Source organism: Emydura macquarii, unplaced genomic scaffold (genome assembly GCF_026122565.2).
Source record: "Emydura macquarii macquarii isolate MOO-44397 ecotype Brisbane River unplaced genomic scaffold, CSIRO-AGI_Emac_v2 contig_1644, whole genome shotgun sequence".
NCBI classification, from domain to species: domain Eukaryota; kingdom Metazoa; phylum Chordata; order Testudines; family Chelidae; genus Emydura; species Emydura macquarii.
In genome coordinates this window covers 11428881-11486197 of record NW_027131781.1, presented here as the reverse complement: position 1 = coordinate 11486197, position 57317 = coordinate 11428881, and the positions used below count along the sequence as shown (strand labels likewise).

At 44.3% G+C, this 57317-nt stretch overlaps 1 protein-coding gene across 2 annotated transcripts; it reads right to left on the bottom strand.

Moving 5' to 3' along the window:
• Positions 1-17422: 17422 nt before the first annotated feature.
• On the bottom strand, positions 17423-42369 carry FAM174B (family with sequence similarity 174 member B). 2 transcript variants are annotated; one of them, XM_067555640.1, is made up of 3 exons: positions 41949-42369; positions 31382-31521; positions 17423-22193 (listed from the first exon to the last, which is right to left on the bottom strand). In XM_067555640.1, exons 1-2 carry the CDS (start codon positions 42239-42241, stop codon positions 31383-31385), a joined length of 432 nt encoding a protein of 143 aa, XP_067411741.1. In that variant the 5' UTR covers positions 42242-42369; the 3' UTR covers positions 17423-22193; position 31382. The 2 variants fall into 2 exon arrangements, with proteins under 2 accessions (XP_067411741.1, XP_067411742.1); XM_067555641.1 differs by having other exon boundaries at positions 31390-31521; positions 41949-42366.
• Between the last annotated feature and the right edge of the window lie 14948 nt (positions 42370-57317).

Here is a 57317-nt window from a genome sequence, read left to right as displayed (position 1 = left end):
TGATGCACTAAATATCCCAGCAAGCTGCAGGACATAATGGCTGCTGCCCATCTGGGTATGACCCTTTTATCTTCACCCTTCCCTAATAATGGCCCAATACTATACAGCTGGGAGTCTTTGAAATATGCATCTGATGCATGCTGTGCATGGCATATTCTGGGCTCCAGAGTCTTATGAAAGGCGGCTTCCTCCTGCCCCTTCACCATCTCCCCCCACACACACACACACATTTCCCCTGTTGCGTTTGACAATGGCACCAAGCCTTCACGTGTACTCTGAGAACTCAGAAGTCTGTTTCCAGTCCCTCTAAATGAAACGAGACAGGGCAGCGTCTGGGGCATTTATGCCCCACCCGAGAGAGTGTCTGGCTGCTATTCTGCAGTCTGTGGAGTCAAGACTGCAATTTGCTGCTTCAAAGAGGTTCTGGTTTGGTTTCCCTGTGATACTGCGACACTCCTTTGGTGGCGAGAGCCAGGGACATGGACAGAAATCGCACTGGTTGAGACCGTGCCTGTGGATCTTCTCTCTAACTGCAGGGGGAATTCACAGTGCTATCACGCACGGCACCCGGAGCTGATGTGCCTCTGAGCAACCCCTGTAGAGTGAGGGGCGCTAAGCTTGTACTTTTAAAAGATTAGCTTCTAAAATCCAATGAGAATTGCCATGACAACGGAGTCCCATGGATAAAACAACAAGCCAAAGGCCCCCATTAAATACCCGTCCAACTAGGGCTTCCAACAGACCCTCATTCTACAATCCCGCCTGACATTTGACAGCGCAGTTTAGATTAACGCTGCCAAAAAAAAAAAAAAACCCTTTGAAAAGGCAGATTGACATTTTGCAGAGAGGTGTATTTACGGCTATTATGACTATTGCCTGTCCATTTTATCCTGGTGTACAGGACACAGCGAAGGGGTAAGAAGAAGCAAGGAAGCTGCACTAGTTGGCAGACGACCCTCAAGGAACCAAACTGTCTTGGAGACACAGACCTGCCTCGCTGAATGTAGGTGACCCCTGGCTTTGGCTCGCCTCACGCTGGGTCCTTTAAAAAGAACATTTAATATGATACAGAAGCTGGATTTTTTGGCTGAGCTGAATCTGAGATCACTATGGCAACCTTTCTTCCGAAGCGATCCGAGTCAGGTAGCGACAGAAAAGATAAGTAAAAGGGCAGCCCTGCAGAGGAAGATGAGCATTGATGAAGTATTTTAACAAGTCCCGGAGGAGCTGGCATTTGAAAGCTACCGGACGGGCTCGGCCAGATCCTTGAAGGCAAAGGAAACAGAACAAGGCAGTCTGTTGGGATGTTCCTTGCAGAGAAGCCAGCAGGATCCACCACTCGTCTCCACACAGAAATGAGTTCAATCAGCCACTCATTTGGTAGGGTGCCCTCTCTGGAGTCATGCTCATTCTGGAATAGAGCATCACCCTACATTACATATAGAGTGCATGTGAGCTTAGGGAGGCCAGCTTCCATTGGCAGCTTGCCGCCCGGGCTGGGGAACCCCTGCTTATTTATTGATTGGTGGTTGGGGAATGCTGCAGGCTGGAACCCAGGCAGCCCAGCAAGCGGAGAGGCAGAGCTGCTGCTATGGCCATGAGAAACGAGGCCTGAAACTAATCTCTGTAGACGAAATTTTCATAAGCATCTCAGGCACTTAAAATAGTTCAAGTCCTAGTGACTTTCAATGGGACTTGGGCTCCTAAATGCCTTAGGTACCTTGGGAAACACGCACTCACGTTAGCATGTGCACAGCGCTTCTCACCCCTAGATTGCAGAGCACTCTGCAAAGGTGGGTCATTATCCTCATTTTACAGTTAGGAGAAGCTGAGGCCCAGGGGGATTTTAGCCAGAATTTCCATTCCTAAAGCTAGGCAGCTAAATTCATGTTTAGATGCCTAAATATAGAGCCTGAGTGTCAGGGGAAGCTGCAGGTGCTCTGCCCCTCTGAGAATGACTGACTTACATGCCAAAATACTGCCTGACTTTAGGCACCTGAGTTTGAACATTTCCGCCTAAGTGACTTGCCCAAAGTCACACAGCAAGTTCCTGGCTGAGTCAGAAATTGAACCCAAGCCAGCCGGCTCCCATACCTGGGCCCTGCTCCTATGTTACGAGCAACAGACTGTTGCTGGAAAGTGGCTGCCGGCTCCAGCAGTGTGGTGGAGAGGGGGTGAGATTCACATGACACCCAATGCTGAGAGCAGCTGGGCTCATTGTGGAACGATCAGGGCTCAGCCCCACGCTTGTTCTAGCAATGCAATGAGCAAGGTTAACAGCCGAGACCGGCCCAACTCATGCCATCCACAAAACAGCTCGAATTAAAAGCACTAAACACAGGGGCTCAGGGAGTGGTCATAGATCATTGGTATGTCCAGACCAGCATCCCGCCTTCCCCAACAGTTCATACTTCGTGTATCAGCTGAAGACAATACTTCCCCCACTAATACTCCTCCTAGCCATGGTGGGGAGAGCTCATCTATGCATACAAATTGCACTGATAGAGCGTACATCAGTACCAAATCCATTGTGTGCGGTCTCAGCTGTGTCTTGCATCAACTATAATGTGGATAGTACCCCAGGGCACCTTGCTCTGCTTCCAGGCTCAGGGCATGCTAGCCCTTTTTCACAGTGGATTGTGGGATTCATCCCAGAGGCCAGAGGAAAGGTTAAATTCCCATGGTCCCTCCCACTGTATCCCATAATGCACCTGTTGCCCACACTATTTCAGAGCTCCTCTCTACCAGCAGAGAGGAAAGCTGCAGATCTGTCTCTTATTAAGGCTGCAGTATTGCCAACCCCAAGCATTCAAAAGCCAGGAGTCTTCCGGGCTTTCATTTCTATGAGACTGGCAATAAAACTGTGAGAGTTGGCAACACTGCACCTTCCTGGTCACTGCTGCGCTTCGCTCATGACTTACAGCATCTGCATGGGACAGCATAAGAGAAGGAGCCTCCTGCAGGCATGTGTAAGGTTGTATGATTTCCTCCTCCCCCACAAACTAAATCCTCTGACATGGCTCCTGGATCTGGGTCCTCCCCATCAGACACCCTTCCACTGTGGAAAGCGAGAGCGCCTCTGAGGGGCAAGGAAGGTGGCTTGGGGAGAAATTGCTGTTCTGAAGGAGTTGCAGCGTGGCTGGCCGCGGTTCCCTTTGCTCCATTGTTCTCAGCAGTTCTGCCTCTTGGCCTGCAGCTAACCAAATACTGCAGGCAAACTGCGGGGATGAGGAGGGACTGGGAGTGCTGCGATCAAGGAGATGTCTATGAAGTGATGGGTCTGAAATAAAGGGTAAAAGCAGTGAGATGGCAGCAGCTGCCAAACGCTAGGTAGCTTCTCCATGGAGTGAAAGACAGAGAGAGAATGGTGTGAAAAGCCAGGGCGATTGCAAGGGCTGACAGGTCTTATCAGAGCCACCTGCTGCTTTCCCAACAAGAGCCTTTTAATTGCTTTCAAGCTCCAGCCCCTCCTGCTCCGTGGACCAAGGTGAAGCTTCGCTTTTCCCACGCTAAATTTTGTTTGCTGCTGTTGACCGAGTCCCGCCTTCCACGTTCCAAACTGTACCAACCATGGAGCCAGCGTCCAGCGCGCCTACTGCCCAAAGTCCAGCAAAAGAAATGGCTGAGACCACCACAAGGAGAGCAGTGGCTTGTATTTCCAGGGCGCCACGTGGCTCAAGAGATGGAAAGGCTAAAACAAGTCCAGGGGATTTAAAATATTGCTATATTTCATCTGTGGGAAACTATAGATTAGAATGAAAAGAACGTTTTCTGGTTGCAGAAGAGCCCTGGACGTGGAGTCGATACTGTGTTGTGTAACTGTTCTGGCTCGTTATCTCTTTTAAGAAATCTGAATAAAATGAACCACTGTTCTGACTGCATGAAGGGTCAGATTGAAACTTTTCTCCACGACTAGAAATTGAAGGTGTCACCATTCTCTGTCATCAGAGCCTCGCTAATTTAAACTAACGACTGGGAAACTCATTGCCAATTATTCAACATTGAGCAGTACGCATTACACAATAACAAATAAACCACAATGCCAGCAGGATAATGTTTCACAAAGTGGACGTGGGCCATTTATTTTGACAGCAGTCATTTTAATTATTTATTATAGTTCATAACGCACAGAAAAAAATACTGAAGTCCTGGACTACTCTCATCTCACTAATAAGGAAGCTTGACAGAATTGATTTTTTTAAAAATAATTTTGATACATCAATGCTTATTTTTAAACCTTTTTTTTCCCCAATGTTTCTGTTTTCACAGTTGCACAAAATTAAGGGGTTTTAAGTCATTTTCTCCAACTGAATTTTCACAGTTGTGTGAAATTATGGAGGGGTCAGGCAAAGGGGATGGGGTGAGTCAATAATTATTTGTTGAGCACAGAATGTTTTGACTCTCAATATAAGATACATAACCATTAAAACAACTCATCAACCTCACCTATCAAAAGTCAACAGCCTTAAATCTAACTCTAAAAGGTTCTCAAGCACCATGTCTCTTACTTGGCCTATCTGTACATTTCCATTATGGATAGAAATATGGTTTCATCTGTTTGTGTGTACACAGCGAAATTTACGTTTACAGATGCTTGCTGTTAAACATCGAATCCTTCTCAAGCCTACTAGTAAGCCATGGGTGAGGAGCAGGGAGACCCTGTCATTCTTTTGTGTGAATCTCAAACTGTCTGCATTAGCAAGCACCTATCGCATATGAATTGTAAGAAAATCTGTCGCCTCCTATGAACCCCACCACCAATTGCCTTCAGGCTGCACAGTTTGGCCACTCAGAACCATACTGAGAACAGACCCTGCCACTGGAGGAACTGTTGTTAGCAGTACAGAGCATGTGTGTGGTACCAATGCTACCCAGTACAGAGGGCTGTGCGATACCTATTCTTGCCAGGAGACTTGTTCAAAAATCAAAATTGCCATCCTGCTGGAAATTCTGATATTTTAACATTTCTTTTCATCCTTAATCAGGACAGAAATATCAAAATTTTTCACAGAACGGAAAGTTCCAAAAAACTGATACAGAAATGTTGGAATGCTTCATTTTGGCTTGGTTTAACAGTAATTTATATCCCTCTGAGTTGATGTGATGCTTCACGGGAGTTGTAGTTCAGATGCCCCATGTCCCCATTCTCCTCTCTTGGCCAGGTTTCCCCAGCTGGACTACATCTCCCATGATGCACTGTTGGCATTCAATTAAAAAGAATCCATGCTACATCGTGGCACATGGTAGCTCAGCTGAACCCAGTGGAAAGAAAGCATTTCAATTTGAGTCAGTCTAGTTTGAAACAAAATATTTTGTTTTGACTTTCTTAATGGAAAGCTGGAAAATTTAGGCAAAACAGACATTTTCCTGCAGACGATGTCAATTTTGCAAAAACTGCATTTTTCCACTGAAAAAAAATTGATGGAAAATTCCTGACCACATCTATTAGCTAGTCCTTAAATACACATCATAACCTTAGGCAGATAAACTAACATCTGTGTTGCTGTTCCCCTATCTGTTAAATGGGGATAGTGATGCTTGCCTAGCTTTTTAACGTGTTTGAGATCAATGGCTGAAAAGCATTAATAAGAGCTAGCTGTTATTGTTTTATAGGTAATTGTACCTGAATCTTGTAGTTCCTCTTATAAATTAAAGGGCATCTTTAATGCCACATCTGATTAAATGAGTGCTTATCGAAAAGACAGACTGTACCATGGACACAGTGATAATCAAATTAGTATTAATCTGCAGGGATTAATCCTTTTAAAACTGATTTTGATCGATGAGCATGGAAGGTCTGCTTAAATCCCCAGCTCCCTGCATTTTTAACACCTGAACAAGAGGGGAGACATTTACAAAGTAAATAATCCAGGCGGGGGATACATCTAATCAAGTTCATGTTGTTTGTTTGGGTCTGGTGTTTTAACAAAATAGCTGGGCTAGATTTCACAAATATCAATACAAACCTGTGATAGAGGAGTCATTACGGCACAGGGCCAGGATAGATTCTTCATCTAGTAATTATTCTGCCTACATTGATTGCCCTTCTATGGTTTCAACTGCATGCAATATTCTTCCCTTCTTGCCTATAGACACTGTCGCATAGTGTCTATGCTTAAGAATAGCACCTGAATTCCACCCCAGAGATGACCACATTTCAGCAGCTGGTAAAGTGATCCCTGTACCGGATGGGCTGATTCTCCATCGCCCTTCCCTTGTCTGGTCATTTACACCAGGGCTAAAATACCAGCCCATCGGAACGGTTGCATTTGACTCTCCTTGTGCTCTTGTGTAAACGACATTACAAGATTCAGGGCAGAGGGGATTCAGGCCCAAACTCTACAAAACACCTTACAGTGTGATGGGATTATTATTACCAGTAATTCAGCTAGCATCAGTAGAGGCAAATGGAGTTTTAGCACCAGTTCTGCGTTATAACCTTGGCAACTGCAAACTTTAAAAAGACCCACAAGAGACTACATGGTTTCCCTGAAGCAGCAGCACCTGAACTGAATTTAAAATGGATGCTAATTGCACAGTCCTACAACAAAACAGTACCTGTCCTGGCATTAAACCTTTGTGCAGCTTGAAAACAGGGTTGGGATTATTAACTCTCTGAACTCTTATTAACTCTCTCTTCAGTATTAACATTACTGTAAACTTGTCACATAGCAAGCTGCTCACTGGCCCATTGGCACCTGCAGGCGCACGTCCTGAATGGGGCCATCTCTATAGCTTCTTGAACAGAGCAGCTGTCCTGTGGCTGTCCTGCAGCTGCAGAACCCATAACGTCCTCGTGGATCTCTGTGTGAATGGCAGAGCCACGATGGACGAGGCACTGGGCTTCAAGCTCAGTGTAGCTGTCAGCAGAAGCGAGGTAGCACTGCCAAGTCTCGCAATTTTATTGTGTCATACTATTTGGTGTTTTTTCTACAGCCCCCAGCTATTGGAGTCCAGTGACTGCATCTCAGGTTTCTTTTGAAGTAGGTGTCTAGCCCTCATGGCGGCAGAGAAAAGTTTGAAAAAAAAAATCCCACGTGCATTCTTTTTAAAATCGCTTGGTTTTTAAGGCAATCCTCATGCTCTTTGAATGCTTGGGGTTGACAATACTGCGGAGGAGGGCTGCTGGGGAGATGTGCTGTGCTAAGGAACCGCAGGGTGATACTGGCAAGACCCAAACGGTGAGCATGTTATGGTCTCCGTTTCAACTCACCACCCCTACAGGACATCCCCCGCTGCCCCTGTGCATTCACATACAAACCGGGGAGGAGCGCGGAGGGAGAGGAGGTACACAACTGCAGCATGAGAAATCGGTCGTTTTTCATTAGCCAGTGAAACATATCCCAATATTCGCACTAAGCTACACCTTTATCACTGATTTCCCCCCACCCCAGCCTCGCTGAGGGAACGTTAGCAGGAGAGTCACAGAGCATGACAATTGCTACATTATCCTGCAGTTCCAAACCTGGGAAATGTAGGTCACTGATCTTGAAGATGGCCTAGTTTCACAGCCCCAAATAGAAACACTTGCCCAGGTTGAGGTTTTCTAGATCCAAATATAATCTGAAGCAAATGCTTGAAAGTTCCAGCTTGCCTTGAGATTCAAACAGATGGACCTGACCAACTCCTTAAATAAAAGGGACACTGGACAATACAGACACATTTCTGTAAAGCCCCGTGTGCACTTACACATTACACTGAGACACACAAACAATCTCTAGATCTATAGGGATAAGATATGCACAGGGAGCTCTATGTACATGTGCATATTGTTCATAACAAAACAGAAGAGAGGGATAGAATTGAAAGGCGTTTTGTACATTCGTAGGATTTTTATAACTAAAGCTGGCTCTTTCTTGAAGGTACGGACAAAGGACGAGGGTAGGACAGGCAGGTGGGTGACGTCATCATGGCAGTTTGGTAATGTCCATAGCTAGGGTTTCCTGCAGTGCTTCCTTGGCGGCTATGGAGTATTCCGTGGCCTCAGGAATCTGATTCACATGCTAGAGAGCTGCATTTGTGTAAGACTCAGCGCATGCTTTGGACCAGTGGGCAGTAGTGGAAGGGATAACAATCTGGCTATCGGTGCATCAACACAGAAGAGGTGTGAGCATGCTGAGGCACTAGCGTATGAGGTTCCCGGGGTGATGTTCTGGTTCCACTGAAGTCAATGGGAGTTTTGCCCTGGCCTTCAGTGGAGGCAGGATTTCACTCCAGATTTCTCTCTCAGGAAAAGCACTGGGGCAGAGGGTGGCAGGATGCTTCTCTTGAATAATGTGAAATGTAGACAGTGCTTGCTAGCCACTCAACTTTGTCCTCCTGCCACCAGCGATGCTAGCCTCCCTGCTCCCTTCACGTCTTGTCTTCGCAGCAAGCACAGTGACACACCCTTGAGAAGAGAGCCAAGCCTGCCGCCTCTATCAGAATTAGCTGGGGGTCTGAAATGACACTACTACACTGATCATAAACTTCACTGCCCAGGAGTTAAGCAGAAAGGAGGAGAGGGGACACAGAAGAAAAAAATATTCTGTACCCTCAAACAGCACAATTGAAGAAGCCACCTCCCTTTGGATTGAATTTTATGCAAATATTTCTAGTGCCCAGATACCCTGGTGATGGGCACACAGCAAATCAGAGCAGCTGGGCCAGGTCACCCAGCTTGTTAAATTACTAGTCTAGAGACATGCGATCATCAAAACCAGGGTTTCTAAGTTCTCCCCTGAGCAGTTGGCTGTGTAGCATGAGAAAGCACAGTCTGGGGGAGAGGCTGCTGAAGTCAGTGTTATTCCTGGTTGCAGAGTTGGGGAAAATCAAAATGACTCTAGGGTGACCAATGTTTCAGCACTGAGAATCCAAAAGAGAGAAATCACCATCACAGATGACGCCAGGCAAGCTTGCTGAGGTGGTCTCCTCACAACACAGGGTTCTTTCCTCTTCGCAAAGTTGTAGTTGGCTCCATCTTGCCATCAGCTGAAGTAAAATGGTTCAACCCAGCTTCAGTCTGCCTTGGTGAAGAATGCGCTCAGTGAGCCAGTCTGGCCTAAGAGCTCTGTTCACTCTTTTGGGGTCACACGTCAACAGACAGAGGCATCTTGACTTGACAGCTAGCCTGAAATCCTACACAGCTTCTCCCATGACACACTCGCTTTTGGTCCCATGTTGTCTGTTTATGTAGGTTACTGCAGGAACCATGTCTCAACAGATCATGATATATCAGGGTAGCCTCGTCTGATGTAGAAGAGGATTTTCTCACCTCCGATAGCTCCAAACTGCTGCTATATTGAGTTCTTCTCAGTGAGTCCACTTTTCCCAAAAGCATATGTAAATACTTTGGAGTGAAAATCCCATGCTGCAGAACATGCTATGGGACACCTTTAGATGGACCCACCTTTCTGGTGGGGAAGAAAATTGATCCTCCATTCTGTGTAGCCAACACGATATGTCCAGGAGGCTCCTGTCTGATTTTTTCAGGGAAGATCTCATTGTGCAGTCAAGTTTTTAAATATTATATTATGGAGGCCTGGTGCCAGTTAGACTTTTTATTTAAGTCAGCTGGAGCATGTTGTATATGCTTTGTCTCCAAGGTTCTTATATGGTCCCCCATTAGCGTAGTCTGAGCGTCTCACAGTCTTCAGTGTAATTACCTTCACAACATTCCTAGTAGGCAGGAAAGTGCTATCCCTGGTTTACACATGGGGACCTGAGAGGCTAACTGACTTGCCCAAGGACACCCGGGAAATCTGTGACAGAGATGGGAACTGAGTCCTGAGTTGCAGTTGAGCGCTGGATCACTGGACCAGCCTTCCTACCGTTGCCAGCGTGATGTCCGTTTATAGCCTCTCTCTTGTACAGCTGGCTGAAAAAACGACTAGATCGTGTTTTATCAAGACAAAGAAAATACAGAACAGGGTCTTGATGTCACTGAAGTGAATGGAATAACTCCACATTTACATCAGCATAGCAAAGCAGGATCTGGCCCATTGATTTTTATTATCATTCAGGCAAAGAGGGAAATGCAATTAGCACAGTAGGTAAGACGCACAGGGTGTTCTTCAGAAGGATTGATTGGCCAGAAATTAATAGAATGTTAAATCTAAAATCCCCCCCCACCACCACCAACCCATCTGCTCACTCAGCAGCACCTCAGCTTGACTGACTGTTTCTGGCAAATGTTCCACCAAGAAGCCCTCTTATTTCATCGTCCCAGCCAGTATCCACTGCCCTTCAGACCAGAACTGACTTTACTAGATCAAACTGCTGTGCAAACACCTAGGTTTACTCAATAGAAGTGCCCGTTGAAATAGCACATAATCTTATCACCCACATTGATAACTTGTCAGCAAGGAATTTAACCAATAGGTTACATGCATCTTCTGTAGGTGTAGTTGGTTTAATGTACTGTATGTTTATATATTTGGTGGCCCAATCTGAACTGATCTTACGTCAAAGGAGCTCTTACTACCACACTGGGCAGCGGGATATAAACATTTAGATTAAGCTTATTTCCCATATGCAATGTTCCATCTTGATCCCAGTGAAGATTGATTGTAGCAAAATGCAGCATTGCATGCTAGGAACTGCCATCTCAACAGATCCCACCTCTGTATGAAAGACAAGGGCAGCTTCCATTTGCTTCCTTCCATTCAAACTAAAAAAAGCCTTCTACACCTGGATGAGAGGCCAATGTACTCCTCTGCTGGTCAAAGGTTTGGTGTACCAGGTTTAAATGCTCTAGCGCAAATAGGATGGCCTGGCCACTAGAGGGGGACAAAGGGCCACACGGTGTGAGAGAAAGTTACACCCCCACCAAAGTTGTTGGGGATAGATCCCCAGGGACACTGAGTTCTATATTTGACTGCACATGTATTTTTTAAAACTATACTTCCCCTCCTTTTGCTTTCACACTAGTGAGCTATTCTCACTCATTCCTTTGTTAGTCCAGCTCTAATTTCAGACTCTTTGACATGAACGTTTCATTTTGAAAGGCTGGTATCACGTGGCAGAATTATAAACTTACCCCTGAGATGCTCCATTAATAAATAATAAAGTGTTTATAAATATGCAACACAGACTGAGTCAATTCCACAAATTCTTGGCTGTGGGAGCATAAAAGTATGCCCTGCAGCTTTTATACATATAAAGAAGATATGAAAATAAATTCAGATTTTCTTTATAGCCCCCAAATAAAGAATGCTGAATAATTTACTTCAGACAGTGGGTATGTTAAAAGCAAACTATTTGTTTTTTTAAACATGAACAAACCATGTCCAGTAAATATGTGATTTTTAAAATATTACATATCCATGGAGGGACAACAACATTTGCTGACTTGAACAGGTCGGTAAATAGCAGCTGTTTAGTGCCAACCGCACCAATTCCTTAAGTATCTGGAGTGTTACTAATTATCATTTTATTTAAGCCCGGCAGGCTTTGGGAGTGTTAATCCTGCTACAAACTATTTGGCTTTCAACTGCAGGAGAGCAGGCTGGAATCTAGAATTAAATTGTGTGGACGTGGAATCAAGGGTTTTTTGTTTTAAATGGAGTAGCACTGGCCACAGGGCAACCCACGCATGACATTTTTTTTTCTGGAAACAGTAAGTTTACCATAGAACAAATGGTTTTAGGGCCCCATTGGCGACTTCAGCAAATAGTTTCATCTGAAAAAATAAAAAGGGAAAACAAAACTGGAAAATGCCAATGTTGTGACATTTTCAAAATGACATTTTACTTTGAAAGTGAATATTCAGAAATGATATTTGAATGTTACGTTTGAGCTAAACAATTTTTTTGTGGCAGTGAGAAAAACACCACCTTAAAAAAAAATCAATCTTGGTTTGAAGTGGATGTTGTGTTTGGGGTTTTTTTGAGGATTTTTCAGTTTAGCCACAAAAACAAACAAACCACATTTGTTCAGGTCCACTAAGAAGCCAGATGACACAGAACAAACAGGCATGCCCTTGGCAAATGGGTGAGGCACATACTTATGCAAAACAGCCTCGAGTCCTGGAGCTACCATAGAGAATACACATAGGCTGATCAGATAGCAAATGTGAAAAATCATGTCAGGGTGGGAAGGTAAAAGGTGCCTATATAAGAAAAAGGCCCAAATATTGGGACTGTCCCTATAAAAATTGGGACATCTGGTCACCCTAAATACAGGTCTCAGAATGTGGTATCTTACAGCTTGGATCGAGAGGGCAGTGCATGCTGGGATATGTAGTCTCAGCATTCCAGACCTCCATATTCAGTATCAGTACATCTGAAATACACTTTCGATCTAATATTTGGGATACAGTTAGAGCTTGGGCAATTGGAAATTTCACCTGTACCATGGTTTGATCATCACTGATTCCAGGCTGGTTGTACGGCTCCTGTTGGGGTGAGGGATTTGGTTTGATGGGCAGCCCCTGGAGGTTAATGGAGCCTGGACATTCCCAGAAAGCTCTAGTAGTGACTAATGCTTTTCTGACAAGACCAATCTGTCAATGGTTTAGTAGGACCTTTATAGGACAATCTTCTGGTATTCAATGACCAAAGAAATGGCCCCTAGACCTCCTTTGCACCAGCCTTGTCCACACAGCAAGGCTAATTCCTGGGTGACCCCCTAACAACTGGAGGCAATGGAGGGAAGACAGCTCAAGTGCTGGTGACAGAAGTTGCATCACAAATTGATTGACAGCATTAAAGAGTTTCTTACATTGTGTCGGGGATAGGAGGGGGGTGCCAAGGAAGACACACCACCTCCAGGGCATGTTGAATGGCCCTCCTCACTGGTAAAGCTTTTCCACCATAGCCAACAGGATTTAATTCTTCTTATACAACCCAAGCAGACCCTTCAGTAACCACAAAAGGGACAATCGTGAAAAAATTCATTTAATTCCCTACAGACCCTCTATGCCATTCTAATTCACCTGGGAAACACTTGGATACTATGGTGATCCGTTTCCTTAGCGGTACATACAACAGTCGAGAGAAAGACCAATAATTTCTGACATTGCCCCCAGGGCACCGCTGTGACAGATTCTTGCAGGCACATGCAAGCAGAAATGAAGTAGGAAAATGTCAAATGTCAACCTGATCTAAACCTTTACGAATCCAGGGCAAACAATGAGAAATGTGGTGTCAGGTTTTTTTTGGTTTTTTTTTTTTTTAAAAGCTTTTCTTCAACTAAATGTATCTGTCGGGGCAGCAGCCTGCTGGAGAAAAGGCCAGATACAGTTAAAAAAATTATTTATTCCAGGAAGCAGGGGCAGCCCATGAACTCTGTGGCAAAGGCTGCAGGCGCGATGACTGAAAAAGCTAAGATGGATGAAGCATTTTCCACTTGTCAGCACAGTGATTGTTTTGGGCTGATACAAGATTCATGGTTGATACGAGATACACAAGCAAACAGGCCCCTTCTTGTCTCTGCCCATAGCCCAAAGAGATGCCTGCGCTTTACATGCAAATTTCAGCTCAAAGGTTTAACATGGTCCAGGCTTAGGACCAGGAATCGAGAGAAAAAGTTCCATTCCTGCCTCAATCATGGACTTCTTATGATCTTAGGCCAGTCACTGTCAGGCACTGTCTGTGCCATCTATAAAATGGGAACACTGCCATCATTATAGTTTCAGCTACAAATTACTGGACTTGGTGCAGGAATCTACATGTCACAATGGCCCTTCTGGCTTTAAAAATCTAAGAACACAGTGGTCCTGAGCAGAAGGTATTTGATGAACCATAACTTTAGGACTGTCTAATAATATAAATTGAAGTTACATATTTAAAGAGATATACAGTAGAACCTCAGTTACGAACACTTCAGGAATGGAGATTGTTAATAACTCTGAAACATTCGTAACTCTGAACAAAACGTTATGGTTGTTCTTTCGAAAGTTCACAATTGAACATTGACAATACAGCTTTGAAACTTTACTATGCAGAAGAAAAATGCTGCTTTCCTTTTTTTTTTAAATAAAGTAGTTTACATTTAACAGTCCTTTACTATATTTGGTTTGGGTTTATTTGGTCTCTGCTGCTGCTTGATTGCGTACTTCCAGTTTCAAATGAGGTCCGTGGTTGACTGGTCAGTTCGTAACTCTGGTGTTAGTAACTCTGAGGTTCTACTACAGGTAACACAAACCGAGAAGAGTCAGAAACGTGTTCAGACAATACAGTGGTGGGGGGCCATAGATTTAGAATATGTAGAAGCAAGGCTAACACAGTCAGGAACGTGGACTGAATGTAGGAGGAAATGGAGCCATAATAGTAGGTCATCTAGTATATATCCCATTCTGTGGTTGAAGTTCTGAGATACTTCTCATCTACAACGGAATTCCTGTTATGTGTAAGAAACTGCAGCTTAGATTCTTGGATGCTTTGTGGTGTCTCCCCTAAAAATGCAATAACCAAGACAGTACACTACAGAATTGGAACATTAAGGACATGTTTGCATTCTCCTGTTAGAGTGATGCAGTTTAACTCCTTCAGGGTTAGCTTCCACTACACCAGGATAATCATAGAAATGTAGGAAGGGATCTCGATAAGTCACCTAGTACAGTCCCCTGCACTGAGGCAGGACTAAGTATTATCTAGACCATCCCTGACAGGTGCCGGTCCTGGCCAAAGTTTGCAGACTATACCAAGCTGGGAAGAGTTTGGCCAAAGATGTAGCTGATCTCGGAGTTGGGTGAAGGGATCATGAGCCACAGCACACAAGAGCCTCATATGCTGTTCTAGTCCTCCAAAGTCTTCCAGCAAACAGGAAAGAGGAGATAGATCTAGTGTAAAATCACCAAAAAACTACACACACAAGCAGGACAGAAAAAGCTTAGAGATCAACCTTATGATGTGTAAGTAAGCAATTCAAGATGGCATCTATTTTTTACTTTGCCTTTTAGCTTTAAAAACAACTGCTCCATGAAAGCCAAGTGGCAAATAAAAGCAGCGAAAGCATGTTTGTCAGAAACAAGGACCATTATGAGGCATGTTCAGCTAATTTAGTTAGCCATGAAGAAGGAGTAGTCACTGGGAAATGAAGCCCTTATGAAATACAGCTGAACAACTACAGAGGGAGAACATTCATGCTGAAAATTAAAGGTAGAAGAGACCTCTTGTATCAATCAGGTCATTCAGTCCACCCCCCTGCCGCGTAACTATTATGGTTTTTACCTTTACTAAGCCAGCTGAGTTTACACGTGTCCCAAGCAATTAGGGCTGCCAGTTTTTTCCTTGGAAACAGTTTCATACTCAGATCTCGCTATCAGGACTGAGTCAGATCTTCAGTCTTCAACCCTTTTAAAGAAGGGCACCACAAACCATTGCCATCAAAGCTTTGTACCAATTGCTGTTACCAGGAATCCCTAAGGTCACCAGCACTGTGAGAGAGAAAAGGCATCTTTGGTTCCTTCGCTTTGTTTTATTTTGCGTCTATTCAGCTTCCACAACGCAAACCTTTTCCTCGGCACTGCAAGAGTGTGTCACTAGTAACTGAAACTGACAAGGCAGCAAGAAGACACCTGCACCTTGAGAAAGGGAGAGGCCCTGAGGGTGTCTGGCATTACCCACAGCACCTCCCAAAATCCTTCAAAACATCAGAGGAGGAAAGATATTTTAAACCAGCTAAACAAAAAGGCAAGACAAATTCTTTAAAAAGGCGCCATCAGAAAACTTGGTTTTTAATAATTAATCAAACATGCTGGTAATGTCCTTTCACGTTTATCCTGTTACTCCTAGTCATACACCCTCAATAAGTCAGCTCCCTCCTTGATATTTGTGGAGCTCAAATATTTGTGGTGTGATGCCTGCCTTCCCTTCCCACCTACAGCCACAGACTTGGGAGTCTCTTTGACAAGCTATATATTTTAAGCTCTTCGTCTTTCCTCATGTCTCACTCGCTCCAGGTCCATGATCATTTTAGCTTCTATTCTCCAAGCTCCTTCCTATTTGTCCCCATCTTTCTGATGAGGAGTTGCCTGGAAAGGAATTCAATATTCCCAAATCAAGCTGGAAACCATATTAGCTGCCTGCTCTCATTACGTGATACCCTTATGTATGCAGCCCAAAGCGGGGAGATTCTCCCAGCTAGCCCATGAGGTACTGTGCTCTCATGAAAGTTACAAACTGCATGAAAACATTCAGACAATGCCATGTCTTGCTGCTTGCATGCTTGCTGTCACAAACCTCTAGGCTTCATGCCCTGTTCCAACAGCAGTGAGTTAAATACCTTAGGAAAAGAATAACGAGATGGCACTCACTTTGGTGGGGCTTCAATTCCCCACAAATTGCTGCACAACAGCTGACTTGTCGTGGCTGCTGGCTGAAGCCCGATGGCATTTTAATAGGTTTATTATGAATCAGGATGTTTAAAATTCACTTTGCCGGCAGCGGGACATAATTTAAGAGACACCAACTGGACAGCAGCTGCCCTTTGTCTGCAGCACAGAATTACCTTTAGACTATTACCACATTTGTTATCAAGTGAGAAATGAAGGTGTCGGGACTGAGACAATCTGGTGCAAGAGGGAGAGGCAGTGAACTGGCTCATGCAAGGGAGGAAGCATACGATAATACCTCCTTGGCAGGCTCTCTTCAACCTGCTCCAGGGTCTAGAAAGAAATATGCCTGTGCCTGAAATAAGGGTTGTATGAAAAGAGTACTGGCCCATGAAGAGCCTAGGCAGATTCTCATGTCCATGATAGTAGCATCGATAGAAAGCATGCATCTGACACAAAACCCTGCAGTTGTCTTGAACCGCAGCTTTGTTAGCCAGCATAACAAGGATACCTTGCACTGCCAGAGTGACTTGCACCTAAACATCTGGGCACTTCACGAACACCCAAGCCAGTAGTGTGAGGTTTGCTGTATCCTGGCTTCACAAATGGGAAACCTGTGGCACACAGTTAAGCGACTCCCTTGAAAGGTGCTGGCAATTAGGTTGGTCGGCATCCCGTTCAAGGAAGCCACGGCTGCAGCGTTCCCAGTGGGTGCGGGGAAAGCCCCGCTCAAAGGCTTTCAAAGGCACAAAAGCTTGGGAGCTTGGGGCAGCCAGGTACACAGGCTCGAACGTAGCAAACGTGGGTTCGGTGAGCTGCAAGATGCTCTTCCTATTGACTGGGAGCTGAAGAAAACAAAGACTTTTGTCTGCCTGAACCCAGACTGTTGAGCTTCGTTGTGCTGAGGACCGAGTTGGACTGTATTGATTCATTTTCCTCCTTGATACAGCCAGTCACTGCATCATGCTGCCTGTGTTGCCCTCCTTTTATCTCAATCTATTCTGGACCCTCCGAACAAAGGGGCTTGCACATTAAATTCTGGCAGTCACCATTAATGGGAGACAAAGCAAGATTCCCCCTTATATTGATTGAACTTCACCAATGATAGGCCTTTCTTGAGAGGGAAGGGTATCACCCAGTTTTCCCAAACAGAACTCTCAACAGAGGTGAATTTACAAGAACATGTTTAATGGCAACAGTTCCTATTGGATAATGAGATGACCATCCAAACTTGCATTACCATTTTTTTTAAATGGAAGCTTTTAGTCACAAGGGCAAATTGTAAATCAACATTTTCATCAGTGGTCTGGCGATTGCACGAACAGGAATGCGTGGTCCTTACAAAACCTCCTACAAAAACTGCAGAAGCAGAAACTCAACTACAAGAGAAATCTTAAATCTACAACCTCCACCCTGATGAAATTACATCAACATCATTTAGAGGGTATGCTACAAAACTGGCTATCCAAATACACTCCCGCTTGTGTGCTCATTTACCTACATTAAGTCAGTTTGTGCTTGGAATAAAGTCTGATATATGCAATTTAGTGTTATAAACTAGCAAAGGTTATAAAAGAGTTTGCAACCATTTCAGCATTTTGCTGAAAAGTCCCATCCACTTCCAACCAATGGTAACCTTGTCCGGCTTGCTAAGAGAACCATATAGGCATGTAGTTCTACACAAGTGATTCCTCTCTCTCAGAAGAGAAGTGGGCAGAGGGAGGAAGGAGCTGGGTATAGCCTTTGACCAGCTAAGCATTGTGGGTTCTCAAATGGAACCTCCCCAAAAAGGATTATGGTCAGCTGAGTAAAATAGAGGCTGTCACTTGTCACAGGTAGGGTATTTCTCCACATTGTGGTATGTTCCAATAAAAAGGCTCTAGTTTACTTGCTCTCTATTGGTTTAATTAAACTGCTACTTAAAGTGGATTTTGCTGAGCAGGGAGTTAAATTAAACATGAATGCCAGACAACAGTGCTTTTCCATTTTCTATTACATAAAAATGGACCTTTAAAAATATTCTCCAGCAAAGCACGTTTAAAACTATGCAACACAAAGAGCAGCAAACACTGAGATGCGTTACAATCACAACCAGACGAACACTACAGTGTAAGACACACAGAACATGTATTGCTTCAATGTAGTGGTTAATGGCTAGTCATTCTTCAACACTTAGATTAGATATTCCAAAATCATTTAAGCTACTTTGTAATTAATTACCACCTTTAAAAAAATTCATATGTATGCCACAGATGAGTCACATCAAGTGCGCTTATGGTCTTCACTGAAATAAACCTACAGAAATACTTAACTAGACAAACCTTTTAAATTACATACAGTGACCTTTATAGAGCGGTAAATATGGTCTCATGTTTGCAATAGCAATTTAACATCAAGCAAGCATTCAGGTACATTGACATGACTTTGAATGACCCTGGTGACGCTGCTCTGATTTCCTTCATCAGGCAGCCAATCTTCCCCCATCCCCAACACCCATTAGTTTATACACATTAGTTGGATTTTTCCAAAGGAGCCCAAGGGAATTAGTTGCCCTAATTCCAAAGAGAGTTGGGTATCTACATCCTAGACACCTTTGGAAAAAAAAAATCACACTGTTCCCCAACAAAAGGTTCATCTGACTACAGAAAATCTTGGTTGTTAGCAATAGGCAAGTCAGGCAGACTGTCTCTCACAGACTTAAATTCAGCAGTTCTCATAGGGCCTGAAAAATCCCAGGGACAGACTCCCACTGGCTTCAGAAAGAGTTACCTCAGACTATTTGAAAGACCAGGTAAATCTAAACTGCTCCTTATCTCCTCGTCTCTCTATCTCTGCAGAGCCCGATCGGTTCTTCAGTAGTAAAAAGGGCCCTCAGTCCCAGAAAAGGCTTAGGATACTCCAGACAAGCCATGTCAGACCAAGGACATGTCCGCTGGAGCTCCAGATGCTCTTCTTCATAAATCCTCCTCTGACGAGTGTACAAACACAATGCCATGATTGCTCTTTCACTGAGAGAGTAGCCATGTCATCTTCCTTCCCCCGTCAGCAACATAGTAATAGACGCTTTAACCCAACCTTTTACCTAGCATTGCCATTTCTCACTTCAGGACTCAACCTGTCCAAAAACTTCCCATAACTCAGCACATCTTCACAGTGCTTTACCAACTCCAAAGGGACATCACATTGCCCGTTGACAGCCATCTAGCCCATTTCTGTAACGTGCTTTCTTGAAAGACGTGTTCCCAAGCCAGAGCGTGCCATCCTAGACTATGGGCCTCTTGTGGTTCCTGCCATCCAGAGCTCCGTGTGTTTGGACCTAGCCTAATCAATTTCTTCATTTTTTACCTCTTAGCTGACACATTAAATATTGCTCAATAACAGCACCAGAATGACTTGAATTTGTTCCATGATAAACAGATAAAAATAGCATATTGATATTGCCTTAATGACTAATATTAACTCAAAGCTTTGCTGTGGGAATTTTCTAACATGGGCCAGCTGCGAAGCCTTTGCTGAATACTCCATTGGTAAAGTTCAGAAGATAGCGCAATTGTGCAAGAGAATTTTCATCCACCACCTTTCATTAACTTCCAGGTTCCTTGGCTCCCTCTTCTAATGCATGATACCATTAGCCACACTGCTCTGTACAGAATGGGATTCTCTCCCAACAACCAACCATCTTTAAAGTACAGTAACAGTCTGAAAAGTGACTGCAGAAATTCCATCAGGAAATTCCTGGGCATTCTCTGTGTCTCCCGCAGCAAATGTGCTCCAAGTCAAGAGTGGTCAGTTTTTCTAACTGCCAGTGTTGGACACTCAAGCTGGGATCTGACAACGCAGCTGAGTTCTGCCTATTATGTTGTCACTACCAATAACAATTCCACCCTTGGAACTCGAAATTTAGCCAAGGATTCATGAAGCAGAATGGAATCCAGCTCACTCTTCCAGAGCTGTGTAAGCTCTGCATAGTCAACATGAATAAAAATGCACAGACCCATAAAGCAAGCAGATATGAAATCAGACACACAGGGAGTAGATCTGTTGAGTACGAAGGTGAACATTTTATTATGTCACTTTTCTGACCATTGCTACACTTTGAAGAGGAAACATGGAGTGGCAAAAAACCTCTGATTTAGCGGGTAGTAAGGGGAAAGGAATTGAGTATGCTATGGCTAAATCAGTCAAGGACCCAGAGGCACACCACCAAACTGCACTCTATGCTCATCAGAAGACAGCCACAAGTTTGCTTGTGTCAATGTCAATTGCTACCGCAGAACACTGAGGCCTTCTTGCAAGATGCCAAAGTGGAGTGAAGTATGAGTGCAGCATCTCTGCCAGGCTAATTCAGGGTGCAAGGCCTGAAAGTGCCCAGAACAGGTGTGAGTAGTATAACCTACTTTGTCATGAGCACAAATCAAGAAGTCCAGAATGCACTATCATGGGCAGCTCTGGAGCAGCCAGTACAGTCAGGGAGCTTTGCAACGGACACTTAGCAGTCACAACCCATCAAGCAAACTGCAGAATTGACCAAAAGAGCCAAGCAAATGTCAGTACATTCCCAAAACAAAAGGTAATTTTAACATCAGGAAGACAGGAAAGGCTCGAGATGGGTTAAAGTCCCAAAGTAAAAAGATATTTGACATAAATATTGGCAGAACACACCGAGAGTCAATTTGTCAGGCAAAGCTCATCAGAACTGCAGCTGCTTTTCAGGAAGACCATGGAACAGAGCAGTCATGCTAATAACTTTGATCTCAACAGAGCTTTCAAAGATTGGCACAGAATTTATGCACAGAACTCGTTGGCTGTGGGATCTTAATCAGCCTAGATTACAGATATTCTAGTTTTTTAAAAATAGCCGTCCCACAGTTCTGCCCTCCGCAGCATGAAGCATTGCAGACAGCAAGAGGGAAAACACATCTTATTGGACTTGTCAGCCAACCAGAGGGGAAAAGTTTCCAATTTGGTGCAGAGCGGATTCTTTGTATGAACGCTGCCAAGGCGGCTAAGGGGGAGAACCAGTGTTCTCTTCCTGCAATTTAACAGCTGCATATCAGATCTTTTGTAAAAAGATTGATTAAAAATCTATGATTAACCAAGAGTTACAGCAAGGAAAAGACACAAAATGTAGTGTTCTATGCACAAAATGTAGTGCAGGGAATTACAAAAATATATATCTATAACCTCTAATCCAAGATTTCTGCAGTACAGTGCTTGCCTGGTTTTTCTTCTGCCCTATGGTCTCATGTTATTTAAGTACATCTGACCAAAGCTCCATTGAAAAATGAGTACATCATTAGAGGGCTTAGTGCAATTGTTAAAATCAGTAGCAAGTCATCACAATTTTCTACAACAGTCACAAAATACAAAAAAATAAAGCACCCAACACCACACACTGTAACATTTCAGCACAGTTTCAGCCACCAGCCTTCATTGGATAGGCAAGTATTTCTGTAGGCCCGGGATCATACCATTCCAAGTCTTTCAACACAAGACACAGACCAAAAGTATCTGTTTCAACTTTTAGAGAAGGAAGTCTTTTGGGCATCTTGGTCTGATTTTGTTTTTTCCTCCTGTTTTTACAAAACTTATTTGGACCAGTCCATACTGAAATTTTATACACAGTGCTGCATCTACCCCTCATGCTTCAGCAACACCTAGCCTCTTCAAGCAACAGAGCAGAGTCTGCGAGGGGGAACTTGGGTCATTTTACTGTGGGAGCTGGGAAAGCAGGAGTTTAATGGTGATATTTGGGGCAGAGGTTCAAACACCCTGCTGCTGTGTGTTGTATAAATAACATCACGGAAGAAGCAACGTTTGCTTTGGTTTCAACGCTGCGCAGATGAAAGCTTCTCCTTCACAGTTAGAGCTTCGGCAGGGGCTCTCGACAGCTGACTGACTTCTCACAGGGAACCAGTGCTCCATGGAATGGTTTTACCTGCCAGGGAAGAGAGCCAAGGAGACAAGTTAGTACGGTCAGAGAACTTTGTAATTAAATAGATCACGGACAACGATGGGAATTTATGTACAAGGGGGAAAAACAATGCTATCCACCTCTGATCACTACAGAGGGTTGGACTAGCTGACCTCCTGAGGTCCCTTCCAACCCCAATCTTCTATGATTCTCTAACTACTAGGTCCTTTTAGCAGGGATTGATTTCTCTGGTGGTTTTGGTCACCGACTTGATTTTCCACGTGTAGAAATTAGAGCAGTCTGAGCAACAAGCAAAGCTAAGGAATAAGGATTAAGTCACTCAAATCCAGGCACTGTGAGAGCCTGTCCAGAGCCACAGTCCAAAACAGAGAGAAGGCAGCTCTCCTGGAATGGGACAGCTTTGAGCACTCCCACGAAAGGAAGTTTTCCCTGGGCAACTGGTTCTCCTGGGGTCCTTCTGGCTACTACACACACCGTTTTCTTCTTGGAGCCCTCGTGTCCCTGCCCCTCACTCATTACGCACACTGAACCTTAGGAGCTACCAGCAAGCTTCTGTGCTCAGCATTGATTTTCACAGCACATCCAGCCCAATAGGGAAAGAACGCAGGCTTCAAAAATGCCTTTTGGCTCTCTGGCGCTGGCAATCCACAGCAGCACCTGGCCAGGATCCCGTACCAGCGGCACCAACGATCCAGGCAATTTGTTGCATTTATAGTAAGCGACTGAACGAGTTACTGTGATTTTCACCCTTTCACATGAGAATAAATGATACCCTCCATTTATACAGAACCTTTCCCCATGCTGTCAACTGGGGAAAATAAATAAATAAATACATTTAAACAGCTACAAAAACCCGAGCATTCACCTAGCATCATACAGAAAAGGCCTCCAGCCTTCACTTGCAAGAAATCCATTATAGCTGCTCTCCAGAGACCAAACACCTTGCTGTAACAAGCACACAGTACAGCACTCCATTCAAGGCTGCACAGGTCATTTAAGCTCTGGCAGAGATATGTTCTGTGGAGAGAGATTAATATAATACACGCTGCAATATTTACAGATACGAAGGCCCCCATAACTCTCAGACCCAGCAAGGACTCTGGGCCCTAAAAATTTTGACACAGATGTTTTAAACTGCCTAATGACGGGAACCCTTTTTAGGGGGGTGGTAATGCAGCATTAACCTTTTCAGCACCAAGTCCTACATGCTTCCTGGCACCAAGGGGCAGGTTGTACTGGACCCTTAACCTATGGTTTACGTATCTAGGAAAGCAGCCTGTGCTTACACTATTTCCCTCTAGTTGAAGCTGTTATACTGATAGTTGACCAGAAGCTCCCACCCCTCACGCACACACTGTAGCACCCCACTTATGCAACTGCAACATTATCACCAAGCAGCACTTTGGAAGAAAGCACATTTCTAAAACGCCTCTCGTTTTCCATGCTCTGTTAAAAGGAAAAATGAGCATCTGCGCAGAAAAACTGAAGAACGTCAGCTAGTTGAAGGGAAGGGGTGGAAGGTTTGATCAGCCCCAGGAATGAGTTTTGTAGTTTTAAGTATTTATTTAGGGGGTCTCACACACTTGGCCTCAAAATTCCATCTCTGGTTTTTACATTCTGCCTCTCCAAGTCTCCATTATTCTATCCTGGGTTCTTATATGGCGCCATTATTGTGGTAGCTGAGCACCTTGCAGTGCAAGTTTCACCAATGGAAGTAATAAATGGCTACTTTGCTCTACCCTAGAAGCAGCTACATTTCAACATAGACAGAAGGATTCACCAAACATCCCAGCTCTGAGGTGCGCTGGGATCCTTCATGATATGAGGTGTAGTAAGTATTTGTTCAGTAAATTTTTGTTAAGTGTTCTGGTGAAGCTGACATGAAATTCCCTCACTGGGTTAAAAGACAATGAGCTTAATAACCCAACAATTTTAATTACCTTTGAAGAAACCGTTTCATTTTGTTAGCGTTTTCATTGACTTTTTCTCTAGTTACACAGCTAGGCAAGTGGAGGGGCTCCGTGCTAGAGTCTGGAAGCATTTCTCAGTTTCCTATCGTCTCTACTTCAGTGTTCTACTCTTGGCTATGAGGCGAGCACAAAAGTTACTGAACAAAGGGTTCAGTGGAACTAGTGGAAGACTATGAAACCTAGGAAAGTTTCCACTCTCTGTGCTGGTGGGATGTGCTAAATTGGCAAAAAAGAGTGGGAGGCTTAAATGAAGCTCTAATTTATTTATTTATTTTTTTAAAAAAAAGAAGAGGAAAAAAAAAAAAGATGGTTCTAGAGAGGGTGAGAATCCAGTCTTCCACTACCACCTTTACACAACCCCGCCAACACCACATCCCAGGTTTCACTGGTATGACCTGTCCTGGCCCCTTAATAAGTTTCTCCATCAGCTTTATCATAGGGTGGCTTTTACCTCACAAAAAAAGACACCGGTCCACTAGGAAGTAAACCAACAAATTCATTTCACACAAGCCACTGAGCTATTAAATGCTGATAACTTTTGGTCATTAGCGGCATGGGCTGGATTTGAATCAGTGATCATGAAACAAAAGGCTCCATATTCATTTTCCATCCTTTCAGACCTGTCAATCAATTCTTGCATTTTTAGCTTAATTTAAAAAGCAAATATACAAAAACACAACTCCAGATTAGTTACTGTTTCCATGAGGCTTTCAAGCATGTGTTATTTCCTTAGTGGTTCTGCATCTCTGCTTTATGACAGCCTTTGTGTTACACTTTTCAGACCATTGTCACACAGAAGCTGTGCTCTCGGTATTAGAGAAGATGCTGACAGAATCACTTCCCTGCTCCTGAGATGAGATTGCAGAAGAAGAATCTAATTCAATAAATGTATGCTTCTGTATGTCACAGGCAGCCACAGGCAGGATTTTGTCTGGTTAAGGTTCTGAAGTGGTTTAATTAGCCTGCTATGCAGAGGAAAGGTGGTTATTGCTCATGGTTGCACAGCCTGAGGGGTGGGTTTTACCAACACATCCACAGTGGTAAGATGTAAAAGATGCAGAGGAATCCTGAAGAAGTAACTTTCAGCCAGCAGCCCAGTTTACATCATCTGCCAATTCTCAATGGCATACACAGGACTAGAAACCACTGCACGTGGGGAGACAAAGCATTAAACCAAGAAAACAAACTACATGAGAACAATCAGACAGACATGTCACTTCTTCCCCGCTGCTGCCGCTACATGGCTAAACAGCAATTGGCTTGCAGTTAGAATGCTGTTTGCATGGGGAGAGAATGAACAATCTGAATTGTGCTCCAAAATACAGAAGCAAGTGAAGAAGAGATGTAACAACAGACTCTTGCCTACATGTTAAATTCAAATTTAGTCTTCAAACCCAAAATATGAGACTAGTTACTTAGGGCTTCTTAATATCAGGTAAATCAGAAGAGTTGTTCTGTATTAACACACAGCATATTGCCATAAAGTTATTAACCAGGACTCACATGGAATGGTGTTTCAAGCCAGCGGGTGAAATTATCCGCGTCACCACCTTAATGAGACCACCAGGGATTTGAAAGGTATGGTCTCGTTTTGGCACATACCAGTAACATGTAGGGATATCAGCAATATACCGTCTGGACACACACAACCAGATATGCCCTTCTGTATTACTGCCTATTAAACAAGTTCTCTCTCTTTCTCTGCATTCTGACGCTTTGTGCAGGGATTCCTGTCTATGCGAAGTGCTTTGGGATCGTTCTCAATGGGCGGCACCAAAGAAAAGCAAGGTCAAATGAATCAAGCATTCCTCTCTCCTTTTCCAGCATTCTCAGTTAAGTCTCTGCAGTCCAAAAACTTGGAGGTAAGTGTGAGTCAAGGCAGCTACCAGACAAATAATTTCATGTGCTGCTCTAAAACCAGAAGGGATTTTTGGAGATTCTAGGTTTGTGGGCTACCTCAGTGAGAAGGCTAGTGATGATCAGGGATCCTAGTTTTCCATGATTAAAAAATACAAAATCCTCCGATAAAAAAGCATAAGAATCCATGTTTTTCCGTGATTAATTTGAAATACTGAACTTTAGTTTCTCTAGCCACAATACATATAGGTATCAGCTGAACACAATATTTTTTTACTGATATACAGTATATCCTGTTTATCCGAGCCTCCATTATCCAGCTCTCCGTATTAACCAAATCACCAGCCGCTCAGGGCTGGTCATCTGAGCCTCAGCCACTGCCAGCCCCAGGCGGCTGGTGGTTCGGTTAATAGGGACAGCCGAGGTTCTACTGTCGATTGTTTTTATTTTTTCCATGGCAAACTGATTTCTAGGACCCCTGGTGATGACAGAATATTACCGGTTTCTCTTTCCTGTATGAGATTTCACTATAGCAGAGGGTGTCACTATGGCAATGCCTGCATTAGAGAACTGAACCACTGGTAGCTCAACCAGGAAGACTGCACCAGTGTAAATAGCCTCAGTGCAACACGCAAACCTCTGTGTGGTGGAGCCCAGTGCACTGCAGAGCAGTAAGTAGAGTCCCTTTGCATCATTGAGGCAATTACAGCAGTGATTCCCATCAACAATGGCACTGCCACAGCTGCAGACCATACAGTGGTTAGCCTTGCTTGAAGCCATTCTAGTCCCAATGGTGGCATGCTCACCCACGCACCACTGGGAGCGTTTGTGTCTGGATTGGTGGTGTTACCGGGGCACTCGGGGAATCCAGCCAGTGATGAGCATGCCAAGAGTCTTTAATGCAGACAAGGCTTACATAACCCAGGCGCTAGATCAGTGGTTCCCAACCTGTGGACCTGGGGCCAAAAGTGGCCCGCGGGGGCTTTCAAAGTGGCCCGCTGCTCCCCTCCCACTGGCTGCAGAAGGGAGCTGCTGCCTAAGGACGCAAGTAGAGTGCATTGCTGCAGGGGTACAAGACCAGGGCAGACTCTTTGCTGCAGCCAAGGGGATGGGAGACCAGCGTTCCCCTCCCACTGGCTGTAGCAGGGAGCACGACAAAGTGCTCCGCCTGGGTCCCTAGGTGCTGGGTTCCCTGCTGGAGCCAGAGGAAGGAGAGCACTGATCTTCCATCTCCCTGGCTGCAGAAGGGAGCCACTGCCTAGGGACCCAGGTGGAGCACACAGGGCTACAGGATGCGTGTGGTTTCACTGCAGCAGCCATGGGGATGGCTGAACTCCTTCCGTCTGGCTGGGGGATAAGGGAGAGGAACTGCTGATGGAGACTGGTGGCCCTTCAGGACAGTAAAAATTATATCTGTGACCCTCAAGCCGAAAAGGTTGGGAACCACTGCGCTAGAGGCTGTTTTCAGAGGAGGGAAGCTGTCCAGGAAAGGAAATGCTCCATGGTAAGACAATCAGAGACTAGTGGAGTAAAGCAGTAGCACTGTCATGGCTGATGCTGAAAGGCACTCTCCCATCAGCAGTCAAGTCATTTTAAAACATTGGAAGAAAAATAAAAAGAACAGGGATCTTCCAACCCATGGAAAGCACTCGTCATGTGAAGTTATCAGCCAGTCTTCAGCCCCACTCATGATTACTTCCAGGATGCTGCGGCTCATTACTTCTCGCCTTCATTAGCTAATGAGCTGAAACAGCTGTCTCGTTCCTTCCCTAGTGCATCAGCCCTGAAGACATGGCTGCAATTTCACCCGACATGTCAGTATTTCAGTGTCTGAAAGATTTTTTGGAGACGGGGAGAAAAAGAAAGACTTCCTAAAGCAGCAGTTAATGAAGCCTCATTACAAACCATACGTGCTAGCTAAATATTCAGAACAGCCTCTTTATTTGTAGAATAACAGCAACATGTGGGAAGTGCCACAGTGTAGTTATCCAGACGCACTGTGATCTTTAGTGCCTTTGTGCAAGATCAGTAAGTGTTAGATCTCCATTTCATTCTGTTCCTGGCACGCACGTCAGTTGTAGTCCGCACTTTAGGCAGCAGACAGCACAAGGAAGGAACAAGATGGACATGGCACTTGGAATTCTAAGAGTTGCTGCATTAGTGATGTTTTCTAACTGCAATCACTGAGGTCAGGCACCCAGCCAGCTTTCTGGAGATCCATCCCCATTTTCCCTTCCTTTGCTAATGAAACATGGTTAAGAGGGGAAAGATTCTTTTCAGACAATGGATCCTGTTGTGGAATCCTTCTCCTCCATGGTGGGACATGTGCTGCAATGCCCAAAGCCAAACCCAGTGCTTCAAAAAGAAACTTCTTTCTGACTTTAGTGCTGGTGAAAAGGTAAACATTGTTTTGGGGTGTGATACAATCTTTGATGAGGGTCTAACATAGATCAGTGCTCTATCTAATAGACTGCTATATCTAAATACACACAATTCGGAGAACATGTTACTTTTTATGGTATTCAAATCCTCTGAAAACCTCTCTCCATCTCAATTTAGCTAGAGCAGTTTTGCTGGGGATCAGGAGCCATATCCCTAAAGTAGCAAAGAGTTTTGAAAATGCAGAATCTGATAGCTGTTGCACTAGGATTTCCTCAAGGCCAAAGACAGAGAAAGCTGACGTACAGGATGCTGAAGAAAATCTATGGGCTCTTTTAAAAAAAAATAGCAGAAAGCTTGGATACGACTCTCAGGTCAGATTGTTTCCAATGGGTTCACCTTATGTTTTATTACAGGATGCATTTTCCCACAGCACTACCATTTTCCAAGATTTTCCTGTTCACTGTGTTAGGGAAACTCTCTCCAACCTTGCCCCAAAACACCTACAAAGGAAATTCTCTGGGATTTAGACCTCAAGGAGGGTGGAAAAGCAATAGGTCAGAGCAGAAATAGGTCATGTTCAGAAAGTTCCACTCCCCAATTTAGACTCAAGCAATTCCAATGCATAATCCAATACTAAAGGCTACCCAAGAAGCAGAGCAACATGCATGCTATATTATTTATTAAGCACCGAGAGCATGATCAGCTCTGCAAAAGACAAAATTAGACAGTCCATGCCCCAATGAGCTTACACTTGGAAAACACTGGAAAGCTGGAAGGGGGGTGAGTGCAAAAACAGTGCACCTGCAGGAGGGATCTGAATGGAGACAAGGAGGTGGTTTGGCAGAACTACACACAAAGGTATAAAGCATACCCTGCTTATTGGAACAATGCCCTGCACTTCTGAAGCACCCTTTGCCTGACAATTTCAAGCCACTTTTCCGAGCACTTAATGCTACATGTCCCTGAGTTGTAAGCAATTATCCCCATTTTTACATGAAGGTAAACTGAGGCAGAGAGAGGCCCAGGGTCACATGGCAAGTTAGTAAGCAGAGCCAGAAACAGAAGTCAAAACTGTCCTCCATGCAAAACCTCACCTAATTCCCTTATATACTAACACTACGCAAGTGTCAGTTTAAGACTGAAAAGTTACAAGAGGAAGCCTTGAATAACTCGAACTTATATATTTATATGAAAGAAGTCTTGAACACTGCTTTTTACTTTGATCCTCATGGCCTCACTGTTACCTTGTGCTTCTCTGTCTGTCTGTTGTATCCATCTATTGTCTGTCCTCAAATATTTCGGCTGCTAGCACTCTGAGCGAGGGACTGTCTCTGAGGGGCGTGTGTATGCCCAGTTTCTAGTACAATGGACTTGATCGCCAATTGGGGCTTTCAGGCACAACTGCAATACAAATATATAACAAAGCCCTAAATCGAAGACGCTGTTTGTTCCTCCAACAATGCTGCATCACTCCTTTTAAGTATCCAAAAACCATTCTACTTCTGTGACCCGGCACACCGCGCAAAGGTTGTGTTAACAGCAACCAGGTCCTCGTTGTCCTGATCTAATGTTAGTTTGGGCAACACTGGTGACAACTGCACTGGTGACAGACATGTAAGAAGCCGATGATTAACCAAGGATGAGCACCAATACAGACAGTCTATATGGAGCTCTGACAGCTGGCCAAGAAAAGAGTCAGGGAAAAAAGAGACTCTTCTGGTTTGGGGGCTATTTATTTACAAATCTCAAAACGACTGACTGACCATCATTCTTCGCCAGCTCCCTAGCCCTGACTAACTCTTTCAGGGAGAGATTATTTCGTTATTTTGAAAATTATCAAAACACTGCACCATATGCTTATGTGCCCACTGAGTGGACCTTGGAATGAATGGGCTGCTTCCCCCATCTCAAAAACTAAGAGTGCATGGGTGGGCATTTGTACATGGGGGAGGGACCACGCGCAAGTCTCTAGCAAGCTCCTAACTCTGAGTTGTTTGGGTGTATATTCAGCCCTTTCATTAGCAGAGCTTTTCCTAGCCAAAGAGTCATGGATCTTGGGCTGTCTTTGTTTGGAAGAGAAACATGAATCTTGTGCTGTCACCTCTTGATGCAAATAAAAATAAAAGATTCAAATACACTGACGCCATAAATCAGAAAGTACAAGAGCCCACCTGCACTGAGAGGCTGCTATAAATTGTCCAACAGGAAAGGCACTGAAAACTTTGGGCTGTCAAATGCTCTCTAAAAAAAATAAATTGGTAATGATCTGGTGCTGCTGAGAGAGGCCTGATTGACAGCGCTAGCAACTGAAGCCCTCTGTTTATCACAGAACAAATATAGCAACGGCATCTGCAAAACAAGCTCCCCCAGCACACAGCCCCGCCAATGCGCCTCAGACCCAGAGATGCCCAAATCAAGAGACCATTAGTGCGAGCTCATCAGCTTCTTTCCCCCACATGGTCACAACAGTGACTGTGGAGAGAAGCAGCTCTAGACTGGTAGGGCTTGAGCCATATAGCCCTACACATATTGTTTATGAAGAGCACCAGATGTGAGCTAGGTGCTTCACACACAAACACGAGTACAGGAAGAACGCAACTTCCCCAATCAACTCCAACAAACAAAGGACGGATGAGGGATGCATCCAGGGACTGAGCAGGGAAGTTAGCACATTAACCTTGTTAGTTCTGTACCGGTTTTCGTTTGGGAACATCTGTTCTCTTGGCATTTCACTGCAGGGATGACTAGGGCTTATAGACCTGTTGGAAGGCGCACGTTTTAAGGAGGAGAGGTTGGATGCATAGCGGAGCAGGTTTCAGGTGCAGGGGCCATGGACAGGAGAGTGGTGGAGCTTTTGTGGATTGAAGGAACCAGCAGTGAAGGAGCTAACTCTTGATGAGGTGTTGTGAGCAAGCAGGAAAGAAGAGCCATCTGCCCAGCTAACAGAACCCAGGAGGCAGCTTTTCACCAAGGCCTACTCACGTCAGTACCTGTATTTCACATCAAACACTGTTGATTCTTCATCATCATCCTCATCTTCATTCAGAGGGGCCATTTCTACTCGCTCAGCCGGGGTCGTGATTATGTCATACTTCCGTGTCTTCTTAATTCTCTTGCCAGACCTGAAACAAAGAGAGGGGAGTTCATTCTGAAAGTGTTTCCTAGAGAAAGAGGTAGGGTGGACTGTTACCCACCCAGTCTATATACAGCTTAGACCTACCCTGATGTTAAGTCTGTGCAGCGAGCCCCTCCCCTTCTCCACCATTTGTACCCATCACTGAAGAGCTCAATTTCCTGTCAGCTGCAATCCAGATCAGCGTCAGTCTTTTAGTTTCTGAGGCACCAGCCACAGATCCTTTGGTGTGCAGGGCAAATGCGTTGGCCCAGCAGCTCAGAGCCCCCTGCTGCCATGCTCAATGAGTCAGACAGCGGCTTAATTAAAGGAGGCAGCTGACAGGTTAGCTAACATCTTTAGACGAGAAAAACCACATCAACCCTACTGATTCAAGGTCTACCACACCGACAGGGGTTCAGAGAAGAGATACATGAGGAATGGACAACTGAGGTAATATTTATGAGTGGACAGCCTCGTCTACCTTTTTTGGACACCAGGGGGAAGTTTCCAGACAGTCCCCAACACAACCAGTCATGTCACTTGAGCAATTTTATACTCACCACTGCGCAGCATTATGAAAAAAAATCATTGGCCATGTTTTAAAAATTTAGGTGTAGTCAATCTCTCTCCCCTTAGCATAATGGTCACATTTCTTTTGTGGCAAGGATTATTATACACCTATGTGCACTTTACTCTGATTAGACTCATTTTCTAGTACCTACTTACATTAAAATAATTTTGAAATAAAAACCAAAATGATACAGAATATGGTATTTAACTTGACACTGTGCCTTTAACTCAAAACACCTGCATTATACAGACTCATTTTACTCCACTGATTATCCATTAACCCAAGGTCTTGAGCTACCACACACTACTCAGACACAAGCCTAGGTTTGTGTTGGTTACACTGGTTTGTGCTTCAGTTATAGTGCTTTTAAATAAAGAAGCTGCAATACAGCCATTTTTGGGGGAATATGGAAAAGAAATGAAGAGCTTAGTGCAATTGCTTGCACTCCGAATTGTGTTGGATAAACCATTTCCAGAATATTTCTCCTTTGTTTAAAAAAAAAAAAATCAGACTGAAGAGCTGCAAAATGACAGAGGACAACCACCAACTATTGGTCCAGGAGAGTTAACCAGGTCATGAAAACATTCCTGCTGTCCAGAAGTCTCACCTAGACAAATCACACAAGATGGGTTGGAGTTGCCATCCCTTGAAATATTTAAATCGCGGCTGGATATCTTTCTCAAATATATGTTATAGATCAAACAAGATATGGGCTTGATGCAGGAATTACTGGGTGATACTCTTTGCCCTATGTTTTGTAGGAGGTCAGATAACATTATCATAGTGGTCCCTTCTGGCCTTGAACTCTAGACACATTCAAGAAATATCTGATGTAAAAGCTAGCACTGGCCTCTCAGGATAGCATAATTTTGGGGCATTGGTCCGTGACTAAGTAAAGCAAGCCCCAGACATTGGGGCAATCCAATTTTCATTTCCTGAGCATTTTAAGGACTAATTTGCATTAAAAATGTCAAGAAACTCTCCTGGTCCAAGCTACACTGTCCCACTCTCTGCTGTATCACACCAAGCAGAGCGCAGTGTTTTGTTCTTTTATCCCATCTGTTGAAACAAGTCATTTCAGACCCCATGCAGTGAGACCTTACTAACCACACACCTGATAATCCTCACAAATCCTCCAGCAGTCACACTCCACTTTTCAGCCTAGACCTAACAGCAAAGTGATGTAGTGAGGAAAGTGTTGAGAGCTCATCCTACAAAGAAAGCTTTGCCTATACAAAAGAACATTTACTCAGACAACATGAAATGTCATCATTAAAACTAAACTGCACATTCCTCATGATGAATGAGGCACAATATGCAACTGAATTAGTAAGTGAACAGCCATGACCAAACTATCTGCAATGAATCTCCCATGTGTGAGCATGAATTAGCAAGGTTACACTGGATTGCATGTTAAAAGAATAATTTTCTGTCTGCGATCAGACCTACTTTTGCTACAAAACATCAATTCTCATCCCGTCCCTGAGAAAACATACTATTGTATTCTACAGAGGGAGATACATCTTACAACAGAATTTTGGGCAATTATTGAAAGAACACTGCATTATTTAAGGGCAGTTAATTGCAGTAGCTGAGAAGTCCTAGTTTGCTTTTCTCTATTCAGTTACCATTTAAAGAGGACTTTCAAAGTTACTGTCACTAATATGACAAACTACACACTGGGTGGGACAAGTTACCACATATCAACTGTACGCAGATAGAAGTATGAGCACAGTAGCCCACGACAGGAACTAGGGAACGTAAACATTTCATGAACTTTGGAGACCTGTTCCAAAGGGCCAGAACACATTAAGGCCTCATGGGTGAGAACAGGCCATGGCTTCGTCACCCCAACACACCTGTTTTATTGAACTAACAAGAAAAGTTGTTAGGGGCAGCAGTTGGAGCAGGTTCCTTGCACAATGATAACATGAAATCCTCCTTGTGTGAAAGACCCTGTGGAAAAGAATATTTGTGCACAAGGCTTTCAACACGGGAGATCTGGCTTCCAGTGAAAAGTTACAAGTGACTAAGGTTTTCATACTTAGTCCCTACACCTCAAACTGCTCCCCCTAAAGTTACAGGCCTGATCAGAAGACACTGTGGACAGGATGCAAATGCACTCACTACAGAGCTGAGCAGATGCAGAGGGACGTGCCTATGGATATTAGGGTGTTCCAGTAATAATGGGGGTCCACCAGCAGAGCCGTGGAGGATGTCCAAGGACTACAATAGCAGAAAGTATCATAGCAGATCTAGACTGAAGAGCATTGGCAGAGCTATTGAGGGCTGGGCAAAATTCATTGTTCTGTGTTAGGCTTGAGGTCAGGCTAGATGATCATAATAGTCCCTTCTGGTCTTAAAATTTCCCAATCTATGAAGCTTGCACAGCATCTTCACAAGCTCCAAACAACTGTGGCCAGTGCCAGTAGCCCCTCATTTTGGGACCACTATTGATCCCGTTGAGGCTAACAAGAAATTCATTAGCTATAACAAGAGCAGAATTAGGGGGCATAAAATGTATTACACAGAAGGAGAATAACGGCGAGATCTACTGGACCCACTCAGGAGGATCCAGCTCCTTGTGCTCATAAGTTATTGAGCCCTATCAGTTCTATTCCTGGGCAATCATATCTCTTTGCGGGTTAAACACATCTGGCACCAACCTCCACAGTGGTGCCCTTGACTCCATTACGAACCAGGATGCATTGCCTGCACATTTCAGTGCAGCTCGGGGAAGCAGTGTTCAATACTGAAACATGCCATATGAAAAGTTGGCTGGGAGAGGGGGAGAAAGTTTATGACTCTTGTCAGTTTTTTGACCAGGGGCTGTTTTGATCAAACACTAGTCATGTGCAGCACTTTATGCTCCTTACTGAAGCATCATGTGGTGGGAGAAATGCATAAGTCAACTCAGTAATTCATTATATACCTTAATCCTCCAATCGATTTTAGTTAACAACCCTGCTGCTCAGAAATAATACTTCTCTTGACCCCCTAGAGAACAGTCTGAGCCTTCAATCCAGCATTAACACTTACTGAAGACAGACCAGGAGGGGTGGGGGATATTAAATTATCCTTTCCTATAAGCATGTTAGTCATTTGTATTTGCAACAAAAAACAATAGGCTAACCCCATTCCTGTTGAAACTCCAATTAAGTTCCACCAGGAATGAATTGCACCCAACATATTTAGCAATAATTGGCTCCCACAATGTTTACAAGATTCCAAAAAATAAACCTAGGAAAATACCAGACTCATAACAAGTCACTGAATGAGAGCTTCATTAATACCTGCAACATGTTACTATTTTCTATGGAAGCAGGCTTCTCTGCTCACACAATCATTTTAAACCTTGATGTTAAACCAGAAGCCATTAAGATGAGTCCTCATGCATGCTTTCAGCATTCACTTTGATGTAATCAACTGACACACTGCATTTTTCTAAAAACCAGCTCCTTGAGGTGGAATATACTCAATCACAGAGAACAGAAGTGTATGCTTGTTCAACTGCACTGTTAATAAGAGGTCTGGAGGCTGGGAAGGTTGGAAAAAACTTCAGGAACATCTGAATGACATCTTGCCATGATTCAATTAAAAGGTAGTACTTGAAAGTAGCTAAAAAAAGGCTTGATTCGCATACTGCAGATAGTACTAGGACCAATATGCACTTTCAAACGTCAATCCCATAAAACCAACTACATCTCTGTATTATCTCCATTTTACAGAAACTTAAGCTTGGAGAATTTAAGTGACTCACCTAAATTCATAAAGCAAAAGAGCAAGGAAGCTAGAAATAGGACTCCCAGACCACGGCTTTACCATTAAAACACACACATCTGACGTGGGGTTTCCAGCTGCGGTCAGACTTGGCTTTTTGGTTTTTTACATATAATAGTCTATCAAACAGGATGGACTGATTCTGATTTAAGTCACCGATTTTCATCATGATTTAAACCAGCGAGCTGGAAATCTTGATTTAAATAACTGATTTGAATTTGGGGGAGGGGGTGTTTGCATTAATATGTCTTAGCTGTTTTTTTAAATAAAGGTTCATTCTCATTGATTAGTAACCAGTAAAACATATTGATCTGCAACTAAATATAGCCTTTATCCTGCATCTTGCTAATCAGAAGGATATACCATATATGTACACATTTAACTTACATTTATTCAGATTCTTAATTTTCATGATGTTAGAAAATGGTGAATGATACATTTCTTATTTACTATAGGACTTTTTAAAACTAGTGATTTGTGCAAAGCTCTATTTGGATGGAAACTCAAATTAGTTAAAAATGCACAAAAATGGCCTTTTATATTTGTAATCAAATGGAAAAAAAAACCTGAAATGTGCTGCCTATGTAAGAAAAAAAGATCAAAAAGTTCATGAAAACATGTTTTGCCTTTAGAACTAACTGATTTGTTAAACAAAGGCAATATATGCAGTTAGTGAATTGAAGTGATTGTTTCTGGTCACTATGCCCTTCACTATTTTAGAACTAGTAGAGATCTCACCCTCTCACGCCTAGTTTATATTCACAGATTAGAAGAGGAAAACAAGCTTTCCAGCTTTTTTAATTTCCAATTGGTTCTTAACTTTGAACTAGTCATTGAACTGAACTAGCTGAATAAACTGAAATGAGGAAAACATTTTCTCTGTACTTGCAGAAATTGAGGCAACTGCTGTCAAAAGCTCTTTTAGCACTTGAACAAACTCTGGTTCCAGGTGTTTAACCGGTGACTTCCACCCATTCAGAGGTCTGACTTTCTTTAAAGCTTGGAAGCAAATATGTATTAATCGTATTTAATTAATTGAAATGATTTTAATAGATTGTAAGTAGTTTAGGCCTTAACATAGACTGTCAATTTCAAATGTAATTTTAAATAGTTTTTTTAAAGAACAAACGTACTTAATTTTAAAATATTTTTTTTTTTTAATTCTTGATTTTTATCGACCTTGCTATCAAAGTAATCTATTTCCCTCCAGCAGCAGCAGCTAGCTACCTGAGGACTGAAGACAGGGATTTTTTGTATTGTGGGAGTACAGAACAAGTTATAAAACAATTTACACTTAAAGCCAGTCAGCTCAGCCTTCTAGTGTAGGTGAGCCTTTGGTGTACTGAACATCACCCAAGTACCCCCTAGAGTACTGAAATCTCTCTCCTAAAACATAGCAATGTAACCAGTTTTGTAGTTATTAGTTAGGCCTGAGGTACATCTAAAAAGAAGATATAACCAAAGGTTACTCTGGTCAAAGTATTATTGTTCTATAAGTGGGTAGAGTGTCTCTCAACAGGCAGACCAGTGCCTTGTAAATAGTGCTCACGTCCAGCTTGTGCCTTACTCATTTCCACACTTTACAGCAGTTCACTACAAACTGCAAACACTATTGACTGTGGCTGATAACTCCTGCTCCCCCACTGTGACACTGCAGTTGCAGTCTGCTAATTAAAAAAAAAGAAAAAAAAAAAAAGCTTGATTGATTTATCCAATGTCCCAAATGGCTTCTACATCAAGCAACAAAGACAACCAAGTTTCAAAACTCTCATTTCCCTTTTGAGTGTTGTTAACCTTGACAGTTTACTTAGTCAACTGTAGGCCTACGTCACTTCTGGAGTAATTGCACTGAAATTAATGGAGATACAGCGTGGAGGGAAAGAGCTGTAAAATATGGATTCAAAAAGGCAGAATCAAAACATGGACACAAGCATTCACTTAAGTAGCCCCAGTGATTGTTCACAACCTGGAAGTTTCAGTGTTTAGAGGAAGCATGCTTGCTGGTAACCCAACTTCATTTTATTGTTTGGACTGTGATCCACAGTATTTGGTGTGTTGTGGAGCATGTTTTGGTTTGGAGGTGGGAGAGGAGGTGGTGCTCAGCGCACATGGGGTGCCTAGAAAATACTCCATTCCCCCTGCTAATAGAAGTAGCTGAGCATCCTTTCCAGGCTCATCTGAGTCAGACAGCAAAGGTTGCTATAGCAAACTACATGCTACTCCTGCCGCTCTGGAGCATGCTACTTTCACAGCATCCTCCGCTTGAGCAGCCCAGGGAAGCAGGAGCTGAAATTCAGATCTTTTATAGCAGTGCCAAGTCTAATCCACTCGGCCACCAAGTCCACTCAGATCAGAACACAGCTAAGGAGGAGGAAGAACAGGTCATCGGTGAAAGTAGCCATAAAAAAAACCAGTGAGTTTGAAAAAAAGCCAGGATGTAAATATCACAAGCTGGTGCCTGTGATAAAATATCTGGCTGCTAACTCACTTCATCTCAACAATCCATATCTAAAGGGATAATTTACTTGCAGAGAAGCAGTGTAATTTCATAGTGACAGTTTAATCAAATAATGGATTTCAGCAAATTCTCCTTAACAGCAATCTACAACACTAGTCATTGCAAGGTTTTTTGTTTTTTTTAAATATACATGAACAAAGCTGTCATTTTGATCAAGAAAGGCTTTTCATTTGAGTAAAGGTAATCTCTTCTGCAACAGAAATGAGAACTCTCCTCCAATCTATTTTGCCAGCTGTAAGTTCGAAATGGTACAAACATGCCTGTTGATTTTCTTGTCTTATTTTGCAACTCAGATAAATCTTTGTTTACACACAAGCGGCTGTGTCAGATAAATAAACGACTGCATGTAGATGTCCAAAGCTCTATTTTCCACTGGAGCCACTGTGTTTATTAAAGGAACAGCAGGAATCTCTCACATACTTGAAATTTGCAATAACTATAAGCAGTTGTGTTCAGATGAAATGAGTAGAGTCTGGCATGGGAGAGTTCAATAGTGCTTGCCAGTAAAGATGACTTTCAAAGGATTTTCTAAAATAATTGGGCTCGTGTCCCCTTCGGCTTCTGTAGGATGTAGAGAGAAGACTCAAAAGACTGGGTTTTATGCTGCTTGGTTTTTTACCTTGGAAAATAATTCAGGAATGTCAACCCTGCTCTCTCTTTTTACCATATGGAGAAACTGAGGCTGGGAGGCTGAACTTGCCCAAGGCCAGTTAGTGAAAGAGATTATATATATATATATATATATATATATATATATATATATATATATATATATATATTCAGATCAGCTTATACTAGTAGACTATGTTGCCTCTAGAATTACCCACACAAGTGTCTAACAGCAGTTCTGATCAGCATTAATAAATTAAGATTATAAAGACCTCAGAAAGAGGGAAGAACTGGAGGAGTTAGCTGGAACAGCCACATAACTGCAGAGGAGCTGTTTGCAAGTAGGTGGAAGAATAATTCATAAAATACACCTGTTCAGCTACTTCTGTTGCCCAACCTTTTCCTTCCATAAGCAACAACCAACCACAGCTTGCCAGAGAGCAATTTATATGACTCAGCCCTGAAGGTTGTTTTCTTTTGCACATACCTGTAAGAAAGAATTCCTGTTAACTATTGAAGGTTAGTAGTTTTCCACCATGAAGTCAGGAGTAGACAGACCAGAGCTAAATGCTCTCCTAGATGGTAAGCTGTTTGAGACAAGAACATTTGTTTACTGTATGTACACAGAGTGGTACAACTGGGCCTCTAGCTGCTACCGCCACAGAAATAATTTATGAACATTAATATGAAAGGTTCAGTTTGACACTGGTAAGTTTATTTTCTCCTGCTTCAGCAACAAGCCAAGAGAGAGAGAGCTTTCTAATGTGATTGAGTTTGATTTGTGTTTTTCACAGCGTATGATCATACGACCATTTCAAGTATTATAAAGTTACTGTGAGCACATTCTGATGCCAACCCACTTTCTATAGGAGAGGAAGAGATTGAATGCAATGTATCTGCTGGGGTTATGATGAGAGAGAAAAAAGATACAAGGATCCCACCAGACAGATGCAGACTTCTTGCACACTACAGAGCTGTGTTCTGCCAGGCCTTCCATCAACCCAACACGCTGTGAATTGTGGGAAGAGAAGGGGCTGGATCCAATACCCAATTCCCCATTCCCTCCTGTCCATCCAATCACACTTGTGAAGCAGTGAAGGCTAACGTAGCACTGAGGCTGCACAAGAAGCCACAGACCCCACGCGCACCCGGCCCATTTATTTGGGCTTTACCCTAGGGCTGAACTCTGGCCTCAGCATTAAGTAAAGATTTATCTCATTTGTACACTCCAGTTGGGTAACTGTATCCAACTGCCCGCAATGCACTGTCTGCACGCACATGCAAAAGAGACCCCTTTGAAAACTTGACAGAGTGAACCTGCTCCATGCTGTACCAGAGGAAACCTACTCCCAGCCGAAATTACTGCCCAAGAACATTTTCACAACATTTTTCTGCTTTGAGTTTATTTTAAAACTGGGGTGGAAAAAACACTCAAGGAAGTTTGGGGTTTTTTATGACACCTCCGGTATCTCTTTCAAAGTCATAACAGTTTCATAACAACACAAACGTGTAAAAAGATGTTTTATCCAAAACAGGGTGTTCACGAAGGGATGTCAATAGAGTGAAACGTGAGAGACCATGTCTGATAAGGGCTGGAGTTTCAAAACCTAGAGGCAATAGAGTTTCCTGTCCTGTCTCTAATCCTTAACACTAGAAAATGTACAGAAAATGTACAAATAGGCAGACGTGCTATAAAGAAAGTGGTTTATTCCTGATGAACACTGGATGAAATAAATTACCTCAGTAAAACAACTGCATACCTCTATATGCTTCTCTGCATTTCCTTCACTCTAGCACCTACACTGACATAACCCTTTGATGTCCAAGTAATCTACCAAAATCACAAAGGAAACTCAGGATGCCAGGTATATACTGGGCAGTGGAAGGTGGGGAGTTGCCCGACGTACCAGGCACATAAGGCAACAGTTAACACCTAGAGGTTACTGAGGACTACTGGGAAATCTATTTTCAAGTCAGAACTAAAGCCTTTGCTCCGCCTGAACACTATGCTTTACAATACATAGACGCTCATATTACGGCAATTATTTCAAGAGAGCTTAATTGTGTTATAGCTAATGAAACAGAACAATACTTCTTCCTTGAGAACAAATATGAAGTGCCCTGGAAAGAGATGGGGACTAATAATTCAAAACTATAATCATGATATTTTCTGTGTTCACAGTCCCTTTTTGACCAACGGATCTAGGGCATTTTTCAAACTACATCCAGTAGGCCAGGGCTGGCCAGAACTTGCCTTCTCACCTACTTCCATCACCTGTGTGCTGGGTGCCTTTGCTCCAGAGGTAGACGCACTTCAGCTTTTGTCTTAGGGAAAAGCCCATTTAACTTCTACATGGACTGGCCAGGGCCTCACTTTTTGAGGTCACATCCCAGAGACCCTCACCCCCAACCCAGAGACGTGACAGTGATGCAGTGGCCAAGAGCTTTCAGGGCTGCTGAGGCTAGCCCAGCACAGACTCACCTGACAGCCAGGTGAAATATAAGGCTTGGGAAACCTCTGGAAACCATCAGCAGAGAGACACGGCCTCAGCTCCCCTGCTGCAGCCACTGCTGGGGTGGGGACAGAGAGGACAGAGAGGACCCCCCCCCCAACACCTGGGGGGTAGACAGAGCAGTGCCTACCCTCAGTCTGGGGGGGGGGAACAGTCCCCATCTGGGGGGTACAGAGAGCAGCACCCCCCAGAGCGTCTTCTTGGGGGGGTCTCCCTCCCCACCTGGGGGGTACAGAAAACAGTGCCCCCCCGTCTCCCTGGAGAGGAGTCTCGCTCCCCACCTGGGGGTCCAGAGAGCAGCGCCTGCCCCCCACACCGGGGAAAGGGGGGGGTTCCACAGAGCAGCGGCGCCCTCCGGCGAGGATCCCTCCTCCCTCGTCTGCCCGATTGAGCCCCCCCGCGGGCGGCCAAGACCCCCCCGCCGCACGAAGCGCGGCCGTTACCTGCAGACCCGCAGCAGCAGGCAGCCGATGAGGCCGGCGCTGAGGGCGCAGGCCCCGATGACGGCGGCTTTGAGCGCGGACAGGTCGCGGAGCAGCGCGGGCACGGGGCTGAGCTGGGCGCCGCCGCCGCTGTGGTTCCCCGGGGCGCCCAGGGGCTCCGGCCGGCTGGCGTTGGCGGGGCCCTGCGCGGCCTGCGGCGGCCCTGGGGCGGGGGGCTCCCGGCGGCCTCGGGCGGCGGGCGCGGCCAGCAGCAGCAGCGGGACCAGCAGCGGGGCGACGACTCCGAGGCGCATCGTGCCCGGGCTCTGCGCTCCGCCTGCGACACCGCACCCGACCTGGGCCCGGCCCTAGGCGCAGGGAGCGACGGCTCCCCCCGCGCGGCCGGCGCCGCCTCTCTCGGCCCGGCCTGGCCCACGTGGGGCCCAGCCACACGCCCACACCCCGCCCGGCAAGGGGGCCCCCTCCGTGCCCTGCTTCCTCCAGCCTGACCTAAAGGGCGGGGGCGGGGGGTCTCCTACCCTTACAGCCCCCCCAACCCCCGTGAAAGGGGGCGTCCTGTACAGCTAGCCCCATGGGGGGACTCCCCCATGCGCCTACAGGAGGTTCCTACATAGCCCTGGGCGGGACCCCTGAGCCACCCAGGCAAACCACAGACTGACACCCCCTTCCCTGCCACATCCACCCCATGAGCTGTAGCAGCCCCATAGTCAGGCCTGCCAGGCAGCATAGATTCATAGGACAGTAGGGTTGGAAGGGACCTCAGGGGGTCAACTAGTCCGACCCCCTGCTCAAGGCAGGACCAACCCCAACTAATCATCCCAGCCAGGGTTTTGTCAAGCCTCACCTTAAAAACCTCTAAGGATGGAGATTCCATCCCCTCCCTAGGTAACCCATTCCAGTGCTTCACCCTCCTAATGAAAAACTTTTTCCTAATATCCAACCTAGACCTCCCCCACTGCAACTTGAGACCATTGCTCCTAGTTCTGTCATCTGCCACCACCGAGAACAGCCTAGCTCCATCCTCCCTGGAACCCCCTTTCAGGTGGTTGAAGGCTGCTATCAAATCCCCCCTCATTCTTCTCTTCTGCAGACTAAACAAGCCTCCTTCCCTCAGCCTCTCCTCATAAGTCATGTGCTCCAGCCCCCTCATCATTTTTGTTGCCCTCCACTGGACTCTTTCCAATTTGTCCACATCACACATGCAGGGACGTGTTATAACAGCCTCATCATGTTAGCCCTGCACTTCCAACAAGTTAGCTGGCCAGCACCTTGAAAAGTCAGGCCCCTAGTGACTAACGCCTCTCACATGCGCTTTCTTCTCCCCCAGGAGAAGAGCTTTCCTCTTATTGATGCTGGGTCAGTCAGCTCCTGGCATCTTGCCACGTGACAATAGTAACACGTCCCAGAAAGAGCCCCTTTTTTCTAACACCGAGCAAGGAACTTAGAGTTAAGAACAGAATGATCCTAAAGCTACCCAGTCTCTGCAGAGCTTCTGCTTAGAGCAGTGGCTCCCAACCTGTGGCTCAGGGGCCAAAAGTGTCCCATGTGGGCTTTCAAAGTGGCCCGCTGCTCTCCTCCCGCTGGCTGCAGAAGGGAGCCACTGCCTAAGGACCCAGGCAGAGCGCATCTCTGCAGGGCTAAAAGACCAGGGCAGACTCCCTGCTGCAGCCAAAGGGATGGGAGATCAGAGTTCCCATCCCCTTGGCTGTAGCAGGAAGCACAGCAAAGCACTCTGCCTAGATCAATAGGTGCTGGGATCCCTGCTGGAGCCAGGCGGAGGGAAGCACTGATCTCCGTCCCCCTGGCTGCAGAAAAGAGTCACTGCCTAGGGACCCAGGTGGAGCACATAGGGCTACATGACACATGTGGTTTCCCTGCTGCAGCCAGGGAGATGGGATGGCTGCAGTGAGTGGGTGGGGGGGCCTGCAGGCAGAGACTGGTTGCACTTCAGGGTTATAAAAATTATATCTGTGGCCCTCGAGCCAAAAAGGTCGGGAACCACTGGCTTAGAGCCTTCCCCAGCCTGCCTGCTTGTCCTTCTGGTACAGTTTTAAAGAAATATTGCACATTTCCGCACAGCTCTTTCCTGTCCTGTGCACTCCATGCTACTTTCCTTTGAGCTCTCCTGTGTACCTCCTTTGCCCCCAAACACCTTTGTCCTCTTGTTGGACCCTTCTCTAGTTTCATGGCCTAGATTCCGAGGTTGGCAAGGGATTCACAGAGGACAGTCTTGCAGAAGCCGCTGGACTGGCCAAGACTCCTTCTCATTTTCTCCTTCCCAGTTGGTCTTCCAATTCCCACAGTCTCTTTCAAGGGGAGAAGACACTAATGAAGTGGAAGGGGAAGGTACAGTGGGAGTCTGCAATGGCTACTTCTTGCTCACCCACCCAACAGCCATGGGAGAGAATATCTGCTTACAGGAAGGAGGTGAAAAAGAAAAGGATAACAATTCTAAAGACCCGCCAAGAAAAGTGAGAGATGCCTGGTAGGAACCCAGTGCATGGGCTGGAACTGGCTTCAGCATTCCTTTAACTGACTTCCCATTGAACCATCTGGACCTGCTTATGGGAGTAAAATTACTCACATGCTTAATTGTTTAGAGAGTGCCCAAAGCACTTCCTGCCTGGCCAAGTTTGATAGGTTAAAGGCTATGACAGTAATGACTGTAATACTGGTACATTCCTGGGTACCTTTATTTGCTCAGTGTGGAGTTCACAATGTCTGTACTTCTTCAGTAACAACCTCAGCTAATGTCATTGCAAGTAAATAAGGGAGGAGATGATTTTCAAATATCTACTGGTACATGCATGCGTTGGGCTTTTTAAAGTCTGTTCACATCTTCTCATTTAGAATCCTGGGGCTTGATCCTGCAAATGGTTCTGTGCAGACAAATCACAGCACCCACATACTTCATGGGGCTCTGTGTACGGGCAGGAGGTAGCCCTTGAAACTGCTTCTGTTATCGTTATTATTTAAGATGTTTTGCAATTCACCATTCGCAGCAGCTGGGCAGGTTTCCTAAAAACCTGGGCAAGCTCAAAAAACATCCTGTTTAGAAACCATTCTGCATTCTCTGTGCATGTCATATGGGGGGTGGGGAGTATTCAATTATCTTGTTTTGCCTTAGAGACACTGATCTGAAAACAGAATGGCCTAACTTTATCCCTGTATGCCCATTTATTCAGGGAGTAACACAAGGGTCAGAGTGGCCCATTGTGTTCCTTAAGAACTCACCTGCCCCTTATTCCTCTACTACTTTCTGACAAATAACAATTGTTTTTAATTAAAGCATGCAACAACTGTCCAAATATAAAATGAAGTGACCACAGAATTCAAACTGTGATCAATTTAAATGGGCATTATCATGGTATAAACTTTAAATATACTTTAAAATCTTTCCTTATGTTATTAGCATGAACACTTTAGATCATTAAACCTGGAAGAATTTTAGACCTATACATTTACTTTTCATTATCCAGGCTGTTTTTTACTTTGGGTTTGAATAATGACAATGGGTGTTTGGTTTCTCTTTGATTTATACTTAGTTTCTAACATTACTATTTGTTAAGCACTGACATCTATAAGATCCAGAGGGTCCCTGTTCAGAGGAGCTTACACTCTGGGGCCCCAACTGCAAATAATTGCATGTGTGCTTAATTTCAAGCATGTGAATAAGCCATTGACTAAACCAGACAGAACAAACAGGATGGACTGGGAAGCTCACAGAAGGGAATGACTGAGACATGACTACTCAGTTTCACTTTCCAGTTCCTAGATTATAAAGTCAGAAGGGATCATTGTGTTCATCTAGGCTGACCTCCTGTATAACACAAGCCATAGGACTTCCCTGAATTAATTCCTGTATCCAGTTATATTAGCAGTTATATTAGTCGAAACAAAAGATACATCAACTCTCCCTTTTCTTCTTTAAGCACAAACTGGTGATCAACCAGTGTTGGGCTGAGTGGGGAATTTCTCATATTAATGATACAATATTGCACAATTAGCTAGGGCTTTATGGGGGGCTTTCACCTTCCTCTAGTTGTCCTTCACTAGTTATGGGGTTATTTGGGTTTTTAACACTGGATAATGCTGTCTATATCTAGGGAAGAAGGGAGAATACTATAATTAAAATGAAGAAAAAGAAAGACTAGCTCTTCTTAGTAGGCTTTATAATGCTGTGGCAACTTTCTAAGTGTAAGCAAGGTCTGAGTGTCTGAGTAAAGGGGGGCACATTATTTGCATGGGCTTTGTATCTGCATGAGTACAATTAAGTACTTAGCATAATTTACCTAGGTGCGGAGCATAATGGGAAATGGTTAGCAGGGCTGGGTTTGGGTTAACTGCTCGGGTAATGAAATGTTGTCCTTCAATTGTATGAACAGATGTCAGCAAAACTGTGTTTAGTCTGTTATGATAGAACACTTCACCCTAAACTAGACAGAGCTCCCCAAGAGTGGCAGCCCGATGTTCCCACCTGGAAAAGGTGGAGGAATGTCCTATTGGAATTGTAGGGGCTAAGTGAAAGGGTGCCTGCCTGGTAAGGAGTGACTCTCATCTCCCATTGTTAAAAGGTAGACTTAATGACTCACCTTGGAGTCTTTTGTCTCTTGAAAGCAGGGACATTTCCTGTATGATACCAGAAGGTTTACCTATGAGCTGAAATTGCTAAGAGCTGAACTTTGCCTGACCACTAACAGAGCTGAGTGGGCAATAGGCAACTCTGGTGGGAGGCTAGCATAGTTGGTGCCAGCCCAGGGCAGCCAGTGGTTGGTGGAGGGGCCGGCACAGTGGGTGCCAGCCCAGGGTGGCCAGTGGAGGGGCCGGCACAGTCGGAGCCAGCCCAGGGCGGCCAGTGGTTGGTGGGAGCCAGGTGCGGTTGGTGCCAGCAGTCGGTGGGAGATCAGCATGGTCGTTGCCAGCGGTGGGGGACTCAGTGATGCCCACAGGTGATAGGCGATAGCAGCAGAGGGGGCCTGGACAAGCCTGTGTTGGACCGGTGCGGCCTATGGGGCGGAGTCACACACACCTGAGAGGTGGATATTGCAACTACGACGGTCAGTACAAGGGCAAGAAGGAAGGGAGAGGCGAAGGACACGCCCTGTACTCTGGGATGGGTTTGGACTCATTGAGTTCATGAACTCTGTTTGCACTGTTTCCCAAACCAGTGCGGTTTTATCTCTGTTTTGCTATTAAAAGGTTTCTTTCTACACTCAGACTCTGTGCTTGAGAGAGGGGAAGTATTGCCCTTTGGAGGGCACCCAGGGGATAGTGTGTAATTTCCCAGGTGACTGGGTGGGGGCTCGAGCCAGTTTGGTGTTGCATCATTTACAGGGACCCCTAGATATAGAACCCGGCCCTTGCTGCTGCCGACTTGGTCTGGCAGAAGGGTTACATAAGGATAGTGTGTCATGGTATTATTTAAAAGTGGGTGTCACAGCACTGTGCCAGACAGATCTTTAACCCTCTGAAGTATCCCACAGGGGAGACAGATGAGATGCAGCCATGAAATAATGCCTGTTTTTTGTAGACCTTTCCAGCCAATCAGGATGCCGGATCAAATGCCACCCACTCTATAATAAAGACACACTGTGGTTTTATGGGAATTTCTGTGGGATGAAGAAGTATTGACGTCACGTATGTAATGGGCAAAAACCCCTGAACTGTCTGAATTGGTCATTGTTCCATCTGCCTCTCCCTACTTGTCTTTGTAACAATTTCTCAGTTTCTGATGTGGGGCCCCAGTTTGTCTCTATGTAGCGAAAAAAACAGCTGGACAGGAGGTCAAAGTGGTGATGCAGACTTTTCCAAAACGTTTGTGTGAGCAACTCGTGCATGATTTATTGTTTGTAAACAGTAACCCCAGCCTGCTTTGTGAAAGCTTGCCAGCTGCTGCCTCACCTCTCTCAGATTTCTCTTTGCCTGACACTTATTTTTTGTGAAATGCAATGCTCCTCCATAGGCAGGAGTGAGGGATGTGGGGGTTTTCAGTGGGACAGCCTCTGGCTGGTGGCAGAACCTTCTGTCACAGGGTACAGAGCACCAAACTATATCTAATTAAAAAGGAGCACCCCATCCCCTGCTTGGTTAGCCGGGTTCTGTAAGATCAAACTGCCCCATTGCATTGGTATGTTAAAGTTTCAATACTGTTGACTTAAACTGCCCAGTGAAGTTAAATTACTGACTGCGCTGCCTAAAGAAATAGCCTAGTCAGGGCCAGCCCCGCTGTGCCAGAGAGCTGAGATCAGATCCTGAATTGTATAGTCAAAATGGAGTATGACCTTTGCAGCCACACACCCTGTTCTTTATACAACAGCAGCAGCAGCTCTATGCCTGGGTTCTGGAAGTACCATCTAGAGGAAAGGGAGCATGTCATGTTCCTCTTCTTCAGCTGACTCTTCCTGGTGAAGTCTTCAGGAAGCTGTGTCCAATGGTTCTCAGCAGAGGGTGGGTCATTCCACACAGGGCCTTTGAGAAGGACAAGGATGTGAAATGGGGACACACATCACAAACCACAGCATCGTTCAGTAAAACAAGCCAGTAAAAGCATCACCAAGGGGTTAGGAGGTAAATTCCTTTTAAAAAAATCTATATTGACTCTTTTTATATTATTCATTATATAGCTGAGCTCAGAACCCAGTAGTGCTAGGCACTGGACATGCACACAGTAAGAGACTATACTAATAGTCCTTGTTTATTCAGCACCCAAAATCGTGCTAGGTGTTTTACAAATCTGCCATTAGACAGATTCCTTCTCATAAGTGCTCATAAGCTAAGACTTTGATCCTGCAATGATTTCATAGAGGTGGATCCTGGCGCCCAGGCAGAGTCAAGGGCAGGATCCAGGCCTAAATGTACAACACTCAGACAAAGGAGTGGGAGAAAAGATGGAACCAGCTGATGTGTCACACAGAACTTATCCCCAGTGTTTCTGGCATATGTGAGTGGTTTAGAAGGGAAAGGTTAACCATACTGAACCACCGCCATTTCTGCATTGGGATGGGGCAAGGCAGGGTGGGCAGTGGAAATGTCTCTGGGCCACAGGGACAGGGTATTGTTGTACGTAAGTCCTTATACTCCATTTCAGTCTTCTATTGATACTGCTATCCTGGTACAGGACTTTGAAGGGGGCACTGTCAGCTCTAATTTAGGTTTTGTAAAAACAAATGTAATAGAAAACCTAAGATTAAAGAATCATAAAGGTTACAAAATTGCATAAAATCCAGTTACAATTGAAGCAGGTTTATTTCTGAAATATTCTCCTGATTTGCAAGGATTTGTAATATGGTGCTAGGGCACCAATCTAGGTTCCTCTGTATCACCCATTCCTGTTGCTAATGTCACCTCCTGTTATCTGCTACTTGAGCAGCATAAAGAGAAGCCAGCTGGGAATCCAGGATCTGACCCATGATATTGACAGTGCCTCTTTCACCTGTTCTCTGTTTGCTTTTTGTTGCTATTGTTTAATTTTCACTTCTTTCACTGTTCATCTGCCAGCTGTTTCCATCTCCTAAAAGCTGAGGTTAAAAGCCAGTAGGAAAGATTCACACATAGTGTCACCACTGAGTTCCTCTGTTAGACAAAGACCAGTCGTGCCAGTGCATGCAGTGTTAAAGGTCTTTCAGGCAGCATGGAAATGAGGTAGCTTGTTTGCTTTTGGTAGTTTTATGTTGCTGGCACTTGCTGATGTGATGAATGTGGGACTGGGCTGTAGAATGAAGACAATGAAGTTGTTATCCATTTGCAGAGTGTGGTTAACTCCATTTTACCTTTGTCCTTCCAATGATCTCTTTCATGTATTCCTAATAATCAGCTTCCATATCCAGCTGGGACTCACCCTCTGGTATCTGTTTCCAATGCTCATTTCGCAGTTGGCTGGTTCCTTGTGATTTTTTTTTTCGTTCTTTCCTTGCATTCAGTGAATCTCTGGTCCAGGGGTGCCTAGAAACCCATATCACCACAGAGGGAATTGAGTTTGGAAATGGGTCCTGGTGGGGGGAGGTCATTCGTTTGTCCAATTAACTCAGTCCCATGTACCCAAAGGAATACATAGACCAGACTCCAGCTTTTGGAAAGCGCACTGGGAAGTGGGCAGATGTGCAGAGCTGGGCAAATGCAGAACGCTTTGGAGTGCTGGGAGAGAATGTGCAGGAACAGTGCCTAGAGCCTGATCCAAAGGTCACTGAAGTCAGTGGGAATCTTTCCTCATGTTGCCGCGAGGAAGTCAGCATGTGCTTCCTTGAGCCTGCTGCCAGACACTAGCAGCATGCAGAGGTGGCAAAGCTGCTACCCAGCGCTCCAAAACTCCACGCCTTTGGATGGATAATATGGGGTTGAATTTCTCACTCAGTAATTCTGCTAGTGGTTTGACAAAGCAGAAATAAGAGGATCCTCTGCCTCTGTGGCCTCATTTAAGCATGTTATTTGGTGCCTGGAGGCCCTGTGTTTATTCTCCAGGGTCTCCATTTGGCAAAGCAATAGAACATTATTCTGTGCCAGCATATTGGATAATGCAAAGGAAATATTCCGATTCCAATTTAATTTGATCTTATTCCTTCATTAGGACAGGTTGGGTTGTTTCCCTGTCTCTTCCACAGAAATTTCAAGTGACTGATTGTTAGGAGAAATAATATCTAAACCCTGATCCATTTTTGTTATGAACTGACACGAGATATTTAATGTAATATCTTGCTCACTGGATGTCTAAAAAGCCACACCAATGTCCAGGTAGAGAAGTACTAGCTTCATTTTATAGACAGGGAATTGAGAGATGAAGCGACTTTACCAAGATTACACAGGCAATCTGTGGTGAAGGAGGGAACTGAACTGGGTTCTCCTGAGCTGGTACCCTAACCATTGGACCGTCCTTCCCACACTAGGTGGTGTGAGGAATAAGTTGATGTCCTTTGCTGGGAAGCACTTGCTTGTACCAGAATGGCCTTTTTATACTCTTTCCCTATCCCCTTGTACAGATCAGCAACTGAGGGGAAAGTGCTTTTATTTCAGAAGGCCTTTTATTGATTATTTTTTATTTCATGTTCTGAATGTATAAAGTCTTTTAAAAATATATTGTATTATAAACTGCCTTGGAAATCTTTATAGATTCGTGCCATATAAATAAACTGAAAATATGGTCCCTGAATTTTAAATTGGTTTTGCAATCCCAGCTCTTTATTCGCAGGGTGCTGGCCAATTTGGGGGTAAGTGCATTTGAAATGAAGAGTCATTAATACAGGACAGCTTTGGAAAGCTCCTTTATTTATTTTATGCGGTTGCTGTGGTGTTTTTCTCATGGCTGATTTGCTGCTATTTCAAATACCATTTGCCTCATTTGGAAAGTGTTCCTGGTTCCTGTTCTGGAATTTGGGATTTCGCAATTGCCATCGATGACGTCACATAGTCAGTTCTGAAGGGAACGGTAATAAATAAGAGCCAGAGGGAGTCTGAGCCCATCTGAAATAAACATCTTGTCTGACTGATCTGTCTCCATCACAGTAGTGTTATTTGGGCTCAGCTCATCAAAGAAGAGGAAGGGCAAATAGTTTCTTATTTTGAATTTTAACTAATAAATGGCATTCCCTGTTCTAACAGGGCACAGGACCTCTAACTTGTCTTCAGTGAACAAGGGGTTAATCCCAGTTTAATTTTCCCCTTACAGGTGCTAAAGGGAAGGGCTATAAACTGGCTGTTTTGGAGACATGAGGGAAAAAGACCCTTGGGAAGGGAGGGAGCTATATTCATCAGACCATATGGAAAATTTCTAGTTTCCTTTCTGAGGATAGCTTGCTTTGCTTTCTTGTTATAAACACAAACTAACCCGTGAGGAAAAGGCATTGCCTATTACAGAGTTATTTTCCCCTCTCTGCTGAGCTGTTCTACCAGCTTACACCTGTTCGGCATCATTTGAAAACCCTTAGCTCCCCTAGCTATCATGCTTTCTGTAAAGAACCACATTTGGAGGGGGCTGTGCAGAGAGGGGACACAGGATCCATAGCTGGCAGATTCCCTAGAGTCAGAGCAGAGTGGCTCCCTGCAGAGCTACTTCAGCCGTTGAGCTCCATGTTTTCTGTGGGTGGACTTCTCCCTCTCAACTCTCCTTCTGCACACCAGTCCAGTGCCCTGAATAGCTCTTTGAGATGGGGGGCTGGTAGGAGGATTTGGTCACCATTATCATCTGTCTTCTAAAAGTGGAGAAAACAGGTACTCCGTTGTTCAATGAGTACACATTTCTGTACAGCAAGCAGTAATCAATGCAAACTCCAGTGAAGTCCTTACAAAGGATTTCCTGCAAAAGGAATACATCTGTTCAAAGACCAGTCTTCCAGTGCACCAGGAAATAAAGTGCAATAGATCTGTTGTTGTAAGACCCGCTTTCTTAAATGAGGATCCGGCCAAACTCCACATTGCTAACACAGGTACAAATTCAAGGAATGAGCATATCGAAGAGAGCGTATCAAATTGTCATGACACTCAGTTCACAGGCCAGATCGGAGACCATACTGCAAATTTAGAGGTTAATCCCCTTTCCAGTTACACACAGCATGGCCTTCAACTAATAGTCAAATAAGAGTCCATCCATCCAAAGTGACAGATTGCTCATATGTGACCTGAGGTCCAGTGTGAGATCTTATTGCTAACCTGGGTGCAATGGCCCAGATCCTCAAAGGTATTTAGACCCCTAACTTCCTAACTGAAATGAATGGAAGCTGGGAGCCTAGATCCTTTTGAGGATCTGAGTCCATGACCTTTGCAATGAAATAGAGCAATCTGCAACTCTTGATAGATTTGGAAAAGTTTGATCCTTGTTACATTCCAAGTTAACCTAGTATTTTGATATTATTGTTTATATAACCCCATAAGTGTACCTGGCTCTTTACAAACCCCCCTCCCGCCCACCAAAAAAAAAGCCAGTGTTGCAGCCCCCAAAAGATTTGCAGTCTAAGTCTATGATAAGATAGAATGGCAGATTTCTCTTAAATAAAGGTCAGTAGGAGCATTAAAATTTAGGTGCAAAGAGAGTCTCTCTTTGACAGGTTCCTACCATATTGCTCTGTGGAGACAATGTCACAGTGTCATAGTCAAGCATAAAAAAGCAGGCAAAGGGAGGACACCAATAAAGCACAAATCTTTGTTTAGTCTGGATAACAACAATTTAAGAACACAAAAGCCGATTATGACTTTCCTTCCCACTGCTTCTCTGGCTATTCATGCAGTAAGTACAGTCTGGCCTGGTTAAGAGCCACCTGAATCAAACTGACAAATAATTCACATCATGTTTTAGATCATTTGCAGATTGTGTCCTTAGACTGTTTTTTCTTCATCTCAGCTGCACAGAATAAACTAACCAGCACTGTAGCTGCTAATCTTGCAGCCTCAGATGGCTTGAGGGCTTATTGATGATGGTATAGTGACTGCCAAGTAGCAGGACTCTATCCAGAATTACAAGTGACCTGGGTATGAAGAATAGAATTGTATTTTAACCCTTTTTTTGTGCGGACTTTTGGATGAGCTGAACTAACTGGTTATACTTGATCTGCTACCATGTCATCTTGGCTAGCTGCAAGCTCAGGCTAGGATTTCCCCCTCAGGGCCCCACCCTGGTGCTCTTCATGAGCTAAACAAGGTCAGGGCAAAGCAGTATTTTGAATGGCAGAACAGCTATGTGCTGTTGGCTGTGGTTTTCTGACACCATAGGACTGATATTCTTCCCTCTGAGTCAGTACTTGCTCCAGGATATGTTAGTTAGGGGGTGCTGGTTTTTTGTCTGAGAATTATCAGACACCCAGATAAACACAATATGCTGGGGAAGAGTCAACACAGCTTTTGTAAAGAGAAAATCATGCCTCACCAATCCGGTATAATTCTTTAAGGGGGTCAACAAACATGTCAACAAGCGTGATCCCTGGATATAGTGTCCTTGGACTTTCAGAAAGCCTTTGACAAGATCACACACCAATGACTCTTAAGAAAAGTAAGCAGTCATAGGATAAGAGGGAAGGTCCTCTCATGGATCTGTAACTGGTTAAAAGATAGGAAACAAAGGGTAGAAAGAAATGGTCAGTTTTCACAGCTGAAAGAGGTAAATAGCGGGGTCCCCCAAGGATTTTTACTGAGACCAATGCTGTTCAACATATTCATACATGATCTAGAAAAAGGGGTAAACAGTGAGGTGGCAAAGTTTGCAGAAGATACAAAATTCCTCCAGATAAGTCCAAAGCTAATGCCACTATATAAATCCATGGTATGCCCATACTTTGAATATTGTGTGCCATTCTGGTTGCCCCATCTCAAAAGAGATAGAACTGGAAAAAGTACAGGGAAGGGCAGCAAAAATAATTTTGCTTCTATATTAGGAGAGATTAAAAATACTGGGATTGTTCAGTTTGGAAAAGAGATGACTAAGGGGGGATATGATAGAGGGTCTCTAAAATCATGAATGGTGTGGAGAAAGTGAATAAGAAAGTGTTATTTATTCTTTCACATGAACCACGAGTCACCCAATTACATTTATAGGCAGCAGGTTTAAAACAAACATAAGGAAGCACTTCTTCACATAACACACAGTCAACCTGTGGAACTCATTGCCAGTGGATGTTAAGGCTAGAAGTATAAGTGGGTTCACAAAATCATTAGATAAGTTCATAGTGGATAGGTCCATCAATGGCTATTAGCCAAGATCAACCCCATGCTCTGGAAATTGGGACTGGACGACTGGGGATGGCTTACTTGATAAATAGCCCTGTTCTGTTCACTCCCTCTGAAGCATCTAGCACTAGCCACTACTGGAAGACAGGATACTGGGCTAGAAGGACTATTGGTCTGACCCAGGATGGCCGTTCATAAGCAATATGTATGAGCTAGATATTATGATGATAAATAGGAACCTGCCAGCACTTCATCCCACAGCTAGCAGGAACCCCAGCAGTAAATGGGCACAGAGTGAGACTGAGAGGCCTGTGACAGGAACTGGGCCATCAGGGTTCTCCCTTTTAACAGTAGTAGCATATTGGTTAACCCTTTGTTAACTGAACAATGTGTACAGATGCCACCCTGGCCCTGGCATCCCTATGATATGCCGACATTTCATTGGAGTGGCAGTGCTCCAAACCACCTGGCACAGCACTCCAGGTGTATTTTCCCCGATATACAAGGCCTGGCGACTCAGGAGGTTAAACCCTTAAGCTAATGAGCTCTGAGGGCTTGTCTACAGATTTGCCTCAATGTCAGCCATTGTTGGATAGACACCAGCATCACTGCACAAGTGCCCACGCCTATGATAGGGAGGGGAAAGTACAATGAGACACAATCTGCACCTGTGGCCAGTCTGGACAAGGCCTAATATTATCTCATTGCAGAAAAGAGAGGCCTGCACTGTGGTTTCTTACTGATTTTTTTGTTTTAAAGTGGGGAGAGGGATTTGTCTGCTTTTACATTAGAAATACCAAGTCTTGCTCAATCCACTTGTTGCTGGACGTCTCTATGGATGAATGGAAATCTAGCAGTATTATGACATCACCAGAATCAAAGGACTAAAAAGTGAACAACTGGGAAAGGATTTTTAGTTTGATGGCTTAAAAATCATTGTTAGCTTCTATTTAACTCAAACACCTGACAAACACTTGGGAGAAAAACTTGCTTTGTGGATGATTCAAGTCTCCCACCAATCCTCGACTAAGCTCTAAGAAAACTTCCACTTCAGTTCTAAAGCTCAGGAGAAAAAATAGGGGAAACAAGTGTTGATATTCCTAATATAACAGACAAACTTCTTTTCTTATTAAACTTTCAGGCGTCCTTTACCCACTATAAAAATGAGGGACACAGACATGTCTTTCTACTCTATAGGTCACCTTTAAAACAGCTCATAAATATAGCTTTTCTCTACACAAATTGCCACTTAAGCCATCCTCTGGTAGCTGCAGTCTCTGCCTACTACTTATTTTTGTTGTCTGAAATGCCAGTTAAAATATTTTCAGCATCAAACTCAACACAGCCGACAATTTTCAGAAGGAAGCACTTCAAATAAGGTTTGTTCTAAAGAGCTTGCCTGCCTGGCACTAAACACCTGCTGTCACCGCGCATAGCATCCCACAGGCAAGGATGGTTTTGTGGTGCGGCACTGATAACGGATTCATTGCAGCTGGAGCATTTGAGATGAAAGACGGCTAGTACATAAGATTTTACTGTTCTTTTCCCTCCCTTCTCCCCAAAAACATTTGAGGGGTGATTTTAGTGCTCATGAAAGAGAGAGACTAATAGTATTGCTTAGAGCCAAGGATAAAGCAAGCTTCCTCCCCAAAGTCTTGCTAATGCATCTCAGTTCCAACCTTTAGCAATGGGTTGCCAGATCTGCCCACGCCTCTCAATCCTGACCTTCAGTATCCCTTGCTGTTCCTATTCTGTGCCCCGCGTACGATTTAGCAGTGTTACTCAAACCTGATCTGCAGCACCTCCCTCATCCTATCCTGAGTTCAGCACGCAGCTCTGTCCAATACACCCCAATTTTACAATGCCAGATTCTCAGTTAGATGAGGGCTTTATTTATTTATTTATTTATTAAATAGATGGCCTGGCCAAAGTGCTACAAGATTTCACTGTTATATTCTTTCTGGATGGCAATAATGCATATCTCTTTTAGTTCAGAATGACCACATACCGATGCACTGCGCTTTCTGAGGATTATCTCCCACCACGGGATCTTAATGAAATCACGTTCAAAGCCTATAGGCAGCACGGGATATGGGACTTTCCATCAGCCTTTTTCTGAGATGAATCTCACTGAGTTATTTTCAGCCTATGCTTCCAGTCTATTTAGGTTTCCTTTGTACTATTTTCTGTTCTCCTTGGTGTTTGCGATTCCTTTCAATTTAGTATCACTGTTGTTTATTCCTTCTTTAGGGTCATTAATACAAATATTAATTCAGACCAGCTCTAACACAGATCCCTTTCGAATTCCTACTAGACACTTCCCTGAAACTCAATACTTAACTGTTTAGCATTGCTTTTTGTTCGCAGCCCTTCAGCTGTGCCTGTGTTTGACTCGCTTGATGGAGAAATGTCTGGTGTAAATTAAACAAAAGATCATAAAAGCAGAGAAGGCTGAAAGCACTTGGATAAAAGCTCAGCATCAGAGCTGGGTTGGGTTTCGTGCTCCGCAATGGACACAAGGGCCCACATTTGCAGACTTAAGTGTCTACAGTTAAGCATCTAAATCCATAGTCCGGTGCTTACTGTCAGACACCCTTGTCTGAACATTCATACCCCAGTGGGTTGTCTGCTGGTAACCAGGTCAGCCTGTCTGATGTGTTTTGTCTCACGGTATAAACGTTGGTGAGGTGGCGTGTGTGGAACCTGGCAGGCAGAGGGTTAGGC

Coding starts and splice junctions, on each gene's coding strand:
- FAM174B (XM_067555640.1), bottom strand. CDS start 42,241: ATGCGCCTCGGAGTCGTCGCCCCGCTGCTGGTCCCGCTGCTGCTGCTG. Junction 31,522..41,948: donor CTGCTGCTGCGGGTCTGCAG/GTAACGGCCGCG, acceptor TCTTTGTTTCAG/GTCTGGCAAGAGAATTAAGA.